Source organism: Schistosoma haematobium, chromosome ZW (genome assembly GCF_000699445.3).
Source record: "Schistosoma haematobium chromosome ZW, whole genome shotgun sequence".
NCBI lineage: Eukaryota > Metazoa > Platyhelminthes > Trematoda > Strigeidida > Schistosomatidae > Schistosoma > Schistosoma haematobium.
The window spans coordinates 72398163-72449399 of record NC_067195.1 but is presented as its reverse complement, the minus strand read 5'-3'; the positions used below and the strand labels follow the sequence as shown (position 1 = coordinate 72449399).

The 51237-nt window shown below is 35.4% G+C and overlaps 3 protein-coding genes across 3 annotated transcripts; 1 reads left to right on the top strand and 2 right to left on the bottom strand.

Annotated features, from left to right (window-relative positions):
- Nucleotides 1–4877: 4877 nt before the first annotated feature.
- On the top strand, nucleotides 4878–15753 carry FBXO42 (F-box only protein 42; the record flags this gene model as incomplete). Its single annotated transcript, XM_012942990.3, has 6 exons — nucleotides 4878–4958; nucleotides 6327–6798; nucleotides 10082–10188; nucleotides 11312–11843; nucleotides 13154–13573; nucleotides 15032–15753. 6 exons carry the CDS (start codon nucleotides 4878–4880, stop codon nucleotides 15751–15753), a joined length of 2334 nt encoding a protein of 777 aa, XP_012798444.2.
- Nucleotides 15754–19624: 3871 nt separating this feature from the next.
- On the bottom strand, nucleotides 19625–26087 carry LSM5 (RNA-binding protein lsm5; the record flags this gene model as incomplete). The annotated part of the gene is made up of 2 exons (XM_012942989.3): nucleotides 19625–21403; nucleotides 25931–26087. The coding sequence occupies 2 exons, from the start codon at nucleotides 26085–26087 to the stop codon at nucleotides 21129–21131; spliced, it is 432 nt and encodes a 143-aa protein (XP_012798443.2). The 3' UTR covers nucleotides 19625–21128.
- A 14903-nt stretch (nucleotides 26088–40990) lies between these two features.
- Nucleotides 40991–50943, bottom strand: MS3_00004327 (uncharacterized protein; the record flags this gene model as incomplete). Its single annotated transcript, XM_012942988.2, has 4 exons — nucleotides 40991–42146; nucleotides 43929–44094; nucleotides 47447–47510; nucleotides 50884–50943. 4 exons carry the CDS (start codon nucleotides 50941–50943, stop codon nucleotides 42038–42040), a joined length of 399 nt encoding a protein of 132 aa, XP_012798442.1. The 3' UTR covers nucleotides 40991–42037.
- Between the last annotated feature and the right edge of the window lie 294 nt (nucleotides 50944–51237).

Genomic DNA, 51237 nt, shown 5'->3' with positions numbered 1-51237 from the left:
TGTATTCAGACTCCAATCGCTTTTAATATGATTTCTTATTCAGGAATTCTTGTCTTGCTGATTTCCTGTCATTATGTTGGCATGGAGGCTTGTAACGTGTGTCGATGCACGCTCATGACATGCCCCATGTTGATAATGGCTGACTAATAAAAACTTGTCAATTTAATGTATTGAGTTAGCTATGTAGTTCAAATCAACTGTACTTGTACAATGTTTTCAGTTGTTATTTAGACTTTATTACTAATTAAATCTACGTAGAGTATTAAAGACACTACTGAGAGCACATATCGTATATTTCTTAGAATTTAGTACAACTCATATACCGAGTTCATTTGGATGTATTAGGTTGGAAGCCGTAAAGTTTGTGTGAGGGCTAAAGATACTACACGACTGCCTACTACAAGGCGGGTGGAATAGAAGCCGAGTGCTAACGGTACTAACTCACTTATTACAAAGTATTTTCGTTAGCAATATTATACTATTCACATTTTTTCCAAGCCCCAACGTAGGGAGCCTCACCTTTCGCTTCGTCAAAAATTATCATTGACGGGAAAATGTCAATCAAGTCAGTACACTGGAGATCTTGTATACCTCGCCTGCCATCAGAGTTGAAACATAACCATATGGCGGAAGGAAGGAACATAAAAAAATGCCGCCTTAAACTTCATGACCAAATAAATCTCTCGTCACAATATAAGTGGGAATATTATTCGTACTTATATATATGATTAGGGAACAGCGTATCATATTTCACTAAATCAACTGAAGGCTTTAATCGGTTCCGGTATTGTTTTAAATGGCCCCATGAAACAACTAGTCAGTATCATATACAAGCGTTATCGATTTATTTATGTCATCTCCGATTATGTACACTGAACTTTTCAATGCTTTAATGATATTCACCGATAAGAATTTAACGCAAGGTAAATATTATTGAAACTTACAATAAACTATTATGGAAGAACTCCCCTGTTACACAATCCTTAAATAATTTATTTTCAAAAGCTAAGCAGAATTTATATTGTTTACTGAACGTGTTAAGACAGTTTGAGCAATACGAACCTCCACAACCGCCATACATATCAACCTAAAAGTTTTGAAACAAGATCTGGGCTGAATCAAAGCATATTCTATCAAAAATCTACCTTTGTTTGTTTAATTCACCAAATAGCTACCACATTAACTATTTAGTAACATGATCAGATTTAAGTACTAATAGTATGACATAACTAAGTAAGGAGTGGTTATATATCACTGCCAGCCGTCCTAGATGAAGTCATTCATAGTCTTGATAACTCAATGGTAACCCTTATAAATGTGACACTAGCTACGCACATCTGATTTCCAAGGAAAATATCAATATTTTTGAGATTCCAAGTAAGCCTTCTTAATCGGTGCCAATTAAAACACGATTACACTTAAAGCTTTTGCCTATTTAATTCTCCATACACCTCTTTCTAAACCATCATTATAAGCTTACGCTTGGTGATTTCAAGCTCTTTGACCTTTAAAAATCCTAGATGAACTAATCCTTCACGACTCGGTGAGCGAAGTACCACCAGGAATTCTATGAACCTTCTAAGCCAGGCTATAGCCCTGATTAATCTCAACAACTCAGAATAGTAAGAAAGGATAGGTGATATGTTGCACTTTATACTGCTCACGTTAACCACAGCAGTTTTTCTAAACTCAATATTGTCAGGAGTAGGTTCCGGACAGTCAGTAATAGCTATACAAAAATCGCCATGCAGTAACGTTGGACACTTAAATCAAGATTCAAGATCGTTCATTTTTCGTATACCCTTCGAGGTCCAATCAGCTGAATCCTGTGACATAACTCGATTGTTCAACCACTGTATACTGGTGCACAACGGCGAAGGATCGGCTATACCGGTTCCCAGTATTCTTAGTGTTGTATAACACTATCGTGGAATCTGTACAGAAGTTCACTTTGCAGAAAAAATTGGACAGACTCCCCCGTAAGACTTCACTTAGCTCCATACTTAACACCACTGCCGCCATCTCAAGCCTCGGTATAGTGACTTTTTTTATAGGTGCTACCTTAGACTTGCTGTACAACAAGATACAGTATGGTGGTTCCCTCAAATAACTAACTCGCGCGTACGCAACCGCCCCGTAACCAACCTCTGAAGCACCAGTGAACAAATGCAATTCTCTTTTCTCGTCAGGTTCATTGATCCTCTTATTGATCCCTCGAGCCACAGTAGCATTAACTATCCGACGCATGAAATTCAATCAATTTAGCCACGTGGACATGTATGACTCGTTGAAAAGCTGATCCCAGCCTATTTGGGATTTAAATACTTCTTGCAAGAGAAAATTGACTGTAAGACAGAGTGGAGCAATTTGACTCAAAGGATTAAACAGAGAAGAAACTACAGATAGAATCCCTTTCCTCGTCAAAGGTTTTTCTGGTGCATCAAAGTAAAACTTAAATACATCTTGTCTGAAATCCCATTCTTCACCTAGAGTTCGATGAGTGGTATCGTAACTCGTTGACATTTCTATCAAAGACTCTTCTTTACATACGTCAAGCAAGGTGGTCCCTACTTTTCCCGATTTGGTAATCCATTTTTTAAATTTAAAACCTTTACGTCATAATCCACTTATCTACCTAGCAAACTCTTTCGCCTGATCACAAGTAGAGGGATATCAAGCAATCATCAACATAGAGATTGTTCATGACAGCATCTATGACATAACGATCGTAACCATCAGAGAATGTTTGGGCTGTCTTACTCATGGCAAAGTTCACACAAAACGGCGATGATGTGGCACCAGATCGATGAGAGGTCATTTGAAATGTAGATGGTTCCCTCGACATGTCTTCCTCCTTCCACCATAGAAATCTTAAAGCTCCTCGATCAGGCTCAGGAACCTTCACTTGTATGAATATTTCCTCAACGTCTACAGAGATTGCAAATGCCTTCTTGAGAAAACTCAATAATATACACACTAGCTCAGCAGTGGTGTCGGGTCCTTGATAAATCATATCATTTAAAGAAACTTGACGGCACAATCTAGGACCACTCTATGTTCTTCTGGCTTTTTCGGGTTTAACACTGCATGATGAGGTAAATACCATCGAGCACGATAAGTTGGCTGCAATTGTATTTCAGGGACCTTCTCCGCATATCCCTCAGTAAAATACTTTCAATAATTTTGGTATACCTGATTTGCAGACTGTCATACCTCAACAATTTACGCTTCAAACTCTGTAATCTACCGTTTACTACTTCACAATTCCCCACTTCTATATTTGGATTCTTTTTTGATGGTATCGGAACAATAAAATGACCATTATCTAAGCGTATGCCCCTTTCCACATTTTAATTGCCGACTTAGTCGGCTTATGCCCTGGTATACTTTCCACGATCAGAGCTCCTTCAATCATTACGTGTTCAGACTGATCCGAAAAATATACCTCGAAAGGCGCATTCGATCTTGAACTGTAAGCGCTAAAAATCATGAACATTTATAAACAGCGTTGTCATCGGAACACATACTGAACTTAGTTTTTTCTGTCGAACTATTCCACTGCCCCGATTGCAAGTGATACTTCGTCTTCATGTTATTTCCCTTTCTTGAACGATTCATCAACCGTCCAAATTTACTACTAGCTACTCTCGCACGAGATGCTATAAACTTAGTGAGCTCGGTAAACGTTGGCTCTCTATCGTCTTCACTTAACTTATCCAACCAGTCCGCCCACTGAGCTTGCATGCATTGAGGTAAAAGCCTTACTATTCTCTCTAACGTAATTAAAGAATTTAGATCGGCTGTATACTTCATCTATTCCAAGACCATGGCACAATTTTCCATTCTTGTAGCTAGGTTCGATAGCTGCTCCGATTCAGTGTAATCAAAATTTCAGTTTCGAATAAGTCCTCTAAAGTTTCTCGAGCAATTACATGTGCCTGTCCGAACAATCGTTTTAGAATTTCCCTGGCCCTTTTATAGCTAGCAGAGGCATCCAACATGACACACCCCTCAATGGCTGTTTTCGCTCTACTCTTACAACAATGTATTAAATGAAGCAGGCCTTGACAATCATTCATGATCTTTGATTACACATAGGTCTCAAACTCCCTTAAAAATTTCAAGTAACCTCTTGGTTGTCCGTCGAAATAACTCAATTCAATCTTTGATAGCTCTATATCTACGACAGGCAGCATAGATATTACGCTCTTCCCTGGTTTCACATATAAACTAAGATTTTCTACTAAGTCTGCCAGTGAATCACAACTAGATTCACTATCATGATAACTGTCTCTATTCGACTCTGAACCATGACACATAAGGTCATCAAAGGGCACTTGCCTTGTGAGAGGGGATCCATTCTTTTGTTCGTCTCCCGTAATACCGACGAGCTTTGGGCCTAACTTCCCTTGATGAGTAACTGGCATCACGACAGAAAGAACTGAATATCTTCAGGAACAAAACCTGTGATCCACGAAGCACGAGCCAAGTTCGATCAATCGATTGATATTTGTTTAGAACTGTTAGATTCAAACTAAGGTTTGGACTGAAGCTACGCACCCTTGCCCATTTGAAACCAAAGCAAAGCGATTGAGTGAGGTGACGATGCTGAAATTCGTTATAAATTTAAACGCACATTGTTACCTAAATAAATATGACCACCCATCTATTCAACCAATACTTGTTCAATTAATGAAATCTAAATTACAATAAATAAAGTTGATAAAGGATGCGAAAAAATTACCAACCACGACAAACAAATGTTATTCTATCCTGTCTGGATAGATCATGCACAGATCCATTCAAAAGGTAGTACGTGGTTACTTTGTAACACAGTTTTTCCAATTCTGGAAGAGTGCTTCAATTCACAATCAAAAATGCACAATTCCAGTCAATACAAGCAACACAATCAAAAGGAGGAACAAACCAATATGGCTGCCGCCAAGACTAGGTATCAAGTAAAACAACATAATTGCAGATCAGGAAGAAACATGGAAACTTAGTGAAGGCGTAGGAAAAATAAAGACGATAATAAAACACAAATATTACCAACTCAAATGGAATCAAAAAGTCTAACAAAATTAACAACTAAAGGAAACAGTAGGAACAAACTGCAAGAGTATACATGGAGAGATTTTTACTCACAAAACATTCAAAATGGATCTTACACACGTAGCATTGTGTATGCGTTTATGTGGGAATATTGTGCCGCCTACAGCCATTTTGTTTAATGGACATAAATGTGCAGATCTGTCACGATTCTCATGATAACTCCATATCTGATGTTGTACATTCTAACTCTGACATTTAAGTCACCTATCAAGATTTTCAGGTCGTTTTATGGGCAGTTTGCTAAGATTGTCGTCGTCGTTGCTATGATTGTTGGGTATATAACATTCAATGTGACCTTCTTTGTTCTGAAGAATGATTTAATGCTTCTGTAACCATTTAATACTTATCTTGTAAGTGTTGTTCGTGCTCTTTTTAGAAAGCATCAAAGCGACTTCCTGAGTGTGCGAGGCATTTCACCTTTCGTGACCGGAATACAACAGTACCTCTTCGGAATCTAGTCCTTGCTATCCGATGGGTTTCGCTGATTACTAGTACTGTCAAGTTCTATCTCCTCATTTCTGTAGCTATTTGACTAGTACTCCCGTACTCCAACATTTTTCGGACGTTCCATGTGCCTATGTCAATTGTCGCTCTGGTTGTTAGAAAGGGTATCGCCCTCGTGACGTCGGAAGAATCTCGGTTTTCATCTGGAGGCATCATAATTCTTCCCTGAACTCCCATGGCAGAGTTTAAATTGTTTAATTTTTTTATTATTGTTGGCGTGTTTTTCTGGCCAGATCGTTTTGTACGGGATGGGGTTGGTGAATCCATGCTCAACCCAGACTTGAGACCAGCAGTAGCCCTTGAAGAGCCATGGGAAGAGCCATACATCAAAAGTGCTGTGCCACATTTAGGACACGACTCGGACAAACAGTCATTCTCCCGTTTAGTCTCGACAAATTTGACAGTTTGAATAACATTCACATATGAAGGGGTTTAACAACGCTGACATCATAGTCTTTACAAAGGAAATTATCTCAAAGCAAGTTAGAGAAAGAGACGATGATAGTTGATTCAAAATTTTTAGTCCATCGTATGGTTAGCTAACGTGATTTGTGACTTTCAAGTTGATTAGTTATCAGTCGAGGTGCCTTTCAGGACGAGTTACAACATCATTCGACGGGGAGGCTTGTTCAAATACATTCGGTGAAGTGTCGAGTACAACTAACATGATTAACCTGATGGTCAAATGATTTCGAGCTATTTATGAAAAGGAATTGTTTACGGTTATATATTTGAACGTTGTTGAACATAGCCCAATATTTGCCCTTGAGATTGGGGTTCGTTATCATTTTCCAAATGTAGCGTTACAAATGTTCAGCGACCTCCCTGTTGAATTACTGCAATGTATTTTTATGTTACTCTCTCCTTGTACTGATTTACTTACAGTACTCAATGTCTGCAGACGGTGGAGAGAGGTTGGTCAGAGCGTCTTCAAGCTGCGTGAAAGTCTTAGTCTATCTGCATTTAAAATGCAGAGGCCATTGCAATGGGTATCTCCACAGCTAGCTACCTGTACAGAACGTTTCAAACACACATCTCCATCCAAGAGGTTTGGAGCAACCATCATATTGAAAGAGCATTTACTGTATGTTTTTGGTGGTGCTACGAAGGAACTAACAGCTTTTAATGATTTATGGACCTATGATTTATCCACCTTCAGCTGGCAGCGTCTAATTGGTAAAGGTCAGTTAACTTTCTACTGCTATCAAATGATATATTTGCCCAGTTAAGCGGCTAGTTTATTTCACATACTGTGTTCGGATTCCATTTTAAATAAGGTTTCAGGGTGAGACTAACATTTATGAACGAACCAATCAGATTTGCGATAACAGATCTTGGATTTCAGTACGAGACTTTTCATCTGTTTGGCTAAATAGCATCTTGGCATTTTAGATTGTGTCAGTTCGTGATGAGACCCCTAAGTCTAATCCCTATCCCTAACCATCAACTGAAAATCATTCAAACAGGTCTAAAGCCCTCACTCTTTCCTAATCAGTAGGTGGATATTCCCAAGGCCACTTTAGTATCGCTCAAAAGTCGTCCATAAATTGTAGTCTTACCGATTTTAGGTCACCATTCCGAAGTTTAGTGACTTTTCATAACTTCCGGAAGTTATTAACTATAGCCGATAACACTGTTGCGGATCCAAAGAATTACTCGACGAGTTCTGTCCTCACCACGTCTTTAACACTTCATACATGTCAAAGTAAGCTTTCGGGTTGTCTTCCTGGATAGTAATTATTCTTCAGTGAAGTTCTTTCTGAAAAATGCATTCGGGGGCTTGGAGAGCGCAGATAGGCAATGGTCTGTATTCCAATCTTTTCGAGTTTTGCCGTGCTGTCCAATCAAACAAGACTGGTAGTAATCGACTAGTATTTAGTTCAAGATAGATGTCCTGATTTTAGACTTGATACTGTGTAAACCTGCGGGGTAAAAATTATCGTCATTAACTTTGTACTCAAAATGCGAACTTCTATCGTCTACGGTGTAAGTCATACTGTTCAAAATTGAGCTCTCGATGACGAATAGCTTGTATTTTAGTAAGGTTAGGGGATAGTTAAGTGAAACCTATCAAGCTATTTATTTATTTATTCGAACACATACTGATACAAGGGGGCACCAGATACATATGCGCCACACAAATCTCATTTGATGTGTTAGGGCTGTGATACTGCCCAGGTGCTTAGACCGAAGCAGGTGGTTTTCCTAGGGGGCCACACCCCGAGCCTTCGACTTAAAGGTCTGATCCGCAAGGCAGTTGAGCATCGTAAGGAGATGCAGTCCCATAGAAACCGGTGACCAACAATTGGTTCATACGCCATTTGTTCCCGCAGGATACTGGAGCCCATGTGCACCATTGGTTTGGAATCAGGATTTTCCAGCACCCCTAAGTGAACTCTCTGTGTCCACCAACGCGATTAAGGCGCCGGACATTCGCTTTTCGTTCTCTCAATTTCGTAAACAACACCCCCGCCAAGAGAAGGCAGTGAGTAGGACTTCCCTCGTAGAGGCTATATACGCGTGGTCATGTGAGGGCATTTCGAGAGGGAGGGCGGACCCTACCCACTCTCAACCGTACCAGAGCATTTGGGGGCGAATCAAGTTACCAAGATGCTTAAACACGATAAAAATCCGGCAACCAAATAATATGGGAGAACTTAAGTAACTATCGAAGTAAAGGCCCCCAAATGCCCTGGTACGGTTGAGAGTGGGGAGAGTCCGCTCTCCCTCTCGAAATGCTCTCACATGGCTACGTGTATATAGCCTCTACCAGGGAAGTCCTACTCAATGCCTTCTCGTGGCGGGGTGTTGTTTACGAAAATAAGAGGACGAAAAGCGAATGTCCGGCGCTTTAACCCGACCCCAAACCAATGGTGCACATGGGCTCCAGTATCCTGCGGGAACAAATGGCGTATGAACCAATTGTTGGTCACCGGTTTCTATGGGACTGCATCTCCTTACGATGCTCAACTGCCTTGCGGATCAGACCTTCAGGTCGAAGGCTCGGAGAGTGGCTCTCAAGAAAACCACCTGCTTCGGTCTGGGCACCCGGGCAGTATCACAGCCCTCACACATATCGAATGAGATTTGTGTGGCGCATATGTATTTGGTGCTTCCTTGTACCAATATCTATGTGTTAAAATAAACAAATAAAATAAAAATAATAATCGAAGTAAAGATGGGAGAGTGTTTGGTTTTTTGTGGAAAGCTGCTTATTATTTATTTATACACATAGACATTGGTACAAAAGGCACCAAATACATATGCGCCACACTTTGCCATTTGATTTGTGTGAGGGCTGGGATACTGCTCGAGCGCCTAAACCAAAGCAGGTGGTTTTCTTGGAGAGCCACTCTCCGAGCCTTCGACCTGAAGGTCTGATCCGCAAGGCAGTTGAGCATCGTAAGGAGATGCAGTCCCATAGAAACCGGTGACCAACAATTGGTTCACACGCCATTTGTTCCTTCAGGATATTGGAGCCCATGTGCACCATTGGTTTGGAATCAGGGTTTTCCAACTCCCCTAGATAGATCCTCCGTATCGCTAACCTGGTTGAAGCTCCGGACATTCGCCTCTCACCCTCTCAATTTCGTAAACAACACCCCCGCCACGAGAAGGCAGTGAGTAGGACTTCCCTAGCAGTGACTGTACACGCGTGGCCTGCTCTACATATAACAATGCTCACAATTATCAATGATATGCCAAAAAGAGTTAACTCTACAAACCTAAGTGTCTATCTATGAGTTAAGCAGAAAGGTTACAAACAACACTTACAATAAAAATGGTATGGCATTTGGGTGCCATTTTCAGCTATGTAATATTGGCTACTCACTTTCAAAACCTTACACTTACATGAAAATCTTGTGTAGCAAGAGCTAATTTTCTAACTAGCCTTTTGTAATCCTCTAGAATAACGAACAGACAACGTATTGGTACATGAAGTTTCAAATTAATTGGTTCTCTAAATGACCTTCGACTATAATTACCTTCCAATAAACCACAAATACATGTATTTATGTAAATAAGTCGCGATTTAGAAGATAAATGACAAATATGTTTGCTATATTGAAACCAGTTTTGAGACATCCACTGTGAATTGTGACTAGTTCGTTGATCTAGTAACTGCATAGTCAGTTCAGATGATCAGTCAATGACTTAGTGGACTGATAACATGTCGTGATGTGGTTTGTCATATTACCGTGACGACGTAATTAACTATTTATTGTTCTAACTAGTAAGTTGACACATAGTTCATTTTTATAGGTTTGTTGTAACTAATTTCAGTTTTCCGGTTCTGCCGATCCATGGGTGTTTCTAGCTGTTTACAAGTGGTGAAAGGATCTGTGATTTAATTGAATTTGCTATCGAATTAATATGTAAATGTCCACAATTTAATACGTTTTATATCCGCAATGTGATTTGATCATTTTATTAAGTTTCAAAATCTCTGTTGTTTATTTATCAGGTGAGCTACCAACACCAAGAGCACATTCTAAAGGTGGTTTTATTGGAAATCTACTTTATCTGTACGGAGGTTGTCAAAGCTTTCATAGAGCGGGATCGGAACATACGGTAAGAATTACGTTAGACATTTTCTCTTATGAGCGGTGGCTTATTGGCTCTCAATTAGTAAGTTTCTGGTCAAACTATGTTCCACCTACCCCGGCAGCCGAATAATATCACTAGTTCTAACGCAAAATGTGTGGCTCAATGCCGAGTCTGTTATAGTATTAGCTCATCTAACATTCACAGAAGTTAGTTTACAAGAATAAGTTGTGCACTTACATATAAATAATCGTCCTTTGGTCTCTCGTAATTCACAACTAGAATATGGATAGGTTGCTCATATAGTCTAGGTCACGTATGTCACGTCGGTAAAAATTCCCTAACAAGATGACAAGGTTTTTTCACTGGGCAATCCATACTGATTTGGTTGTATGCCTTCACCTGAAAAGAGCTGAAGTGATTGTGTTCCGTGGCTTATTTCAAGAGTAACTTCCTTATCGGCAAAATGAATCCATTCCATGGTCCAGTTTGTTAGTTATTAGAACAATCTCAAAGAAGAACAGACAGATCGTGCTACTCGTTGCTAGTGTTAGTGATAAATGTATATAAAATCATCATTCCAGAAGATACAAAGAGAACACATCTAATATATGTATGCTGTTAAATTCACAATTAGAAAGTATGCTGAGACAGCTATTTGTTACTAGTAAGGACCAACACTAAACATAAAGACAGATAGACCGTATGTTGAAAGATGTTTTAACTCTGTTCATGCTCTAATGTTAGTACGTGCTTGTTTGCCTCACTTGATGCACATAAGTTGAAACAGAAAACCTTTTAACTAGTTTTGAAAATGGAATTGTAAAGAGGATATTTAAGTAAAAATTAGACGGACTTATGAGATGGGGATAAACAGTCGTTAGTATTGCCTTTTGATATATATTTCTTGCAGTAACATTTTGGTACTTTGTCCTATGCAAGATGAGTATTAGATTCATTAATGTGTTGTTAATAAACCTACGCAATACATGTACAGTAACTCATCTGTATTGGTTATAATATTTTTTTCTTGTTCAACAAAGTACAAATTGATAGCACTCCATAGAATACTTTGTCCAAACTTCCTGAGTACCCAAAGTCTCGGGTAACACTAGTGGTTGTAACTCATTTCTTTTTAAAATTCATCTAGGGCCGTATGGATTGGTTAACTGAGTTGAATAGTTTTGATATTTCGACAATGCATTGGTCACGTATGCCGTTATACGAAGTAAACCACTTAAGTCCTGTATCACCACCTGCAATTGCCGGCCAGTCTGGATGCTTTCTCCCTAAAGGTGGAATAGGCGAACCTAGTGTATTGGTTTTATTCGGAGGAATGTGCCAATCTCTTGGATTGTGCGTTAACTACTTATTTGTGATATCGCCGGAAAATGGTTGTTGGATTTCACTTTCTGATACAACGGATAATTGTCAAGGTGACTGGCCATCTGGGCGCTGTGGTCATTCAACTTGCGCTCTTGATTCAAATAGAATGCTTTTGTTATTTGGGAATTTGGAATCACCTTTGGCCACTGATCATTCTGTGCGTCGACAACAAGGAATGTCAGTTAATCCTACTTCGAGTAATGATCCTGAATCAACTTCTAGTACACTTAACTATCATGGTCGACCGGCGAGAGATGTATGGATACTTACACGTTGTTCACCAAGTATTGGTCAAGGTTAGTTATTGCAAACTTTACTCGATTTTATTGTCAGTCGCAATACACTAATCTCGTTTATGTTAAACCTCATTATTTGAAGACCTTCCTATCAACTTTAATACTTTTATGGGATTCAACTAAGTTTTTTAAGTTTCAGTTTATAAATGTAGTATTATGCACATATATATCATGTCCGTCATTTCCCCAACAAGCAATTATTGAACAAGTAAATTCTGATACCCGTCTTGTTAATATTACAAACATGGTCTTATTATTGCTGTCATATTTCTAACTGTAATCTCAAAGAAAGCTTAGATATTTTCAACACCACTTAGATTGAGTTTTCACGTAAACCTTTTTCAATTCAATATAATAACTCATAATTATATCCATCAAGATATCCGAAATTAGATGTTGAATGTTTGTTCGTACTGATTGCCAGAGTACGTCGATGGTCTTTATTTACTCTCCAAGTTTTTAATCTTTATTGTCCAACACCTGTCATCTGCAACAGAGTTCGTGGTACTTTCATTAAGTTTAACTCTAAAAAAATTGGTCCCAATCCAATCTTTGGGGATATGAATTTCTTCAAGGTTTCAAGCACACTTTGACCAATACCTGACGACAAAATTTATTGCTAGCTATATACTACAATTCAAGATCTTGTGTACAACACGCTATTTGGTTAGTTAGCTCAGTGTTAACAGTCCATGGTTTGTTTGGTAACTTTTAATCATTTTTGAAGACTGTTTGGTGATATTCTAACCGAGTATGTAGTTAATTTAATTGTCACCTTACTAATAACTCACCAGGACTTATTTATGCAATTATGAGTTTATTTGCCTGGTTGTTACGCAAGCTAAAGTCTATCTACTTTGATGGAGTGCGTTGGAATTAAAATTAGTTTTCTTCGAATATTTAATCTAAAATGTGTAGATGCGAATTTCTTGTGAATATAAATTTTCAATATATTTACTAAACCATCTCTGATGATTCTCGTGATGTACTCTCATGGATATTTATAATTATTCGAGTATGTATAGTTGTCTGTCATTCTTTTTTCTCAAATCACTTAAAGAGCTGTGTGATTATTATACAGTGAGTACCATTTCTTTACTTGTTCGATCCTATGATTCAGTGTTTTATACATATTTATATTTCGAAATCGCGTCCACATATTTTTCTTACTAGAATGTCTAGAAACTGTTTGGTAATGTTATTCAAACTGGGTATATTTTAAAGAATGTTGCATTTTTTTCGTAAATAAGATAATGTCCTAGTATGCAGACTGCTGTATAATTCTTCAAATCATACCCTTTTATATTCAGAATGGTTTGAAGTCGATTGGTTCTGGACCAAAGTTCAATGTTCTGAGGGTATCCCTGGATGCCCACCGATAGACTTTTATCATGCAACCGCAGTTTCACTTCCATATCGTGAAGACAGTAAGTCACTGTTGTTGACAAAGGACAGTAATTTTATTTCTGTACCGAGTGACAACGTTGGTACAAACAACTCAATTGTACACAATGTCTATACTGTTGTTGTCATCAGTCAACCTACCACAGCATTGCTGGATGAGGCAGCTAAACAGCGCAGATATTGGCATCGCATGAAACTCAACTCCGAGTTAAACAGTGTAACTTTTCAAAATAATTCGGTAGGTCAAGATTCTCGTACGTCAGATGATGATGTCAATGACGAGGATGAGGAGCAGCGTAAACATTGTCATTCAGCTGATATCACTGGTATGAGTATTTTGGCTTTGAACTGCTTCATATATATGAATCACCAAGTAGACTTTTTATTTTATTTTTATCTTGGTAGGCATGTTGTAAAAATACGAATATCTGCCACTATAAAATTAAGTTTATAGCTACTATCTCTTACACTCCCAGCAAACTGTATGGTCCGAGATTGCAATATTGGATTTGATGTAAGGTGAACTGGATCATATATAAAATGAGTATTCATCCTAGTGTTATCGTTCAACCCCCTACTAGTTTAGTTTAGGATGTTTTATAATTTCGTCGCTCACTGTGGCCACAGTAACCATGAAGAGTGTTTTTTGCAACAAACGGACTTATAAAGAACTGATTTTAATATGCGCGTTTCTTTATTGTTAAAATAATTGACAGAATACTGATCGATAGATGATACACAATAGTACTATATAGCTGACTGATAGCTGCTCACCTGATCGAATTATCTACGTAAACTAATATCACAAGACAAAACTATTGCCCAGAAGAATAGTTTTTTTTCTAGTTAGATGATATGTTGGTATACAAAGTAATGGACATACAAAAATATGACTGAATTTCGTTGAACACGTTAGTGGTTGAAGAACCCGAGTTTTGTGGATCATTCGGCCGCTAGTGAGATGAAGATTGGATTATGAGGGTTAATTCTTTTCCGTCGTGTAATGTTCACACAAATACTTAGAGTATCAGTTTCTGAAATAAATCTAAGCTTTATACAGTTTATTTTAGTACCTATGATAGAACTGATCTATCCGCTCACTTAGACATCTACACTTTTCACGAAGATTACCGAGTGAATTTAGTACGTATGGCTTATTACTTGCAAAATTTTCATCAAAATTGTGGTTAGCGATACTACGTGATAATTGAGACTAAGGAATGGTTTCGTCCTGTTCAAATATTCTACCATGAATAAAAGTATATGCTTACGCTAAATAGATAGCTTTTATTTTATTGAAATAATGGAGGTTTGTCACTCGTATGCATACTTTTACTTATTTGGATAAAGTAAAAACAAAGACCACTACAAATTAATATGAATTCACTTATTTCTACCACGATCTTCGTTCTTACCTTATTCAAATTGATAAACAGAAAAAAACTATGTTACTTCGGGTTGTGTGGGCTGAATGTTTTTTAGTTCTGTTCTATAAGTTACTCTAATTATGCATTCGAGATAATGAATTTGTGTCGTACTCGTAACTATTACACTTTCTAAATATCTTCAATAGTAGTGTTCCTGCCATTCAAAGTAATGTATATAATTTTCTTTAGATAAGAATAACTCGTAGCTAATATAACGAATCACATTGTTCGGTTGTATTTTTTGTATGGTTATTAAAAATATATTACTCAACTGTTTGTTTTATCACTTTCATTAGCATTTGAAACAACTAGACCTATATTCTCATAACAGTTTATAATTTAATATTTCTTCCATAGATCGTGAATCGACTGGGATTTTGCAACTTCCGTCATCTAGGCGTGCAAATAACAGACGTGCACGAAGACTTGAAGCTTTAGCTATTCAAGAACGAAGGCTGTTTGGAACACGTAACCTGATCCCTAATGAAGTTAATACATCATCACTTGCTCGATCATTTTCATCAAATCAAAGTTCATCCAATCATAACCAGTATCCTTCTAACCACGTAAAACTTGAATGTGCTTATCGTCCCTTGGCTCTGTATACACTCAACATTATATACTCTCATTCTGATGCATCATATAGTTCTGAAACTAAAATTCACTTCACAGAAAATAAAGCTAAAGGTGTTTGGTTGGCGCCTGTCAAACAAAATTATCTAGATCTTTATTCCGCACCACCTGAATGCTTAGGTTTTTCATGTGCTTTTGGTCATGGCTGTTTATTTCTTTTTGGTGGTTTGACTGACTCAGATGATATTAGACCAAATGAAAATATGAATACATTTCACCCATTAGTTAATGGATCGCAAAATCGTAATGATAATGATCTATATCAACGACACAATAATTCATCAACCTTACAATCGTCCAGGTCTTCAGTATTAAATGAATCTCTTACACAAGGACATCTTGTTTCTTGTGTAAATCATTCACCAGATGCAATTTATCCCAATCCTTTAGGTACCGCTCAGTTTTTCGTTCTTCGTGCACGTGCACTCGCTGGCACTATAATTTAATTTGGCCATTGTTTATTTCGATTGATCCAGGCTATTTGCATGTAAACATGTGGTATATATATATAGGGTCCACTAACCAATTATATAGTTATTTTTTTGTGTTTAAATTATTCCAGCTTTATGTATTGTAGTACAATGAGTTACTTAGTTTTCTAAATGTGTATTGGCTCATAAAATGTACATAAACTATTCAGTGGTTGTAAATATATTGCTATTCTTTACATAAAGCTACGTTGTATTTAACATGCACATGCACAAACTTCTCATCAACTAAGAATTATTACATCAATTACACTTTGGTTCTACTGTGGTCTACTTTTCATTCAGATTTTATTTTCTACCAAAAGTTGTAAATTTTAACTAGCCATAGTTGTTTTCTTTTTCTTGATACCCATTGTTTTGCTGCTCTGGAAATCTCAAGCTTCTATTGATATCAATGGATACTGTTAATGTAGTATAATAAACCGAAGATTCTCTTAGTGATATTTCATGTACTACCGTAAAATATAAGTTTACAAAGTGTTCTATAGTATTTTAATCGATAAGCTTAAATTGGTTACTTGCAGCAAAATGATCTAAATTTAGTAAATATAGATAGCTAATTAGATTGCTATTATGCTGATATCCATTGAGCCTCTACAAAATCGCGTAGATTTTTTCTAAAAATATGGTGTTTTGGTTATGATGATTATTCTTATGAGACATTTGATATATTTGTATACGTCAGATCATAATTAGTACTTTTCTTGGCATGGTTTCATAAGAGTATTTGGTACTCTGTTTTCATCAATATTCACTTGTGATACTTAAAAAAGCATCTTACTGTCAGCTTTTTCTTGAGTATTAAGTTTCTTCAGCTGATGTTTTACATTTGAATAAGGATTTCCTTAAGAAACTAACTTAAACAACCACATAATATCCACTCACGAAGGTTAATTCATGACCGTTTAGAATGATGATTGATATAGGTTCTGAGGGAATTTCGAAAATTATCAGACAAAATATTTCCATTTTAAGGGATTTCGATTATAGATTTATTGGTATTGCTTATACCTATACTACCTTGGTGTTCATTCATGTTTTGCATGACGATTGTGCACTCATGTATAGATAAAATCCGTAAACCTGATCAGTTTAGACAAGTCTTCTGTAATATACTCTACGGTTGATTAATTACAGTCCTAAACATCAATGTGAAGATTCAAATGAATCAAACTTCACTCCATTGCACGATCCATTGACCATCTGGACTCAGTAGCTAAGCGGATAATGCGTTGGAGTTTGAAGCGAACGGTACTGGGTTAGAGTCCCTGAGTGAACATCAACTTTGGGGTGCAGGTACGTCCAGCTGACGAGTCCCAAGTAGGACGAAGCGCCGTCCAGGATTCTACTGCTAGCTATGATCATCTCTGCTTATAATCCCTGTGACTAAGGGCAATATCGAGGCATTTCGCACATATGCCAATAAGGGACTGATCAATTGCAGTCCTAAACATCAATGGGAAGATCTAAACAACCAATACAAAAAAAGTATTATTTGTTTAGCACCTTAAAATGTTAAGGAATCAACATAACTTGTGATGATCATGGGCAATTCTGGGTCTCCATATATACAACATAAACACTTTACAATTCCTCGAGTTCGAACTACGAAATTCATGGGATTATCACACCTCTCCGTTAAGTGCGATTAGTGCCGTCGTATGGGGACACGTTTCAACAGTTTGTGATATCAAAAATGAAGGCATGCACTTCTATTCCGACTCGGTTGGTTTCATGGGTTACTGTTTCTAAAACAATTTACTAGTAGTATCTGGTTTACTAATAGATTTCTCAAATAAATATGAGGGCGTTGTGGAGGGTAGCTATGATCTGTAGTCAGATAAATCGACACAGATTACCCGCTAATGGCATTGTGGTATTCAAGCTATGTTAAGAACTGGTAAGTGGGTGGTTGGATTTGGTGCTCAAGTGTCGACATTTTTAATTTGAAGTTATGGACGTTCTTGGTCACATCAAATGCGACGTCAGTGTCGAAAACCTAAGAAAAATCAATTTAACCTAAATCTGCTGTGAATTTAAGAACAAAAATCCCATATTAAATATGTATCATGAAGATTATAATTTCTCACCTCTGTAGTAAATGTCTTGAACAGGTTATAGACACGTAGGATTTGACAACACTACTGTTTGAAATCTCTTCTTACAAAAAGATCCCAAAGCCAATAAAATCAAGAGTAAGGAATTACAGGGTGCGGACGTATATCCGGATTACAGATCGATGTACCGCACAGTTAACGATTCCAAACTGACTAGTTGTAGATGCTTATCACGGCGCACCCAAATGTGATTCGGTGCGGATGATTGACCGAATGCCTTCAGCTAGAGGTGAGTCTAATAAAACTGGTAAGACCAACACATGTCACAGAGCTACTTATTTAGGGGATTTATTTACCGTTATATATCTACTAAGCGTCTTGTCCATTAGTGTCTATCTAAAACTGGGTTGTTTTAGTGAGATCTTTAAGGCTGATCGTACAATTTTTCAGGGTTGTTAAGTTAATGTTAGTCAGGAAAGACAAGTTTTTTCCTAAATTATTCCCATTATATATTTATACACTTATATACTATGATTAGGATAGAGTAAACATTACCGGTTCTAAGCAGACGTAGGAAACTGGTATGTAAAATTCGAAGTAGTTCTTCTAAAAAGTTAGGTACAGTTTATTCTGGGAAGTAAATATGGAAAATTCTGATAGCATTTGTTTCTAAGTTCTTTACATATTAATAGCATAAGGGTAAATCTACATCTGCAGAAGACAGATGAGAAGTTTTGAGTTCGAAATAATTAAATAGTGAGCAACAATTAAAAATTAATAACATGAAGTTCAGCGAAGGGGTCTCCAATTTTAGCAGTCAGTCAGTCAGCTACGACGTAGGACCAGGCACATATATGCATCGGTTCAAGTTGCCATACCTCATTAACACAACAAGATGGACACGGGATTCATTAAAGTAGTTAATTCAGAGATGGTAATATATAAAAGAAAGATTGCAATAAGGATATAGTACAGGAAGAAAGAATTAGTTCGTAGAAAGAAAGATATGAAGCGATTTTAATCTCTTAGTTTAAGAGAAGACAGAGAGTGTATACACCTACGCCATTGTGATGGATTCTGAGCCATGTCACCAAGAGTCTAACCACTGGTTACGATAGTTACGCGGACCCCAACCAAGTAGTCTGCATCTACCAACATGACTCAGACTAGAAGTTAGTGACTTCAAGCACTGATGCCACGTTTTGGTATGGCCGCCCCTAACTTTCTTCCAACCATCTCCAACACCGGTTAGCATTGCACGTCGTGGTAATCGGTGTTTAGGCATACGTACCATGTGGCCCAACCATCTCAGTCGATGAAGATTCACAACCTCATCAACTGATTTGCCATCATTCCTTAATACCCCGCATCTAACCTCACTATTACTTACCCAATTTTAGCAGAGTGTTTCATGGCAAAATGGGAAAACGACCAACTCATTTCAATGATTATTCGATTTCATCTATACGTAAGATACATGGACGACAAATTTGTCGTCTGTGACGATAATATTGAATTAGAAGACATCTTAAACTCCTTCAACAAATGCCACCCTTCCGTAGACTTTACATTAGAAAGTGAGCGAGACCAGTCAATCTCTTTTCTCGATGTGCGTCTAATAAGAAGGAGTAACGGTTCCTTAAAAAGATCCATATTTAGAAAAGAAACATGAAATGACCAGCTGACAAACTTCTATAACTGGGTTCCTTTAAGCAGAAAGAGAAATATCATTCACTCTTTATGTCATCGAATCCATCGGATATGTAGTACCCATTACATTGACGAAGAACTCGCATTCCTCAGAGAAATTGACGAAAAATGGCTATCTAGACCGCTTCATAGATAAAAATATGAAAAGTAGTTGTGACAAAAAATATGGTTGTTCCGTTACAAAGAAAAACCTCTACATAAGTTTGGAATTTAAAGGTGATCGAATTTCTGATGTAATAAAAAATCGTTTAACGATAGCGAACGAAAGAACGTTCAATGCGGTAAACCTGCGAAAAATCTCCAGTAGCAGGAACTTATTTTCTGTATCCATAAAAGATAAGCTTCCCCGTCTGGTCGCCTCCACGTGCATTTACCAGTTCACCTGCTCTTGTGGAGCAAGGTACATTGGCCGTAGCCAGCGATAGCTTCCAATTCGGATACGGAAACACGTCCCAGTTTGGTTCTACAAGGGCGAGAGGAAGGCAGTCAGGAGTTCTATACGTGAACACCTAATCGAAGTATGTAAAGCTATGCCCATGGATCGCTTGTCGCGTAAAGCTGACCTCTCCGGATTTTATCGATTTTGTTTGTATCTACTGACTCATGTACTTCGCTAAGATCCTTCAGAAGAATTTTCTATGTATTGTACCAAGGTTTATCTATTTAGCTAATGTACGAAAAAATCATCGCTGGAAGAAACAATGATATATATATATATATATATAGGATTCTGTGAAAGTTTGAGTTACAGAGTCATGACGTTAAAGAAACATGGGAAATACAGTCAATCATTCAAGTGTTTTGGAAAAAACACATACCCATGGATATCGAACTACTATTTTGACGATATCGGTAGTAGAAATTTGTCTCGTAGTAAGTTTGCTGATCACGACATGCACACGCTGATGAAAATACACTTCCAACAAAGATTAATCGGGTTCAAACGAGTGGGCAAACCAACAAGACTCAAGTCAGTTTGTCACACATATCGCTGAAGCTACATCCATATTCTTTAAGTTCATCACATTATCTGTATTACCATTTTTAGTAGTCATCTTTCATAAAAATACACTAAAACGACCATTTTATGGAAAAATGAAGAACTTACAGCGTCTAACAATAAGTTAAGAATATCTGATGCGCTAGTAGCCTGTAAACTTGACTTTTCTTTATATTCATCTACACTCCTTTTTACTAGTTATATTTGTTCCCTCCAGACTATATTTTAAATGACAGCGTGCAAAATAGTGCTCCCGAATGCCTTATTTTCTTACTTAAATTTCCTCCTATTGTGATGATTTGAAGAGTGGTAACTTGGACTGATACTCATTTATGCTATATACTTCAGGGTGTTTTTTGTCTGACTAGTGACAAAGTCTCAGATTCAAAGCAGTTAAGGCTTCTAATGATTTTGAACATCTTGAAGGTTTAAAGCATTTTTAAGCAGTTTTGAATTACTGCAGACCAATAACAGAATAGTCCTACTATCCGGAAACAGCAATAAAAAAATGTTACAAACAATTTATTTTTGTATTTATTTTATATACAGTGAAAATACCATATAGTTTAAATTTCAGGACCTTCTCCACCAGGCACCATCATAACAATGTTACTACCATTCAGCAAAATATGTGGCAGTTTTGTTATACGTTTACCTTGGGCTGTAAACTCAAATTCAGTAACGTCAGCCAAGACCATGTTTACGTAACCATCAAAACCAAGCAAGGTTCCCACCATTTCTTTATCATTTTTCATGATTATATGAATCTTAGAACCTATGCATTTGTCAACCAGTTCAAGGGGAAGAAGTTGAGGTCCAGTCAGTGACATTTGAAGAGAATCTAAAACAAAAATTCACATGTTAATTGCCTGGACAAACATGAGATCATGAATAACTAGAAGCGATCGAAACCTGAAAAATGCTTTACTTGAGAGGAAAGTATATTGCCAAATTTGTGAAAGAAATGGCTATATTCCGGTATAAAGATGTTTGTATGACAGTTCACCATAAACTCTGACTCAACTAGTAGTCGAGCAGAGCTTGTACAAGGTTGATGTACTTCATTAGTATTCCTTACAACGACACTGTCATAAAGCCTGTCGACTAACGGAGCCGAAAGCTGCCTGAAGGTCAAGAAACGCAACTACGGTTGTGAGTCGTTTGGTCCACACACCAATCCCCAGGCCTGAAATCAATCTGGTTTTGCCGAGTTTGGACTTCACGAGGCCAAGTCAAGTCTCAGATGGTTATTGAGGCTAATATTTCAGATACGATATTAGTTAGACTGATTCCTTCGTCGTTATCACAAGAGGATTTTCGTCCTTTTTATGTACTGAAACGATTAGCGATCGGTACCAGTCAGGTTGGATGATATCCAGTCTCTAGCTAAGATCTCAAGAGACCTGCTGCATCCCCACGCCATAAATTAGCTATGACATTTTCTACTTCACTAAGAGTTGGAGGGGATTACGTTGACATCCCAGCCAAGTTGCTTGATGAAAGCAGACGACTGAACGGTGGTCGGAGAGCAATTAAACTGTTCTTCAGTGCTCTGCCTATTATTCCAATCGCCTAGGTTGAAAATGGAGCATTGTCCCATTTTTTTAAAAATATACAATCCCAATAATCCCAGGATTTTCAATACTTATTTCCGTCCGAAAAGTTCGTTCTTGCTGTCTGTAACACGATGTTACTCTTTAAGCTCGAAATTGGTGCTTGTTAAAAATATATGGTTGCCTGAGAGTAGTTGCGGCGGACGGTTACAGCTATCTGTTCGTTGAACCGACACAGTAAAACACCTAGGTGTCTTTCGTTTCGGCTTGAAATGCCAACTTAGGCGTTAAAATCTGGCACAATTAGGTTGGAGAGTGTAGTTTTTCGACATAAGGTTCAAACAACGAAAGCTCTAGCACGTGGTTTTACAAGGAAAGAAATAGCATCTCATGGATTTGAACAGTCAGCATTGGTAATGCTTAGGGATAGAAATAAATCCATAGGACAAGGGTTAATAGTCAAGATAGAAGAAATATTGAGAAGTGACGAAAAGACTTATTATTATTTGGACAAACAGATACTGGTACAAGGAGGCACCAAATACATATGCACCACATAAATCTCATTTGAGTTATTTGAGGGCTATGATACTGCCTGGGTGCCCAAACCGGAGCAGGGACTCGATCGTGAACAAAGTGATATCGGGTGATGTTAGAAGAGGACGGTGTGGAACAATCAACTGAATGGAATTCATCACTCTACATCAACTTCATTGACTACGAAAAAGCATTTGATAACGTGGACAGAACAACACTATGGAAGCTTCTTCGACATTACGGAGTGCCTCAGAAGATAGTCAATATCATACAGAATTCATATGATGGATTACACTGCAAAATCGTGCATGGAGGACAGTTGACAAAGTCGTTCGAAGTAAAGACTGGTGTTAGGCAAGGTTGCTTACTCTCAACCTTTCTCTTCCTCCTGGTGATAGACTGGACCATGAAGACGTCAACATCTGAAGGGAAGCATGGGATACAGTGGGCATCTAGGATGCAGCTGGACGATCTAGACTTCGCAGATGATCTGGCCCTTCTATCCCAAACGCAACAACAAATGCAGAAGACGAACAGTGTGGCAGCAGCCTCAGCAGCAGTAGGTCTCAATATACACAAAGGGAAATGCAAGATTCTCCAATACAACACAACATGCACCAATCCAGTCACAATTGATGGAGAAGATTTGGAAGATGTAGAAACTTTTACATATTTGGCAGCATCATTGCTGAACAGGGTGGATCTGATGCAGATATGAAGGCGCGGATCGACAAAGCAAGAGCAGCATATTTACAACTGAGGAACACCTCGAACTCAAAACAACTGTCAACCAACACCAAAGTCATGGTTTTCAACACAAATGTCAAGACAGTTCTACTGTCTACTGGGGCGGAAACCTGGAGAACTACGAAAGCCATCATTCAGAAGATATAGGTGTTTACTAACAGTTGTCTACGCAAAATACTTCGGACCCGTTGGCCGGATACTATTAGCAACAACCTAATGTGGGAAAGAACAAACCAGATCCCAGTGGAGGAAGAAATCAAGTGCTGGAAGTGAATAGGACACACGTTGAGGAAAGCACCAAACTGCGTCACAAGACAAGCCCTCACACGAACTCCTCAAGGCCAAAGAACACATTACGCCGGGAAATGGAGATAGACATGAGAAAAATGAACAGGAATTGGATGGAACTAGAAAAGAAGGCCTAGGACAGAGTGGGTTGGAGAATACTGGTCGGCGGTCTATGCTTCTTTAGGAGTAACAGGCGTAAGTAAGTAGAAGAGGACGGTTGTCACTCCTAGGTCGTCCGCATAGTGAGAGAACATTTCACTTCAGGTAACTCGGAAGAACTGGGTTAGTGGAGGTTCTATAGAATTGGTACAACCTAAAGGGATAACTGTCCCAGCCAATACAGATTGATCGGGTCATTAACATAGACAAGCTCAACCACTACGTTAAGGTAGTGGCTTCGGTCAGCGACAATATTAGTATTAGTCTTTAGTCAATTTGAAAAAAACCCAATTACTTTTACTATGATAATGATCAGTATCGCAAGTAATAACCAACCCTACAGAGTTAATGAGAAACCGTAAGGTTTGGAAAACACAATTTGTCTAATGTTTACCAAGGATAGGTCTGGTGTTTACGACTGATACTGCATAATGCTAGATGGATGAAAATTTCTACATAGTATCAACGCAAACTTTACAAAGAAACGAGACATTGTAACATTACAGCTATGGATAAACAATTTGTTAGAATTAGCTTAATTTAACCACTCATTAATCCGGCCAATACCTGGGACCTGTATAATTAGCGAAGTTAAAAACACCAAATATGTTTGGAGTATATACTAGAAGAATTCTTCTTGTACTAAAAGGATTATATGCGTATATGCAGGTAAAACCAACTCATTTAATAAACAATTTATATTGAGTCTACAGGAATAAAGCCACAATTACTAACAACGTCTGGAGAACCTAAACCCAAACAAAGTACAACGTCTTGCGTGAAGCCAGAAGGTATTTTGAATAATAAAAGAGCATGAAGAGTGATGTGAGGAATGGAAAAGAAAACAAAAAATGAGCCAACGATTCAGAAAGAGCACACAATGCACTTACATCTATTAAGGAAAGCAACAGACAACAATCACCGACAGTACAAGTCCCAGACAAACACAAACTTCAAATCAAGCAAATAATCCAACCAGGTATAAGCGCACAATTTTGTAGTAACACCCTGACCTCATAAAATGTTCCAATGCAAACTTTAATTCACAAACTCCACTGAGTGACCACAAGTATATTTTGGATTTTGATCCTGAGTCGTTAGTGATAGAAAATATGAACCATTGTGTAAAGGTTCTGGGTTTCATAAGGAAGAAAGAAATAATGCGTCAAGTTGACAATGTCTTAAAACTTTATGAGTAGTTGGTGTATATTGGTGAACTTCCGCGAGCTCGCGTCTTCATGATAAGATACCGTTCCAGGTCTTCAGTGGTTACCAGTTTGGAAGTGAACAGTAGGTTAAGGGACTTGTGATAACTGTAATGGTAAATAAATCCCCAAAATCAATAATTCTGTAAATTTTCTATATTTAATGCTGACCGCAATAGTTCTACTGGGCTCACCTAGCTTGAGATGCTCCGTCATTCATCCGCAACAGATCACGAGTGAGTACGCCGTGCTACTCATCCCTTTCATCTAACGGCTGGCTTGGACCAAACGGTCCTTCAACATACTGATAGTTGTCAAATAGATTTACCAACCCCTTCATCTCTGACTCTTAGTTTGGCTGGGTTAATATACTTAGATTATACAGGTGTTAAGTGTAAAGGCGTTGTCAAACTCCAGATATCTGTGGTATCTGTCGTTGTGAGACCGACGTGATCTGGTACATCAAACAATAAACTGTGAAACTGTCCTTTATGGGAACATTTTATATTACTTTTTAACTTTTATTTTTACAATCATATTAGCTTTGCATTTTCAGATATCCTTTCTGGCTCATTTTTATATCTTATTTTTATTATGGCACAACAGACATCTAAGCTGTTTGAAATTAAGACTACTACGCCCCCCAATTTTCAGCTTGTGCCATTCTGGCCTGACAATATAGAAGCCTGGTTCTGCTATGCAGAAGCTGACTTCCACGGGCACGAATTGACAGACCTACGTGAAGAATCCCTCGCAGTGGTGAGTGCACTAACGCGTGGTTTTAACAGCTGTCTCACACCTAGTAGGTTTACTAGTGGTGTTTCAGAACCTTACGACACTCTAAAGAAGGCTTTCCTTAAATGGAGAGGCCTAACCGACCGACAAAGTTTAGATCAGCTTTACCACGAAATTGAGTTACGGTACGACTAAGAGTTGTCAAATTCTGAATATATGTGGCTTCTGTAACGGCGAACCCGACTTGATCTGGTACATCAAACAGTACACCATGAGTCTTTCTCTTATTGTAACGTTTCATATCATATTCGAACTGGGAGACACAATCGACCTAAAAGGCCAGACCAGCTCACCCACAACATCAAATTGCGACACGGCTTAGCAGCAGAACTGTTGTTACTTATGCGAGGTCATTGGTCGATGAACCTTCGATGAAGACCATTTAAGAAAGCTGTTCTCACTTGAGGTTTCTAACCAGTAGCAAGCGGTTCTTTTCTCACTCCAAAATAACTCCGTCAACAATCTGGTTGTATCGAATTTTGAAGATTATCCGAACCTTCAACACGCACTCTTACTTCGTCTAAGAAAGGTCTCAAAGGATTCAAAATGACGTTACAGGTTACTGTCATACTCTCACTCATCTTAATACCCATCATGATCGCGACGAGCTCAAACTCCTCAATGAGACTCGTCACGCAAAAGATCTGTTTTAAACCATGAGAGTCAGAGTCCTGATTAGCGCTTTTACGGCAGCACCCATGATAAATCTTCTAGAGATTGAAGTATACGTCACAGTTTCTTCATTGTCAAAACGTCCATCACGAAAATTATTTCGACAAACTTCAGAGCCGGTACGAGTTAACGGCAACCGCAGTTGGCGAATACATTACTGACGTGATGACGAGAGTTCGCTATCTCGCCGACACTGGCGCAGTAGGCATTCTTCCCGCAAATTCTAATGACCGTCTGCATGATTCGGTTCTCAACTTACAGGTGATAAATTGGAAACAGACTTCCACATACTCTAAGCAGTATGTTCATCTTGACGTATATTTACGCAAACCATTTTCTGGATTTTCTTTGTTGCGTATGCTTCTATGAGAATAGCCGGTATAGACCAGCCATAACGCTACAATCTACTCATCGTCCCGAGAAAACAGAAGTTAGTAGATGGCGATGCTTAATTACATATTCGTGGGACTTTCTTTTCCGATGTTGGATTACCCCCGGTCAACGTAAGGTACACAATCGATTCATTCTGTCAACAGATACACGATAAGCACCCTATTCTGCATCGAAAATGAACGAAATCACCGTCTGTAACCGGCGATGTTACACACCACGTCACGACTACAGGACCATCTGTATTCTCGAGAGCGCACCGACTAGCTCCCGAAAAGCTGAGGTTGGCTAAAAACGAATTCAATCGTGTGGTGCACTTAGGTATCATTCGGCCATCGTACAGCCCATGGGTATCGTCCTTTCGAGTGGTCCCTAAAAAGGATTTCTTAAATTCAAATCATAGGTTCAATACTTCCTGTATCTGTACTGAAGTGCTGAAACGAACCATCAGTAACATACGGTTTTTAACCAGTAGCAAACAGTGAAAATAAGTGATAACTGTAACTAATAACATATTATCAAAGATTGTGAAATGAATAGCAGGTTCACACACAAATTTGATATGATCGGTTTTTTCACAACCTGAGCATTTAGCACAATGAAATGCATATGGTTCACGAGAATAAAGTTTAGAAGAAGATAATCTAGTCATACATTGTTCACGGGGCACCTTTTTATATTTCCACAAAGATGAGAATCACCACCGAAGTTTAAGGAATATGATATGAATACTGTTATGACCTTGAACTGTCTACTCCAGATCAAGACCTTAACGCAATAGGCTGATCGGTTTAACCTTGAGGATAGTATGCGTAAGTTCGAGGTGGGGTAAAGAGAGGAAAACTGTTCTAGCACCTGATTGGCTGGCAAGCACGGTAATGAGAGAAGACAAGACAGTTGGAACACTATTGGCTGTATTGCGATATCCTGATTTCCTGTAAAATCTCTGAAGACTCTGAATTCAGATTAGTGCAAAAAGGTACATGAATAAATAGGTGATTTACCTGACCATAACGTACAATAATTTGGAAAAATACAATTATGTCCAAAACTGGGAATTAGGGTAGATGATAAGGTGCAAAATATTATGTGTAAATTACAATAGCTTCGGAACAAAAAGGGGTATGACAATGAATGATACATTGAACGAAAGCTCATGTTCTGTAGAATAAAATAGGGACAAAAATAAATGTACGTGTTTTACAAGCTTTGAATAAAATGAAATAACGTCCCGAAAAATAGATTTCATAGTTTGTCAGGGCTTCTTGTTTCCCTGTTCACATCAAATACTTATCGAGATCACGTCCTGCGATGATTTCTCAGCCTAACCCACCATAGCATAGCGGTCAGGCTTTCATGCTTCCAAAGAAAATTCGATTTTAGATTCAGATTTGTGTGGTAAGGACAGAAGGCCTACGGTCTATGTTATTCGTTTTCTGGTATGCTTCTATAAGTGTCCAGTCTTCTCTTGAGTGAGTCAATTGAATAAGCAGACACCACTGCTTCGAATAACAGGTTGCAATTATTAATGACTCGGTATGAAGACCTGTATGCCACGGGTAGTTTGTTCGTTGTTAGCTTTTCTACTCGCCTGTTACGTCCTCTGAGATGCCTCGATCTAATAGAAAAAAAGGAGAGAATATGTTAGGCCCAAAATCATTTCTTAGTATTCTGTACATTAAAATTAGATCTCTCCTTAGTATGCGACGGGACAGAGTAAAGAGGTTTACCTTTTCAAGCCTCTCTTTTAATGGTGAACTTTGGAGTTCTTAAATTGCACGTATAGCTGCACTCTGTACTTTTCCTAGGATATTCAAGTCACCTTTTAAACACGGGCTTGCAGCCTGAACTCAGTTCTCACTAAGGATATGTATACTGTGGTGAACATGGTAGTATCTAACTTCGTGAATGTCCGTTTTAAAGCCCAGAGGGTTCAAAACATCTTAGCTGGAACCTTCCGGCAATGGGTCTTCGTCTTAAGATCATGACTCACTGTCACCCCAAGATCCTTGTGAGATCGTACCACGGGTACAGGCACTTCCCCTATGCTGTACATGTTAAACTTTGTATCCCCAAAGTGCATGTAGACACACTTTGCCGAGTTGATAGTCATCAGTCACTCCTTGGATCAGTTAATCACATTATTTAAGTCTGCCTGAAGTGCGCATACATCTGCGACCCCCGTTATTACTCACCAGCGTATTATAACGTTAGGGACTGCTATAATGAGGTTCGTTGTACAAGAAAAACCCTTTATAAAGCCATGTCGTTCGCTTTTCAATAGGTTATTGTTTTCTACAAATGTCATTACGGTCTTTTTGGCTATTCTTTACAATATTTTAACTACAACACTGGTGAGGCTTACAGGTCTGTAATTCGATGGAACTTGTCGTGGACCTGTTTTGTGCATGGGAGTGACGATTGCGTCCTTCCAGTTCATAGGTAACACACCTTGATCAAGTGACATGTTGAATATCACATTCAGTGAGGCCGCTATATATTGTGCAGTATGTCTCAAGATTTTGGGGTGTAGTTTGTCTGGTCCTGTTGACTTTTCCATGTTTAAGGTGCTGAGAGCCCCAAGTAAATCGTCTTGATCGAAGGTGGTTTGTTGACTATGTATTTAGGTCTGGTTCTTCGTCTAGAGAAGGTCCCTGGGTGAAAACTGCCCCGAAATAGTTTGCCATAGCCTCTTCACTTTCCCGATCTTCCTCTATCATTTTAGATTCACTCCCTTCTTTAATTAGGTTGAGAATCCAGTGATGCATCCTTGTCCTGTAGTTGATGTACGAATATATCCTCTTAGGCTGCTTGACAGCAGATTGTGCCAATTGCATTTCATGGTTTCTTTGAGCTTCCCGAACTTTAAATATACACTTGTTTCTTACCAGTCTGTAACGTTCCATTGTACTTGGTGTGCCAAGGCGGATGGCAACATCTCAACATTTCTTCTTTTGTCTTAGTAAACGTCGAATATCCCGTTCTATCCAGGGACGGCCGTACTTCTTCTTCTTCTTTAGGACTGTCTAGGGTATGTAAGGTTAAGATACCCGATTGTGAAACTGCTCGAAATGAGTTCATACCCCTTTCCTTGTGCTCTTGAGTCGATTTTCTAGTTTTCAGCTGATGCTGCAAAGTTTTTGCCTCCATATCAGCCTTTCATATGTTAGAATGTGCCGGCACAACTGTTTGACAGGTGATTTCAGCTAATATGACTACACGGTCGCTTCCTTTTAGTGGCGGGAGTAAAGTCATTTGATCAACGTCATCACCGTGTGTGAAGTCTAAATCCAAAAGAGAAGAGGACCTTAAGCCATATCTTGTGGGATCTCTAATGTGCCGGAATAAAGCTAATGCAATCGAAATTTCTAACAGTTCGCAATCGAATGACGTTATCGATGACCCTACTCCTAGGCCAACCCAGTTTGTATAAGGTGCATTAAAGTCGCCTACTATAAGATTTTTACTCCTATTACGCAAGGACGTAAGTTTGCTTAAGAGGAAGTCATTTACTATACATTCTGGACTGCGATATACTACAACTAATTCAACATCTTTCCGCCTACATTTCAGCTTGCATCGCACCAGTTCACATGTCTCTGAAACATGTGCCACTGTCTCAACTGCTCGTATAGTTAAGGCACTTTTCGTATACAGGATAATCACGCCTCCTCTACGATCTTATCTATCATCCCTACTGGATAAAAACAAGTCAACTGAATTTCATTATCTAACACTTCTGACGTTGACCATGTTTCTGAGACAGCAATAACATCTAGTTTTTCTTTATCCACCACTGTCTTGAGCCCCACCACTTTATTTAGCAGGCTGAGAGCATTTGTGTAGTTCGCCTTTAATTCTGTGGAGAACGTTCCCCTTCCACTCACAGTGGTTTGGGAATCGTTTTGCTCCGAACGTTTGCAGCTTGAAAACACTTAAGAATGTGGTTTCTATCATCGTTTCGGCGGCGCACATTTATTTGTACTTCTGCAACTCGTCTCGTAATGCGATCAACCGGACTGAGATTTTCACGGACGTATGTTTCAGATTCAGTCAGTTTGCGTGAGTTTCCTCGTATCAGTTTTTTTCTCCAACCGTAGCAAAGGTAACCTTCGAGAGACGGCTATTCTGAGTACTATCAGAATCCACATTTTGTCTTATCCTATAAAGCTAGCAGATGCTAATTCCTGAAACTGTTTCTGGAAGTAGCTTGCTTATTAAGGACTTAATATGACTTCGGTTCCTTATGGGAAGATTCTCTTAACTTATGAAAAATGACTGACCTCTCAGGGAGGCCCCCCCTTAACACGCTGTGGAACTTTTGTTGCTGAAGTCGTCTCTTTCTTGCAGTCCAATTCCAATTTAGCGTCAAACGCAGAGGTCACATTCCGTTTTCTTACTTCTCTTTTCCTTGGGTTGACTGTAAACCATTCATTAACCTTATTTTGTCGCTTGATCACTTCCGCTACACCGCTCAGACTTGGCTCCCTCATAGTTTGTATTGCATTGATATGTGAATCCAGAATCGAAACCGTGATGTCACATGCCTCAGTACTGTCTATAGGTAGTTCCTTTTTTCACTGCACCTTTTGTTTTTCTTTGTGACATGGCCTACATTCACGTGCTTATCTGCTTTCCTGATGGGGTCCACCTTCATGGTCTTATTTAAATCTAAAGCTGAACTCATGATAACGCTCTTAATTTCCACGAAAGCGGAATTCTCTTCATCTACTGCTGCCTGTTTATCTGCGGGAAAGTTTATAGCTATATTGAGCAGCTCAATCGCCTCTAGAAGCAGGAAAAACTTTGTAGAACGACATTCTTTGCACAACCAACGTGATAATGGCTTTTCAGCAACGTTTATATGCAGCCGAGGTGAGTCAGGTTTACACATTGTGATACCACTCATTGCAGTTATCAAGTTGCATCCCATCATCGACAGGAAAATAGCATGCTGGTCTGCCACAACGATGTCTCGATTGTGTCATAGACTTGTTTTATGTTTATATATAAATAGAAAAATGGGCCTAACGACAATGAAAAACTTGACTTCTGTAGTTACAAAAAGACTTTAACACATATTGGTACAAAAAATACTCAAAGATATACCCAACGATGAAGAATAAATACCAGTGCCTTTAGTTTTTTGTATCTATACTCTTAAAGTACCGATGAAAAACTTCTCTAGAGAAAAAGCGGAACTCTCGAGGATTACTTTAACTGAAATCAATTCAATTAAAGTAAAAACAGTGGTCATGATGAGTAATTTAACAATCAATACTATAAAATATACTCAGAGGAAAAATACCACTGTCCTTTTTGAATAGCACGCAATATAGAGAACGAACATAATCTTACGGCTCGAGCGTGTTATTTAAGCACCCCACTTTAACATCGTGCACTTGGTTTTCTCTATTACTGTGGTTGAAGTTAAAGCCATTTTTTGGCCACTCAGCCTGCAGCGATTAATCTTCTAAGGTATGGGGACATTCAGCCAAATGAAATAACTTGGCTAGACCCCGAAGACGTTTTACTGACCCTAGTGACTTTTAATAATACGTGTAGCGTGGTGTCGAGTTGAAATTGACTATGAACACCGCTACCAAGAAACACGTGCCAGATAAATCAGAAGGCGTAGGTTGAACGTAACCAAAGAAACCCATAAAGTCTCCGAGAAGCCAAATATCAGAAGGCAGTTAATGGACCAAGTCGAGTTATATTTGCTGGCGATCTCGTGGCATCGAGAGGATAACGAGATCGTGCCAGGATACAACCTTGGTTACAGAAGGTAACCGAATTCGCGCGAAGTTACAATCGAAGTGCGGGAATAAGAATGGAAGTACAATATAGCTGTCATTAGCACAGTCAAACAAAAGCACGTTAAAACAAACACTGGTACAGTTGGTTATAATAATAATTGTTTTTATTAAACCAGTCGTGTTCTCGTGATAAACGTGAGTCACTACATACGTATGAGGAAACGGGTCCCAGTTTGACCATATCTAGTACATTATCTAGTCACGCTCCTAACTTCATAGCATTTCATATAATCTTCAAAAGCTTACATAATTGCATTGTAGTCCGAATGTCCAAGCAATTTCTTTACTATATTACTAACTATAACAAGAAATTGTAATATTAGATCCAACATATGGACTAGTTAATCTTTCAGATCCATCCAATTCATTCTTTAGTAGCAGGAAATAGACCGGTACTCAAGAATGAGTGACATCGTGAACGTACCTTTAGATATTATACTGTAATCAAAACTGAGTACGCAGTAAGTTGCACAGCAATTATGCTTGTATACATAAAACACACATATCATTAAAAGTTTATTGTAGTATCTTGTTAGACCTATGTTTGAACAACATAATGTGTTGCTTAATTAGCAATACCTGTGTAACCTTATAGCCGTTAACTACCGTTTTATGGACACATAAAGAGACAGTCGAGGTGTGGTGAATAACTAATACATTTGCCGCACTATTAAGTATTTTAAGTTCTCTTCAAATCTATTATTATCAGTGACTTTATGCAATATTATATTTTTGGTAAAATATAGAATTCTTAGCTTAAATTATTTCACACATTTCCTTCTCTTATTTTTCGACCGATCCTTGCGATATTATCGAGTGGTCGTCAGTTGGATGTTAGCAGTCCAGGAATCGACAACTGTCTCTGATTGGGCTCTTTTGTAACTTGTGCAGTGAAATGTTGTGAACATTTGACAATCTTACCTTGATAGGTTATGAGACTAATGGGCATAATGATGTGTTAAAACAAACAAGCAGAAAGATAATGTTCAAATATCCAGATGGCATGAACAGGTAGCCCAGATATTCAAGCATGCGGCCTCTATCATACCAACATAATATATTTTCATACTGAGTACATCAAATTTGAAACCTTTCTTGTGTCTAGTTGAAGTTGTAAGCTTGTTGAGATTAGTAGTATTTTGTTTAGCCTATTTTAAATTTGTTGCACTGTGCTCATTCATGTGTTTTGAATAAGTTGACATAAAAATGGTCGATAAGTAATCTCGTTAGTTTGTTGAACGGATGCAAGGTAAGTTTGTCATAACAAGCAAGATTTTCCAACAAAACATAGGCTTCTCCACTAATAACACTAATAGAAAGAGCTGAGATGCTATTTTGTATGAGAGATACCAATCACCAAATCTAAGTAATCTTCCACTTATCGTAGGGACCTGTTGATGGGCGATTTCCCCAAATTACTTGAATCCATGTTTACTACGAACCCAGATGTGGACTTAAAATAATCTGAAAAAATACTTCTAATCCCAATAAGTCTAAAACTTCAACTAGACACAAGAAAGGTTCCAAACTTGAAGTACTCAGTATGAAATTGTATTATATTGTTATGATAGATTTGAACACAACATACAACATTTAATTGTACAGCAAATATGTTAGCTATTTACCACATCTTTCCTACATAATGGCACATTACCATATTATGAACTTCCAGTTCTACCGATCAGATAATCAGAAACACAGGCCTTAATGGATATCTAAAGATTAAAACAGTCACGGTTTTGTGCATATCAAAACATCGTTTTCAAAGAAAAGCTGATGTTGAATGAGCTTCCCGCTCTTTTATTGCGTTGATTGTGTTATTACTTTGAAAATGCAGTGCGGAATGTGTCCGTATACTGATAGACTTAACATTCTAATTTTGGTACAGATTCACCCTTTATCTCTACAGTTGGGATCACATATGAAGCGTGGTTGATCAAACTGAAGTTCTGTTAGAAGTCCGCTTTACTTAACGTCTGATATAAAATATGCACTAACTTGTCTTTGTATTTTTTACGAGAACTTGTTGGGAATATTTTACTTCAGTGTCTAGAATATCCTCACTATACTCTATTAAGACATAAGGACAAAGTAATCAACTGGTTTAAGATGACTTCTCACAAAGACAATGGCAATTAGAAGTTTTATCATGGAAAACTGATGCTATTCGAAGATGCACTTAAAACGGTTCAGGACAAGTTCATACATCTATACAAACATGGCAGTCAATATGATCAAAAAGGCGTGACTGGCTGTATGTGAAGTGTTTTAAGCTCGTGATCTGCTTTCATATGAATAAACGATACTAGACTCGGGCCAATAAAAATTTAAGTTACACAAAAGACCTCCTAATAATCATGTAGAATTGGAAATTTTACAAGTTAAATCACCAATAGCAGTAGATGCTGTATTCAATAATCACCAAATGGATATTGAAAATATCAAAATAATTCAAAAAGGCTTTTCTAACTACAAATAGAGGCGAGTAGCCGAAGCGTTTCACATAATCCTAAACCCCTCTTTCCTCAATAGGAAAGAAGGCCTGAATATTCATCCAACCTGGACTGTTTTACCAGACAATCAGATTCGACTTTATTTTTATTATTTTTACTCTCTCTCACACACACAGTCTCAACCCATTATGTAATATTACAAATGCATACATTTTTCATACCCACATTTTGATACACAAATTCAAACAGTGACAGGCCATAGAAATTCACTATGACCAAGAATAGCTTGATATTGACATATTCAGACCTATTATGATTTTGATTGTACTAAAAATATTTTGCATTGTTTCCTTTATAATATTTTAACTTGTGTTACCTTTATTTCGGTCATTTCTTTGCTCTGAAGAAATGGCTTACATTAAGTCACGAAACGTCAGAAATACAATTTTTCTACTCATTGGGATATAGCAAAAAAATTTATTTATTATTAACTTTCTACGCAGTGCTCAATTTATTTGAAACTAAGAAGTTCAACCTTGGTATGGATATCTATAAAAGATATTGATGTTACTGAAATGTATCTATTGCTTACTTTGTACATATTGTGTCAACGTGCACCGTTAATAGCAACGTAAACGTGAGAAATCGAATACGAAAGTATTTGAGGAACACATTTTAGAAATCCGATAATTCAGATGAACGATAAGAGACAAAGAGAAATGGGTGTGAAAAGGAATGGCAGAAATGGCCAACCGAGTGAGTAATAGGTAGCCTAGTGTTTATAAGTGTGAAAGTGGTACAAGTAAGTGTCCAGACACACACGCGCTAGCATATATACATTCATAAAGCCTTCTCAAGGCTATGCGTGAGTAAATGTCGATGTAAAATATGAAGCTGATAGGACAGATAAAAAGAAGAGGATAATCTATCTGTGCAAGAGTTAAAACAAATCACGTAGGTGTATGTTGACAGAGATTTACGACGGTCTATATCAGCACCCCAGCAGACATAGTGAAACACCGGGTAGAATCAGTTTTTGACAATACTACCTTACCCAGTTTAGTATATTAAAGTTATGTTCGAAAATTATTTACCGCTGAATGTTTATCTCAAATCAACTGAAGATATCCAAGTAAATTGATTGTAATTTTTAAAACCAGCTAATCTTGATAATTCCATGAGAGTTCTAGTCTAGGTGTATTTTAAGCTACTGTACATGTGATAGAATCAGACTGTCTTGGTAATGAAGAAAAATGATAAACATATCTAATATTAGTTAATACATATTCAATCATTTATTCACCGGCTAATAAAAGTATGCATTCAGATTTTGACAGTGAAAGTGTTTTTTCTCATAAAATATCTCTGAATTAAAGCGTAATAATGTTGGAGTGATCCAGAAAATTGCTTGCAAAAGACAAGCAAGCTTCAGGAAACACGAAGAAGCGTTTCATCCAATCAGCGTTCACTTGAAGTTTTAGCCAAAAATATCAAGGAAGCGAAACGTCACATGCAGAGGCTCTGATTGGCAATTGCAACACTGCTACTATGTTTAGTAGCGTCCCAGAATCTTCTAGCAGCCCAAGGTCGTTTCAAATATTATAAAAACCTTGTATTTTCTGTATCAAAGTGAACCTTGGAGTAAAGTACTTCTCGCACACTTTGCGTCTGCTCTCTCGTGTTCAGGTCGCTATATATTTCTAGCTTGAGGGTTACAGAATAGCTTAGGAAACGAGTATAGCGTTCAATCTGCAAAACTTATCAAATAATTCCAATGATTTGTAAATTGAGACGTGAATTCATTACCTAATGAAAGTATTACATTCAATTAGTAAACTTAATGAATTTCAAATTGATGATATACAATTAACAGTTTGTGATAGTAGTGTATTATTATTTCTTTTTAATACAATGATTTCTCAGTACAAGAAATTAAGACAAAAATTCATTTAAAATTTTGTTTCTCAATTCATAGATTTTAAGTTAGATTCAAAATAGGTGAGGCAAACCATATCAAGGCAAGTATAAAGTAAATAAAAATTGATTAATAAACAATTAAAATGTATTAAGTTGAAACGAATTTCACTATATGATGATGTTAAGAAGTAACTTAGATAATATTGGTTTACCTTTATGGTTTAAAGAAGTTTGTTGTTAAATTAATTAAAGTAGTATTTGATGATCGGTAAAATATTCTGAATATAAAATTAATGATTATTGATTTACCTATATAATCCAATAAAAATTTATGCTTCATTATAAAATCGATGTTTTGATTAGATTATTATCTTTTCGTGGATATGTGTGAAATTAAATTGTTTCCAGAACCAATTTATCCTTTAATTTGCATAACAAAATTTATTTGCTGATAGTCATTAAAATAACGTTTAAATGAATTATCCAGTATGTTCAGTAACCTAATAGTCGGTGATTGTAAACTGACATAGGCTTTTAATTACTTCATAGAACTTTAATCGACTGTGGATTCAATATGCCAATATCATTTAATCACTGAATACAATGAAACTTTACCGGTTCCTATAGAGTAACCTAGTAATACGATCGACTCATTTAGTTATTTGATCTTTATACTAACGATTGTGAGTAAATGATATTTTATAACATGTTACAAACGAAAAGAAAACGGTATAACACCATGGATTTTAAGTAGAATGTTTTCTGATTGAGAATAATAAAAGTATCAGTCTCAATGTACTTTATTTAATAAGTTCCATTACGTTCAAAAACCTTAATAATCATTTGTTGCTTAAACCTTAACTGAGGCTGAATGAACATCTAAAGCTTTTACATAGACAATTTACCGTTAATAAATAGTAAAGTATCTAAACAAACACTGAGAGATGAGTGACATTTGCGTATATGGTCGTACCGTAATGTAGAAGAAAAACGTGATGTAACGCAATTAAGTTTCATATAAATGAGTTCATGCAACTGTCCATCAACTTACTTAATAGTATGAAAATTAATTAGATGCATCACTTTCAAAATTTAATTTAAATATAGTCATACCATTGTTGGCCAAGTAAATGAGCATGAAAAATTGCAAAATTTTAAAAATACACTGTTGCTATTATGAATTTCTAGTTATAAACATACCAATTAAGTGACTGGTATTTTGAAACCACACAATTAAGTACACGTTTGTGTACTACACTTTCCACATCATGCTATTTCATAAGTCTTTAGAATAAACCCAGATGGTGTTGAGTGTGCACAATGTGCCGAATCGTTACAAATCAAATGGATTCTCTATAGTAAACTCCCTAGGAAGTCAGTAAATATCTCAGATAATAAACCGTTTAGGGACAAATACTTGTAACACTAAATAAACTCCGTTCACAACTACCGAACTTCGTAGTACGTTTGGCAATAAACATTATTAAATCTATTTCGATACCTAATTAACACAATACAAAACTTGATCACAAGCTATAATAAAAATTATCAATAAAAGTTTCAACTACACGTACGTTCTTTTCATAAATAAAGAACTATGTATATAAATACACATCCATGTATAAAATAAACTTGAAGGTAGTCACCGCCCAAATGATCAATTAAAACAACCATGTAATAAAGTGATGTATTAAGCTTTGGAAAGCAAAATGAATTAATTTGAAATATTAGATTGAATCAAAACAGTACTTGGATACTTTACTTAATTGAATCAGTAATTAATTTCTTTTCATTTTACATTTTAAAATATTATTATTAACGTCAATAAATGTTTTTAATGTTCGACAGTGAAGAAGAGAAACTTGGTCTATGAAATCATGGTCACAAACGTCTTATTAGATAGAGAGTAAAATAAATTCCTAAGCAATATTAAGTAGAATTCATAGTTTATTCATATATAAAGAAAGTTAGCTGTTAATTATCTTATACGATATATTAGTAATTTTAATGGTTGAGATCAGGAGTCAGTTGAAGGTAGACCACCACAAAAAACCTGGAAACACTGGATGGCCGTTTTGTCCTATTGTGGGACACCTCAGCAGTGATCTCAACAATTAAAATCATTATAATATCCGCAAAATCCCTTCTGATACTAATCAATATATGCTCACCAGTGACTGGCTTCAAAAGGTATTTTCTGGAGTTCTAGTGAGAAGCAATGACCAGTGGAGTTTAACTGGGTCTGTTATGAGTTAGTGACTCACTGAAGACAATGGTGGATGTTTCGCTTAATTTCGTGGATTAGACATTAAAGCTGTTAGATGATGGCTCAGTGTTCTAGAGGTTAAATGTTCGCGTGTGAGACTGATAGGCCCTGGGTTCGAATCTCGCGAGGCTAGATCGTGGATGCGAACTGCGGAGGGGTCCTATAATAGGGAGAAACGGCCGTTCAATGCTCTAAAGTTTTCCATGGTTGTCTAGCTTCAATTGACTCAAGATCTTAACCATTGAAATTATATGACATAGTTCTCTAATTGTTTCATCCATTATTTTCACCTGATATTAATCATTATTTATTTTGTGATGGAAGAATGTGATGGTATTGTGGAAATCCGAATTTATTTATTGTAATAAATGATAGTAAATAGTGACTAAAACTAAAAGTTATTTTTTAGTTTGACAGCTTTCTTAAGCTTTAATTTTAACTCATTAAATCACTAAATGTATGTATACTATCTTTCGAAATGCAAATTTAACGAGAAACATTTACAAACGTTAATTTCTGAAATAAGTGCATTACTTATAGAACTTTTGTGACCTTGACAGAGTTTTGTTCTCTGAGCTGGATGGTTTTGTCGTGGAGCTTTCATCGTTCTTCTTTTATGACCGCAAAACTTTTCAAATATAACAAGTTTACCATTTCAGTAAAGTTGTTTATTTGCACAGTTTAAAATACCTCCTGTTTTTATAAAAATAAATAAGTTCAGACATTTTTTTGGATTACTATTATTCACAGATATTTTAATAAGTATTGCATTAAGCAGTTTACACTATATACTATACAATCATTGGACAAGTGATTGATTTAGTGATAACAGCTAGTTCATAACGTTATTTTGAGAATATTTTTATTTTTAATTATTGATTCAGCGAAAAATAAGGAACATAATGCAACTGGAATGTCAAAACCATAGTTTTCTAATTAGTGAAATTTATGTTGTAGTCAATAGGGGTTAGCTTTTGAAAACATTTTATTACAGAAATTAACGACGATTGGTATGACATAAGTCTATGTGGAATGTGTGTTCTTAGTGGCTTCTTTACAAGTGAGGTTTTAGCACTTTTAAAGTGTTAAAAAAAACTCTAAATTGTAAATTAGAACAACATTGTTTACAATTAGATCTTCATCAGGCTTTATGCTAGTATACATATATATTTATTTAAGTATATGACAATAATAGAAAACTTAGAATTATTCATACATCAGTGATCACAGTGTAAAAGATTGCATAACTACACATAATAGGTAAAAATGTACAATTTGATAGGAAGAAAACTATACGACCAAGGAAAGTACAGGATTCTGTCGAATTTCTTCTGAATTCATAAACTAGGGTTGAAGGTTCAGGTCCCTATAGTTTCTGCTATATATTGCAGACAAGATCAGACTTCACTGAGAAACAACGAAGGTATATGACCGATCAATTGAAATGATTTTAATTATCACAAGTCCACTATCAACCAGGTGTTCCAATATAGGTCTGAGAATAGTATTTGTTTAGCCCTTTCCATACCAAGCTGGGAGATGTTCACTCATTCATTGAGTAAAATGATTGATAGTATATCTAATATTGCTACTCCTACGGAGATAGCTATATTGAGTGTAATGCCAGGCAACTTAACCAACAAATAAATGAACCAAATGATAAATTGATAGAAGTTTTATTTGATTGTAGGAATAGATGAAGTGAAAAAATTTAACTTTATTTGAAGTATTTTATTCATTCGCATTCATAAGATACAAACAAAGACAATCGTAAAAGTTTTCACATAAATATTACTTATTACTTATTTCTGAGTAATGCAACATGTTGTTTTTTTATGTACATTAAGAGACTCAACAAAACAAAACAAAGTAATATAATATCCAGTAATATGTGTTACACAGAAAAGGTACTCTGTCAAAATAAACATTTAATAAATATGTAAATTTATTTTGACTTGATGAGAAATTATTGAAAAGAATATTCTTCGTTCATATAATTATGTTTTAATAATAAGATAAACAATGGTAGTGTGTCGGCTGATGTACATATGTAAAAGGACAATATGTTTTGCCTTTTGAAAAGAAATCCAACTTGCATATATATATATATATATATATATATATATATATATATATATATATAGTATTCTATGCAATAGCTTTTTCTTTAAAAATATATTCAAAGTGATAGATGTAATGATAGGTAACACATATTATGGCAATAGTTAGCTAAAAGTCATAAAACAACGGCTGAAGGAAGTGATAATAAAAAACATGAAAAGTGTTATCACAACACTTGTTAAATGAAGCGGTTTAAATTAATAATATCAAAACAGAGTACATTGTTGTAGTAGGTTAAATAAAATAGGATAGAAATTGTTTTTCTTACTTGTGTACATTTTTGTGTAATTATGAAGTATATTGTATATATGGAAGTTAAAACTGAAACTATATATTATTTCAGGAATACAGACAATACTGAATAATGTGAATAATACGAAAATTATAAAAGTTGAGAAATTAAGATGAACATTTATTATAATAATACAGGATAACTTAATATGGTTTTATTTTCACTTATATTTCATACAAAAAGCTCATTAGATTGAAACAAATGGGGAAGAAAGAAAACAACGTTTTGTGAAAAAAAAGAAGTAGCAATCGATGATAGATTTTAGATACGTTTATAAACTCCAAGTAATGTTCCACATTCTGGACAACTGTGATAAGCATCTTTGCATGAATTCACATAAAATGGTATTAAGCAGCATCCGAATATACCGCTAGAATAACAAATTGATAGTCAAAATAACTAATTAATAATATGATCGGCTATAAACACACAGAAAACATTATGTTTTATTACATACCTCATCTTCTAATAATATTTTAATATAATTCTATAACATATGAATAGTGCAAAAACAATTATCGTGTTTTGTAAGCAATGATGGATAGTGGCTAGCATTGGAATCCAGGACGCGCGTTTCTCCCTATTTGTGACTCGTCGGTTGGATGTACCTGCATCTCGGAGTTGATGTTCACTCTGGGACTCGAACCCAGTACCATTCGCTTCAAACGCCATCGCGTTATCCACTCAACTACTGAGTCCTGATAGCCACCTGCTTGTGCAATGGGATGCACATATACCATTAACAGACTGATCAATTGCAGTCTTAAAAAAACTCAATGAGAAGATACAAACCAAACAATACCAAGTGAATTATCATGTTTTATCAAAATATTCTAGATACTTATTTTGTTGAGGAGTCCCATAATAGAATGAAACAGCCATCCTGTACTTCCAATTAATTCATGATCTCAACTATTAAAATTACTTATTTTGTTGTTTGTTTCGTTAACTATTGACATAATAAGTGAATAGCTATCCCATTATTAAATTTTGTATCTATACCTTTTTTTCAAATCTTATTTCATTAAATAAATCTATAGTTCTTAGTTTAAAAATTAACTAGTATCAATTAATTGGACTGTGGTCAGTGAAACTTAAAATCTATTACCTTATACTGAATATTTAAAGAAAACTATAATGTTAAGAATGAAAGGAAGTAAAAATAAGAAAAAGGATAAATTCAATTAACAGCTATAATATACATTTGTAAGGTGAAATAATCCGAGAATCAAATACCTTCCAAAACCAATAATTTACTGAATAATTAATGAGAAAATATAAATAATTTAAAAAGAATATTTTGGAAAGTTCTAATTTATTATTTTCATGAATTGTACATTCAAATTGAAAGTGATTAACTTGTACGGATATCTTTTTATTTTCATAAAATATGATGAAAATTTATATAAGATTTTATTGTTATCATCTTCCTGGTATTTCATAAATTTTAGAAATTATGACTATAAATTGAAATTATGTAGAAAATCCTTAATGATAAACTGATACTGTATGCAGTGAGTTTGATCAATAATTTGAACATTACATATAAAAAACATCATAGAAGAAGAATCATCAGACAGATAAACAAAGCAAAGAGTATTGATCGATTTCTTGATTATGACAGATTTACCTGGTTAACTAGTACCAACTAGTTTGAAAGCTTATTTTCAGACTTTTCGGAGATTGCTTTCAGGCATTCATCGGTCAGTAAACATTATAATGAGTTTCATGAATTTAAAGTTAGTTGTTTTCTAATAAATTATATACGAGTAAATTGACACGAAACTATGCATAATAAATATTTACAGCTTAGAAGTCCCAAAATCTTAATAAATTTAGGTAGTAAATTTCTAGAATGTTTCATTAGATAACAACTTTCTTCATTTATAACTGATCGTTTGTTTCAAATATAACATTTACTCATATGTTAATGTTAAATGATTACTTTGTAGTGGAACATGAAAAATACGATTTATGTAAAAAGAATCAGTCAGCTGTAGTATTTGTGTTCGACCGAATTCAGTTACGTAATTTGAAGCAACCTTACATATTTATATAGGGTATTGAGTTATACACTACAATATTTATAGAAACAAAGAAAATTATTCATTTTAATAAATTTTGACAGTTCACTAAACTTATAAAAACTTACCCAATTAATGTTATTCCAGTACAAGCCATCCAAGTACATACTCCTTTACGGTACTGAACTGTTGTAGTAATCTTATTCATGCAAATATCACATGATGAAGAGACAGGTTGAGGGCCATAGTAGGTAGTGGGTACCAGACCAACAGGCTGCTGAACTATAGATGTTTCTATAAATATAAATGAAGTAATATGATGTTATTATCACAGAATATAAATTCAAAGTAAAACTTAAAGAGGAGTATACTATTCAAAAGAAAATCATTGAAGCCTCCTAAAAATGTCAGTGAAAGAAACAGGGAATAATTTATAAATGTAAATATATATTACATAAAACAAGAATATGGTTTGAACAGTGATGACAAAACCATATTGAATTTTGTCAATTAAATTGACCCAGAAAAAGTTTGATTAACTTTCATATTTTACAATTAGGTTTATAGGTTTTAAAATGGATATGAATAATTGTTGTCGATGCAGAACTACACTCCCACAATATTGGTTTAACATTCTTTGTGTACTTTATGTGAATTTTCCCAATGATAAATAAAAGTAAAGCAAGTTTAGCTGAATAAAGTGGATTGGTTTATTTGGTGAATTCATATAAGCTGCGTACGACTTAGAAACAACAGTCATAATTATTTATAATCAATGTACATAATTTATTTTATTAATGAAAATTACTAGAATAATGACGGCAGTTTTAAAAGAATTAAATAGGGAGGCCTTGGTGTAATATGATAAATTCGAAGTTAAGTGCTGATTATATTAAACTATTTTAAGATATCAAAATTATATTAATTATTGAATAAATGACGACTAAAGAGGTTGTTAAAAATACGCTGAACTTTAAATCTCAATGTTTGTCGAATTTGCTTTGAGATACCAACAAAAACCACCTTTCTTTTCCTATAATGTAAATACCTTGGCGCAAACATGTACACCGGTAAATCCAATTGAAATTAACATGAGGTGGCAATTTGTTCGATATAACAAAACTAGTTTAGCTAATGGAAACATCCTTTTCAGCATGATTCTCATGAGAAAATAGTTATTACTTAGTTACACATACATGAGTTCAATTTAAATAAGTGGTGAGGAAAAATATAAGAATCATTAAACAAGATTCAGTATTAGAGTTTTAAGATTATTGTGGTCATGTAAGAACAGAAAAACCAGTAAAAGTTTAAATTTTATTATGAACTAGTTCTAGTAATGTGGTAGAGAAGTCAGAAGTAACACTACTGAAAAACATTCACACTGTATATACTACTTTTGGTAAGAGCAAATAGATTAGTACGTAAGTGATAAATGACGAACGTGTACTTTTTTACAGTAATATATAAAAATCTACAGGAAAATCTAGGTGAGACATTTTAAAGAACTAATATGTATAGTTCTGATAATCTTCGCCTTCTTATTACACCATCTAAGTGTGCATAGTTTCTGTGTAAATTAAATACATAATAGGCTTTAACTTGAAACTTCTAAAATTGATTTTTTTTCAAGATTAACCTTCAATAACAAATATTGGAGCCGAAGGTAATATTAAAAGCCATCAAATTCAGTGGGATTCTATTCTAATAGAAATTCCTAACTACTTTTTAATTCAATCAGTGGATTAATATCAGTTGAAAGTCAAACTCTCATTAAATATTATTTTCTGTCAGCTATTTAGCGAAAATTCTCGTCACAATAGATTTACTATAACTAAGTAAAAGATCTGTTTATCATTATCATCACTGTTAACAGAAAATAATAAACAAATGCGTACTGATCTGAATCAGACATTTTGAATACATGAGTTAATATGGATCATATATAAGATTATCATCATGAAGTCTATTAGAAAAATATGGTTTGTTTACAAGTATAAACTTGTTGTAAGTTATCTGATTTATTTGAAAGACATTGGATAGAAAAACGTGCCTCAAAACCAAGGTGTCTACATGAAAAGCATGTGTTTAAATGGCCCTAAAAAGTGAAAACAAATACGGATTTTCGCTGAGGTTTCATCAAGTTTAACTTGTCAATATGGAAATGTAATGTGTTATGAAATACACAGAGTGATTAAAAAATCAATGGTGAACATTTTTTATGGGCTGTATGTTTTGTAGTAAATGGTTTATGAACGGTCCATATAAAATTGAAAATGACTGACATTTCGGTAAACGATATGTCAGTAGTGTAATGAGTAACAATTGGACTCATATATAATGCTCAAGAAGGCTGATCAGCTGTAATTTTCTCATGAAATGCCTGTTAAATCTATGAAGTGTACTTTTGGCAGTGATTTCGCAAGATTAATCTGTCATTTATTTTTAACTCGTTTTATTTTAGCTTCTACTACTAAAAAGCTATATTCACATATTTTAGTTGCTGTCATATACTTTACTTATCAACTCTTTACTAGATAACAAGGAGTCCTCATCAGCGATTTTAATGTGCATTCAGTATAACATCAAATTTTTCTTAAGAATTAATGACTAGGTAGGTTTTACAAAAACTAATTACTAATCCTGACAACAAGTTATATTGATGATGAAACGGACATATTCTTGGAACTTTACTGATTTTAAGTGTCATAGGAGATAACTGACAATTTGCCGTTGAAAACTTTGCTTTTATCACTTTGTACTCTTTATGGTCAATTATAGTAATAACATTATATTATGTTTTGTATATGCTATAACCAAGTAAATTCAAGTGAAACGCATCTTGTAAGTATGACCGAAACTGAAGTTACTCATCATCATACTACAGCCTTGGACACATATACATTGCCCTAAGTTGTCTTATTATATTAACACAACGAGATGAAATTGACAAGATGTATTTCAAACAAGGTAAAAATTATATGATGGAAGAACCTATTATTTTAAAAATTAAAAAAAATGACTAAGAAACACGATGAATTAGACAATTATTAAAGGACTTTCAGCAAACATAAACCTACGCCACATTTTCGTTAAACTAAATTTCAAGTTGATGTAAAGCAGTTAAAATAGTTTTAATTTACAACTGATATTACAGATCTAAAGCGAATTACCACTCGATATAGTTTGTATAAATATATAACTTCAAGGGGAGTTTAATTTACATTCACTAGATATCATACAATCAATCATAAAAACAATCATTAGTCTATAGATCATCCAAATAACACAACAAAACTATCCAGCTCAGAGAATAAAAGTCCATCAAAATCATCCATCTGAGCTACAAATCTCCTCTACCATCTCACAATTTAGTCATTTATCAAGTTTGATAAAACTTAAATTTTCTATACAACCATGATAATGAAAAGACAAGTGAGATTTAATAGTATAGATATCAAGAGTGTTCACACATATAACTTTGTTTAAATTTATGTACAAATTGAAAATTTCTTCTGGAAAACAAAACTTTTTAACCGTATCAATTTAAATCGTGAATTACAATTAATATTTTAATGCAAGAGTGTTACATGCCTTAGTGCTTCCGTCATTCTTCAGGTTGTTTGTAATTTTTGTGATAAATCACTTGTCATTAATTTTCGAATAAAATCAGAACATTCATTAATTAAGTAATAAATACACACAGCTATCTAATATTAATTAGAAGTGATAGTTTTTTAAAATTAAATGAAAGGAACTATGTTAATTTTATTTCCGTAGAACTCAGTATGAGATCAGTCTTGACAAAATGATTATAAGGAATATGATCAAATTATGTCATTCTGTAAAATTAAATTAGGTATTTTAGGCTTATAAGTATCATATTTTTTTCTTAAATTAATACTGAGTAGACAATTTTTGCAGCATCTGCAACGTTATATCTAAGTACGTTCTTCCAATAAAGAATGAAACATTATCACTGTTAGATGGTAGTTGGAGGTAGTCAACAGAAAACCTTGGACCCGGGTTTCGTGCTACTTGGCACTCGTCAGCAAGGTGTACCTGTAATCTTGAGGGAACTGGTGCTCCCTGGCGGATTCGATCTCGTGTCACCCAGCTTCACAGTCAGAGACGTTATCACTGAGCTATCCGAGCCGTGACTAACCTCCTGTAGTACTGAGATGTAATCACAATTGATTGATCACTGGTGGTGATCAATGTCATGCTTGTCTAGTCCTTATTAGTGCAGATCGAATGCTATCGATCATGTCGCAATGTGGCCATCAGGGTTTCCTGTTGACTACCTCCAACTACCATCTAAATCTCAATACATAGTGCCCGCAGTGTTGAGTCACCTAGACTGGTGGCCACATTGCAACATGATCGATAGCATTTGATCTGCACTAATAAGGACTAGACAAGCATGACATTGATCACCACCAGTGATCAATCAATTGTGACATTATCACTGTTTATAACAATGACAATAATCAGTTTACTGATTATCATCATAAAAATTCAGTAGACGGATCAAATCTTGAGATAATTTGAAATTTGTTATTTAATTTGCATACATTTTAGTCTTTAGAATAGTACACTAGTTTACACAAAAATAACAATTCATCTACTGACTAGTTTATTAATAACTTCATAACTCTTAAGGCAATTTAAAAGTTTACATAGAATATTCAAAAACAAAATGTATTATAACGAATGGTCATTTTCGATAACTTCTTCATCAATCTCTATAGTTATGAAAACAAAATTGTTATTATTATTATTGTTTTGCAATAGTTGAAGCATTAAAATTATATCGATTCAAGTTAGAATTGAAAATGAGTAAAGTCTCTAATACTACAGATTACTAATAAAATAACATCACTGATAATGATGAAAAAGATTATACATAAAGAGTGAGAAGAAATTAAGTTTTGACTAAGGTGATGTAACACATAAATGGTACTTTTAGTTTTGTAACTGTAGAATCTGACGAAGAATTTATTGAAAACGATCGTCCGCTCTAAATACTCTTTGTGTTTAAAATCTTAAGATGTAAACTATTATATCTAATTTCAACTTTTAATACAGTTAATAATATTTAAGATGTATTTTATCATTCGTTGATTAGCACTAATAATATTTAAAAGAAAGCTGAAATAGGATACGCCATAATGAAATAAAATTTGATTGCATATGCCATATTTTATATTAACACAATGGAAAAATAATTATATTAGTTAATAGTTAGAAAGAACAAATTTGAAAGTGAAAGTAATAATTAATTACATTAGAACAAGATGAATAAATGAGTAAACAAAACTTCAGCGTCGGCAAAAGTTTTGTGTAATACAGACTAATATCACTTATTATAAGCAAAGACGATATACTCAAAATGAGAACAGGAATTTTTCACTTACTTAAATAATACAAACTCATTGTCAATCACTTTACTAGTTTATAACAAAATCTAAGTACTTCGTACTCCATATAAACTATGTATCAAAGTAGACAATACTAAACTAAACATCATATATTGTAAACTTTTGCATTGTATTCTTGTTATAAATTTATTAAAAATGCAAAACAGAGAAACTTGCACTAATTGATTATACTGTTAAAGAAGTTTAAAATTTGGTTGACAATTATTACTTTTGTTTTAATTCATTAGGCAGGTTGAATACAAGTTAAACGTGGATGAGCTCTAAGTATGAGAGAGTAATTAGTTCAATTGTCCAATTTCTAAAGCTTGTAAAAGAGTATGACTAACCAGTCACGTAGTCTAGTGCAAGTCAAAGATAACAGATGTTGATAAATTAAAAAAATATTTATTATTTCTAAAATGAGAACTTCGGTTTCTTTTTTGATAAGTTGATAAATCACTGATAATGTGGTGTGTGCTACTGATGTCGACAGATATAAGTAATATATACCATCAATCGAAAGTGAAATATCTGGCTGCAGAAGGCTAAGAAGATCAAAGAAAAGAGAGCAAGAACAGAGATTGATTGGTATGGAAAGGAAGGAACAATGAAGCCTGAGAAAATTGACTGACATTTTGTAAATCAAGTATTTACTATGTGGTTCTCGGATTTTACTAGGAAATTCAGTAATTTTGTATTCAAATACATTTGGTTGTATCCACTGGTGTTCTCATTCACCACAATCATATTGGTTATGTTGAGTCGGTTTTCGAAAAACTTCAACGGAGCCTCCAGAGGCCCAAAAGGAGTCGAAGAGTCCTAGCCAATCAGAGCACGATGGAGCATTCTAGAATTCCAATGTGGTGTGCTACTATTGGTCAGTAGCATAATATTTTGTTAACAGATTGACCGAAATATGATGTTGATTTAACAAACACTAACATCTATAAATACCCATGTTTTCTGTACAAGGACGAACCTTGGAGTAAAGTGTTTCTTCCATACTTTGCGTCTTCTCTCTAGTGTTCAGGTCACTGTGTAGTTCTAGCTTGCGGGTTTCCAGAATAGCTGAGGAAACGAATATAGTGTTCAATTCTCAAGACTTATCAGGTTAATCAAAAATACAATCTGAATAAATTATGATAATTTGAAGTATAAAATTTATAAGGTAATCAGCTGTATCATAAATCTTAGTTGTTTTTAAATTTACAGGTCTAATTGTTGACTGTTAGAACTACTTATTAGTGTATCAAATTTCGAAAAAAATGGTTATTTCAAGTTATAATAGTTTTTTTCTTTGAAAAAAAAATGGAATTGTGAAAACCATTTTACGTTGAAGAACGAGTGTTATGTTGATTGGAAAATCACAGTTTTATTTAGTTTAAGGTTATTCTTTGCATGTTTTGTGAAATAACAATATTGATTTCGATGTTAATGATTATATAAAACTGTATAACTTTCAGAAGAGAACAATAGTCATTGTAGACTTAAAAAAGTAAGAAATAATAATGACAATTTTGTGTGATTACAATCATAATCACTAATGTAAATGAACTATCTATACAATTTAGTAAGAAAATAATCAAAACACTAAATAATAATTTTAATTAAAATATACATGTGACGATAAAGATATAATGGTCATTTAGTTTCTTTAATTTACCTGGTTGAAAGATAATAAATTTTTAGGAACATTTAGTTCAGCAATAGATTTTTGGAGCATTTTTTATACTTTTCCCGTCTTAGTGACAATGAAACCATGTTCATATGTTTCAAAGTTTTAATTTACCATATCAACAACTCAAACTGTATTTACATAGTTACTTACTAATAAGCCTTTAAAGTATAGATATAATATGACGAGGTTAGTGATATAAAAGGAAGGGATAAAAGAAGCAATTAAAAAGGTCTCTAGAATTTCGATTAAATCGATAATTTAATGGGAACGAATTATGTAATACTTGGAAATTAAATTTTGAATCTTTATTTTGGTGATACTATTTAGAAAAGTAATTAT